Genomic DNA, 64,789 nt, shown 5'->3' with positions numbered 1-64,789 from the left:
CCTTTGCACATTCGTCGTGTTACACTAGTCCACTCCTCCCAGATCCCTCCATTCCACCACCCCCCTACCCGTGCTGCCGCTTCAAGACCTGGGGCTCCCCTGCAAAATGAGGCCCCTCTTCCTGCCAACTAAAGCCCTGTTGCCCCTCCCCTGCCTCTTGGGGATTGTGAGCTAAGAGCCAGGGGTGAGAGGCTTAGGTCGGCAGCTCCCGCTTGGCTTGGCTGGCCCCTCCACCGCACAGGAAGCGGGGGAGGAGTGTGGGCCCCCACCCCACGTAAGAATGTCTGGTCCCCCGGTAAGCATCCGCAGCAGCACGTGCCTCCTCCACGTGCTGTCAGTGATCAAGGCAGCGGTGGGGGCGGGGGCGGGGGCGGGGTCAGGGGCGGCGGGAGTGGGGAAAGAGCTGTCCCGAGGTGCTGGCGCCCAGCCCCGGCTTGGTCTCTTCCGTGTTTTCACCTGGGCATCTTCGCCGTTGCTGCCATCCTGCAGGGCGCGAGGAATAGCGGAGAGGGAGGGACGAGGAGGAGCACGCTGATGTCTTCAGCTTGGACGGACCAGCGTCAGGAGGAGGCCGGTTCTCTGTTGGGCTGTTGGCCTCTAGGGTAGCAGGTGGAGTGGGGTGGTCGCGGGGAGGCAGGTTGTGTCTCACACAAGTGGCTGTGCCCGTGGCTCACTGCCTGCCCGCGGGGAAGTGTCACCCGGAGCGTTCTCTCACCAATGCTGCCGGGTTCCTGGGCACGGAACCCACACCGCCGTCCTTGCCTTTCCCTAGAAAGCCCCGAGTCATACGCAAACCTCCCTACTCCTTTCAGGAGCAGCCCCAGCGTCTGCCGTTCCGGCTCGCTCACCTCGTTCTCCTCACCAGTTTCATGGCTGATTTCCTTTTCTTCAGCCTCTCCCCTTGAGACCACCCTCCACTCGCAACCCACATCTGAGCAAGACACCCTCCTACACCCTCTTACTAAATAAACATTACTGCCTAGTCACAGCGGCAATGCAAGATCACACCAGCTATCACAATGGTGTCCTCCCTGCCGGCTCTGCCTCCAGGCGCCCCTCTCCGTGGGATCCAGCCTCCTCGTTGTGCTTTCCTTCTTGCAATTTCCTTTGCCAAGAAGCTGCCCTCGCCACCGCCCCGCCCTCCCCGCTACCACCCACCCTTTTTGTTTATGCTTATAGAGTCGTAAATATCCTGTTGGTGGAGCCTTCCCCTGTCCCCCTCACAGACTTAGTCTTCCCTGAACACACTCAGCAACCGGACAAACCTTTGTCCAACAACACTCGTCACACCGCCATCACTGTCCCTGCACACATCTGCCTCCCCCACCGGATTCCCAGCCTCCTGAGGGTGCTCTGTGTGCCCAGAACATGCAGGCTGGGCTCAGGGCAAGCATCAGCAAACACATTTTTTAAAGTGAATAATGGAAGATCATAAGCATCAGGTAGATGCTTGGGTGTGTTGAAGAGGCTGGATTGTTCGTTTGAGAAGGCTTCTCATGGGACAGACTAGACAGGCTTTGAGGGACTGAGTGCAAGGAGAGGATCTCAGGCAAGCACCAGAGTGCTCTATTAATTTAACAATCACCGAACAACTTCTATTGTCAGGCCTCATGCTGGGCACCGGGGATCTCAGTCGGCACTCAAGTTTCTTACCCCGTACTAGAGAAGGAAGACGACATAGGCGGTGCCAATACAGAGTGCCAACTGTCACACGGTGAGCAAGGAGATGTGGCAGTGCAGAGGAGGAGCACCTCAAGACTTGAGGGCGCCCCAGGCTTCCCGAAGAGGACTACCACCCAACCCGAGACCAGAAGGGGGCAGAGAAGGGCTCAAGGGGCGATGCAGAAAGGACTTGCATACCAGATGAAGGAGTTGAGCTCCATCCTGAGGGTGCTGGGAGCCACTGATGACCTCCAAGCAGCTGGGGAGTGACACAAGCTAGTCCTGCCAGCCACTGCTGGGCAAGGCCTCGGCTCTGATCCCTCCTCTGAGCCCCCTGACAGGCAGGACCCCTCCTCTATGCTCCCTTAGCAGCCTTGTGACCGCTTCCTTTCTGTGCAGGGTTGAAGCCTCTGCCAGACCAGGTTTTTGAGAGACAAGACCAGGTTTTAATCTTTTTTGTCCCAAGACAAAATGTTTGCTGAATGAATGGACTGTTCTTTTTTTCTCTAAGTTTCACCAGCCCTTACTCTCAGGTCCATATCCTTTCATACCTGGAGCCTATGCATTATGCTGCAGATGGCTTTTAATTGGGAAAAAGGAGGCCCAATTCCAATCCTGGCTCCGCCATTTACTGGGACAAATTGTTTAACTGTCCTGAAACCTCAGTTTCTCCACCTGTAAGATGAGTTATCACCATGAACAGTCTGTAAGTCTCCACATGCATGCATGAGTCTTCTTTTCCTGAATAGACTGTAAGTTCTATGGTCCAGGCAGGTACCAAGGACTTTCCTTAGCACCTTGCTTGATCTGAGCTTACAACAAATACAAAATGATCAGTCCTGTTGGTTGGTAGACAGCAGAGTACACAGGAAAGAACCCTTAAGGTGAAGTTGGAAATCTTGTTCTGCCAGTTCTAGTGTGACCTTGAACGAGGTTCTTCCCCTCTTTGAGTCTTTGCTTTACCTGGCAGACCTCACAGGGCCATTGGAAACCGCAGAGATGAACATGCTTTGTGAATGAACAAGATAATCTGGTAGACAATTAATTGAACATTAATTAAACGGTGAAGCAGTATAGATGAGGTATGTCTCGTAACTGTTGGACATACCCCAGGTATCTCTGCAGAGAGGCAGAGATGCTAGGATGCTGCTTTTCCAGGCAACAGTAGGCTAGACTGGAATAGAGGTGTTTGGTCTTGCCAGCTGAGCCCTGAGACTCAGGACAGACGAGGAGGGAAGGGTTGACAGGGAGGGAACATAACTCTAGTCATTTGCTCCCCTTCCCATCCCAGATTTGTCTGGCTAGCATTGCTTCCTGTCTTACGTTTTGAGGGAATCTGACATGACAAGGTCTCAGGAGTCCCAGTGGCTTTGGGATTATTATAGCTACTGATACCCCTTGGTGAATAAAGCTGGCCTATGGGAGCAGTTAGCTCTGCTGTGCTGCCTGATAAACTTTTAGCTCTAAACTCCAAATCTGGCCCCCTCTCACCCTATGCATCTTGGCAGTGGTATTTATGGGAAAGGACCATGACTTGTCTTAGCTCTTGCCAAGACCAGGAACGCCTGGGGCTGTACAGAGGGGCTATATGGAAGCAGAGTCTCAGCTTCCTCACCTCGAAAATGAGTGGGGATTAAATGAGAAAACAGATGTGGAAACAGCTTGGAACTTGTATATTTTACTCAAGTGCAGGATTCTGTATGTGGGCAGTGTGTTTACAACCGGTGGGGCCTCCCTGTTTCAGAGAGCACTGGGGTTCTTTCTCTAAAAGCAAGGTTCACAATGCAGTTTATGTGTAAGGAGTGCACGTATTTGGTCTCAGAGTGAACACAGACACAGCAGGACTGTGAAAATGGCCAGGGCCAGCTGACCCCTGCTGCCAAAGGAGGCTGGGGGAGAGAGGAGGACAGGCAGGGGCTACTTCTGCGTGGAAAGGCTATAGCTGCCCCGCTGGGAGGAGCTCCCTCATCACCCCCTGCCCCAAAGACCTCCTCCTGCTGAGATCACACCCCTAGTAAGAAGCACCAGATTTAGAATCAAATAGGTGGGATTGATTCTACTCACCTAATATGTGACTGTGAGCAAGTATGTCCATTTCTCAGGACCTCAGTTTCCTCAGCCGTGAAATGGGGAAAATTATAGTAGCATCTCCCCAGGTTGTCAGGATCAGGAGAGAGAATGCGGTAAGTGTCCTGTGAACTATCCAGCGCTGTCTGTCTTCATTTTGTGTTTCTCATCTCTTCCGCTGTTGGTACCCGGCCTGCTGCTGGGGGCTGTCTGAACTAGGACCCTGAGGCACCTCAGCCACACCCTCTCCTTCTGAGGGAGGGAGTGTGGCTGGAGGGGCAAAGGAGCCTGGATCTGCAGCAGGCCCTTTGTGCTTCCCTCCCATCAGGCAGTCTCTTGCCTCCTGTGCCACTCCTGGAGGTGAGGGGGTTACTTCTTGCCAGTGTTTTGATTCCTGTGGGCTCACTCTAGAGTATTAAAAGTAGCTTTGTCTTCCCTTGTAGCTCAGTTGGTAAAGAATCTGCCTGCAGTGCAGGAGACCCAGGTTTGATCCCTGGGTTGGGAAGATCCCCTGGAGAAGGAAATGGCAACCCACTCCAGTATCCTTGCCTGGAAAATGGGCTGCGGTCTATGGGGTTGCAAAGAGTCGGGCACAACTGAGCGACTAACACTTAACACTTAACTTACTTTGTAATGTAAAAATAAAGGAGGCTCATTTATGATAAAGGTCTTTATGACAAGGGGCTCATCTCTCAGATTGGGGAATGGCCCATACCCCTTGGACCCTGGGCCATGGGGATGCCAGAAGGGTTACTGTATGGGCTGGAGAGAGGTCTGTGCTGTAGGGCAAGAGGTGTCAGAGACGGGTGGAGGCTGTGGTCATGATTCATAGCTATGGTTCATTCATTTTGCTATTGAACGTTCACAGGCATTCATCTTCAGCACCTTTGTCTCACCTTCTGGGTCTCCTCCATTAACCTGTAGTCTCCTTCATTCCAGCCAGTGAAATGATGTTGGGAGGGTGCAGTTCTGGGGTGAGGTCTAGGGGAGCAGGAGGTATCTGGTCACTGGGAAGCTTCTTTTGGGACTCTTTGACCTTGGCAACCCCATGACCCTCTCTCCTGGGCCCCAGGTGAGTGCAGCAGTTTCTTCCTGACCAAAGAGCAGAGCCATCCCCAGATGAATGAATTTACCTGGAAGGATGTTGTCAATGCCTTGTCCCTGGCCAACATGTCCCTGGGGCTCTTCTCCATCTTCTGCAGCTTCTGCAAGTATGTTTGGGAGCCCAGCAAGCTCTTTGACAAAAGCTGGAGTCAATGGCATGAGGGAGGGAGGGATTTATCTAGAGAACAAAGCACTGAGACATACAGATTGACTCGGGGCAGGAGAAAGTGCAGTGGGTTAGGAATCAAGGGGCAAAGATCCTAGCCTCAGTTCTAACCACCAGCCTGATATGTGACCTTGGCTAGGTCATATCTTGAACCTCAGTTTCTCCCATCTTTTTTTTTTTTTTTTTTTGCAGTATGCAGGGTCTTAGTTCTCCAACCAAGGAGGAAGCCCACGTCCCTTGCATTGGGAGCACATAGTCTTAACCACTGGACTGCCATGGAAGTCCCTCTCCATCTGTAAAACAAGGAACTATGATCTCTATAGATCTTTCCAGATATGGCAATCTAGAATGGTTTCTATAAGAAAATCAAGAGATTCCATTCCTGTAGCCTTTGCACAATCCTTGGGTAGGCAGGTACCATTAATATTTTTTTGATTCTTAAATTACAGCATATGACCTGGCAGAATAGTTAAAGTTAACCCTGTTCTGGAAAGTCTGAGACATGAGTATGGGTCCCCTCAAAAATTGTAAGCAAATTATATTTCTATGAATTGAATTGTATTTCAATGCCTTTGTGAAATCAGTGCTTTAAAGATAATCTCTTCATGGAGACTTCCCTGGTGGTCCAGTGGCTAAGACTCCGAGTTCCCAATGCAGGGGGTCTGGGTTCGATCCCTGATCAGGGAACTGGATCCTGCATGCTGCAACTGAAGATCCCACATAAATATCCCACATGCCATAACTAAGACCCAGCACAGTCAAATAAATAAATATTTTAAAAAAGATAAGTTCTTTATCGGCTTCCCAGGTGGCTCAGTGGTAAAGAATCCACCTAACAATGCAGGAGATGCAGGAAATGTGGGTTCGATCCTTGAGTCAGGAAAATTCCTTCCTGGAGAAGGAAATGGCAACCCACTCAAGTATTCTTGCCTGGAAAATCCTATGGACAGAGGATCCTGGTGGGCTATAGTCAATGGGGGTTGCAGAGAGTCAGACACAACTGAACAACTGAGTGCACACACACATACACAAACAAGTCCTTTATAATATAAGCAACATCCTCTTAATCTGTTTGATTCTTTATAACCATTAGCAAGTAACTTCTCTGGATCTGTTTCTCATCCATAAAATAAGATGGTTTTATCTAAGGATGTTTAAGTTCCCTTCCAGTTTGAAAATTCTCTAAATCTAGGTTTGGGGGTCTCATAGATTGGGACATACCTGCAGCAGAAAATCTCTGTCTTCTTAGTTGAACCTAATCTTCTGGGAATGTAGTATTTAAGGCCCTGATGGTGGGCCCAATTCCCTTTAGACACATAGTGAAGTGAAAGTTGCTCAGTCGTATCTGACTCTTTGTAACCCCATGGACTGTTTACCCCATGGAATTCTCCAGGCCTGAATACTGGAGTGGGTAGCCTTTTCCTTCTTTAGGGGATCTTCCCAACCCCAGAATCGAACCCAGGTCTCCCACATTACAGGGGGATTCTTTACCTGCTCAGCCACCAGGGAAGCCCCTCTAGACACATAAATATGGGTCTAAAGAAAGGAAATCCTAAGGTTGTTTAGGGACAGCTGAGGTCTAGGGTCAGGCTCTCTGTTTGCTTTTGCTGGGCCACCCAAGCATTGCAGTCAGTGCTTCAACTTGGGTGTGGCCTCCTAGGGCAAGTTGGCCTGAGATTGTTATAGCTGCTTTCATAGGGGGTCTGGGAGCATGTGCTGGAGAGAAACTCAGAATCCCTGAAGGTGGGATTTCCCTGGTGGTCCAGTGGTTAAGAATCCACCTTCCAATGCAAGGGATGTGGGTTTGATCCCTGGTCTGGGAACTAAGATCCCCCATGCCGTGGGGCAACTAGGCTCATGTGCTGCGACTAGAGAAGTCAGCTCCCCACAGCTACTGAGCCTGCGTGTCACTGTGTGCCACGACTAGAGAAAGCCCGCACTGCAGCGGACATCCAGCACAGCCAAAGAGAAGGAATCCCTGGAGGTAGGGTGTGAAAGATATCTTGGAAATCATTTGGAGTGTCAAAAATACATGAGATGAAAACTGATAGAACTACCAGCAGAATTTTATGGATCTGTTACCATAACTGGGTATTTAGCAGGCAGAAAATCAGAAGGATAGAGTTGACTAGTACCCTTGACCCACTGGATCTAATTGATATTTTATATAATATTTGATCCAACAATAGCAGAACATATGTTATTATCAAGCTCACCCAGATAGACCACATTCTGGTCTGTAAGACATACTTTAACAAATTTGAAAGAATATAAATCATACGAAGTATGCTCTTAGACCATATGGAGTTAAACTATAAATAAGAGAAAGATAACTAGAAAATTCCAAAATACATGGAGGTTAAACAACTCATTTCTAAATGATACATAGACGAAAAAAGTCTCAAGAGAAATTAAAAAATATTTTGAACTAAGTGAAAGTGAAAATACAACGTATCAAAATGTGTGAGATGCAGTGAATGCAGTACTTAGAGGGAAATTTATACATTGTATGCATATATTAGAAAAGAAATCTGCTCTGCCAAAGTCTATGTCAAGAGAACTAGAAAACAAGCCACAAACTGGGAGAAAATATTTACAGAGGATACATCTGATAAAGAATTATAGTCCAAAATATACAAAGCTTAAAATTCATCAATAAGAAAATAATTCAATTTGAAAAGGGCCCAAGAATTTAACAGACACCTCACCAAAGAAGATATACGGATGGCATTTAAGCACATGAAAAGATACTCATCAAATGTCATCATGGAAATGCAAATTAAATAATAATGAGATATCACTACACACATATTAAAATGACTAGAATCCAGAACACTGACAATAACAAATGCTTCTGAAGATGTGGAGCAACAGGAGCACTTACTCATTGCTGATGGGAACGCAAAATGGTACAGCCCCTCTGGAAGACAGTTTGGTGGCTTCTTACAAAACTAAGCATACTCCTAGCATGAGTCAGTGTGTCAGTGTTAGCTGCTCAGTCATGTCCAACTTGTTGCAACCCCATGGACTGTAGCCCGCCAGGCTCCTCTGTCCACGGAATTCTCCAGGCAAGAATACTGGAGTGGGTAGCCGTTCCCTTTTTCAGGAGATTTCCTGACCCAGGGATTGAATCCAGGTCTCCTGCATTCCAGGCAGATTCTTTACCCTCTGAGCCACCAGGGAAGCCCAACTCCTACCGTACAATCAAGCAAATGAATTGACAACTATGTTCAAAACCTGTACGTAGATGATTATGATATTTTATTCATAATTGCCAAAACTTGAAAGTAACAAAGATATCCTTTAGTAGATGAATGAAGAAATAAATTGTGGTACATCCAGACAGTGGAATATCACTCTCCGTGTTAAAAACAAATGAGCTATTAAGCCCTAAGAAGACATGGAGGAACATTAAATGCATATAATCAACTGAAAGAGGCCAATCTAAAAAGGCTACATATTATATGACCTCTACTACATGACATTCTGGAAAAGGAAATATGGAGGAAATATGTCTCCAAAAATATGGAGACAATAAAAAGATCATAGTTGTCAGGAGGGTTGGGGAGGACATAAATAGGTAGAGCACAAAGGACTTTTAGGACAGTGAAAATATTCTGCATGATGTTATAATGATGGATATATGCCATTATACTTTTGCCCAAAACTGTAGAATGTAACACCAAGAAAGAACCCTAAGGTAAATTATGGACTTTGAGTAATTGCAATGTGTCAGTGTAGGGTCACTTTTGGTATATACCAAGGCCAGAATGTATCATTATGTTGAATGATACTGATAATAGGAGAGGCTATGCATATGTGAGAACAAGGGTAATGGATCTCTGCATTACTCTCAATTTTGTTGTAAACCTAAAATTTCCCTAAAAAAGTCTTTGAAAAAACTGAAAAGAAGGAGGATCTAAAATCAATTACGTAGGCTTCCATCTTAGGAAACTAGGGGAAAAAAAGAGCAAATTAAATCCATAGTAAGCAGAGGGAAAGAAATAATAAAAATTAGAATAGAAATCAATGAAATTGAAAACAAGAAGTCAATAAAGAAAATCAATGAAACCTTAAAATCTAGTTCTTTGAAAAGATCAATATAATTGATAAACCTCTAGCCAGGCTATCCAAGAAAAAGAGAAGACACAAATTATGAATATCAGAAATGAAAAATGAGGAATCATTACATGGACATTAAAAGTATAATAAAGGAATATTGTGAACAACTCTATGTCCACAGACTTGATAGCCTAAGATGAAACAGATCAACTCCTTCAAAGATACAAAACTCACATTGGAGAAATAGATAATCTAAATAGGCTTGTATCTGTTAAAGAAATCATTTGATACAAACCTTTCATTTTACAGATGGAGGAACAGAGGCCACAGTGAGATGGTTGTGTAGGCTGGGCTAGGACCTAGGATCTCCCTTGCCATAGAATATGCCTGGAATTTAGAATTGGAAGGGACCTTATTTCTTAATGATTACCTATAGAGGGCAGCCCTTTAAGAACGTGGGTTGAGAATACGAGTATGAAAGGGATGTAAGTCTGTGTGTGTGTGGTGTGTAAGACAGCACAGATCAGAAAGGATGTGAGTTAGGGAGCATGTAGGAGTGTGTATATGTGTGCTGGCTAGCATAGGAAGCATATTGGTTTAGCTGGGGGTGGGTAGGGGTGGAGTCTCTTTGATACTGCGGGAGAGCTGACCTGTTTGGCCTGCGGGCCTGCACTTTAGGAAATGCTCCTGTGCCTCCTGGATGGTTTTGGTCAGCTTTTTATTAGACATGGCTATCGGGTCAGTGACCAGACATCTGAACATCTGCTCCAGATCCGGTGAGTCCAGGCCTCAGATTCAACATTCCTGACCCCAGGAGCACCCATTCCAGTCAGCTCCCCTGTCCTGTAATATCCAGCAGGCTTCCAGCAGTCACCACCCCTGTTCAGTCCCTCTGAGTGTAACAGAAGCAGCCCTAGAACAGGAGTCTGTGAGCCCTGCAGCCTAGATCTAGCTACTCTGCTGGTTCACTTGTGGGTCTCTGGCTGTCCTTCTCCTGGCCTTCACTTGGCTTATCTGCCCTGTTTCCCTCTCAGGGCAGATCTGGGAGTGGGAGCTGTGGTTGTGGTAATGGAGGTGTGGAGAAATGAAAAATACCCCAAGCAGAGAAACTCACTTAAAATATAATAAAATATTCCCAAGTAAGATTTTGCTTGAAAAAAAAAAGGGTTCCATATCATTAATTTGTTTCCAATTGTGGTCCAACCCTTGCATGTTGAAGGACAGGAAAACTAAGACCTAGACAGAGAAAGACTTGCCTAAGGCCACATGGTCAGTTTGGGGCAGAGCCAGAAGGAGACCCCATTCTTTGATCAGCAGACCACCGCAGGAAGCAGCATTGCCTTCCGGCCCCTCAGGGACCTGACAGCAGGATCCTGCTTGTCACCACTCCAGCTCCCCCAGCAGAGGGGACTAAGATACAGACATGTGAGCGGAAGTTCTTCTAACTTTGGCCTTCTGGAGCAGGAACTGAACTGAATGACTTCGCGGTCTTCACCACCTTTGGCCTGGCCTCAGCCCTGCTTCTAGGCGTGGATGGACCTCTGAATGGGTTACTGGCCATCATGTATGTGTTAGCTGTTTCATTCCGCCTCTGTTTTTATTCGACAGGTGAGTGGAAACCAGACTTATGGCTGAGGGTAGGAAACTGGAGGGGAGAAGCTGTTGGATGTCAGAAACCCAGGAGCAGTAATTGACTCCTCTCCTTCCCTCTATGGAGACCCTCTTCCTTCCTTCTCTCCTGCTGCAGGCCCACTGGAGGTTTCAGGTTGCCTTGCCTGAGCCCTGGTCTAGGGGGCGGGGACCCTTGGTTCTTGAACCAGCTGTGCTTTTTTCTTGTTGTGTGACCTTTGGATGGAGCACATGGCTTCACAGACCCTAAAACTAGAGGTCATACTCCAGTTTCCCAAAACAGATGGGTAAACTGAACTCCAGGGAGGGTAATTGTCTTGCCTAAGGTAACAATGCAAGGGATTGCAGAGGCAGACAGAAAGATCTCAAAGGCCTCTTCTACAGAGGCCTCCTAGGGGCCAGGGCACAGGCCTGGTCCTAGCTGCCTGCTTTACCTTGGGGATCCAGTGCAAAACCCACACGTCATCTCTGAATAACTAAGTTCTTTACAGCTGGCCGCTGCCCTGAGAGTGAAGGAATTTGGAATACGGGGTAGGGAAGACCCAAAGAGAGAAGGGCTTCCTCCTGTGGACGCTTTGGAGCAGTGGGAAGCAGCTAACCCCATCCTTTCTTTCCCTGCAGGCATTCCTTTCACATACAAGGGTCTACCCTGCCCCTATGCTTCCTGTATTTTGGCTTCCACCTCCCTCCTGACCAAAGGCAACACGTTCATTCTCTCTTGCATGGCCTCACTCATGATTCTGTTCATGATGGACCAGAGCTACTACCCACATGACGAAATCCTGGAGTCTGAGAGCTGGAAAAAAATGGTCTATCTGGGAGGTAAGTGAAATATATTGCTCTTAATGTCACTAGTGATCATTTATTATCATTGCTGCTCATTGCCACCCTGTTTCTCACCCCACATTCCCTCTCTCTCTCTCACCCTGCTCTATTTTTCTCCATAGAACTTGTAATACCATCCCCTGAAGTGTATTTACGTGTTTGTTGTCTATATACACCAAACCTGCCCCCCTCCACCCATAGAGGCCTTTTTTTATTTGTGCCGTAATCCCTAGTACTTAGGATTGTGCCAGTCACATAGTAGATACTCAAGTAAATATTTGTTGGATGTTCTTAAGTTCAATAGGAATTTAGGAACACCTACCATAAACCAGATACTAAGAATCAAATTGGTAAACCATACAGATACTTCCTTCCGATGGGGGAGTCAGACACCAAATGAATCATGGCAGAAATAACTAAAAGTATATAGTTTTGATGTGTTGTGACACTATACCATGTTCTCAGAGGGCATCAGAGGATGACCTAATTTAGATGGGAATGCCTAGAGGGAACGAAACCTGGGTAAAATTGGTCAAAAGGTAAAAACTCCAGTTACAGGATAAATAAGTTCCATGCATGTAATGTACATCGTGGTACTACAATACTGTACTGTCTATTTGAAAGTTGCTAAGATCAGATCAGATCAGTCGCTCAGTCGTGTCCGACTCTTTGCGACCCCATGAATCGCAGCACGCCAGGCCTCTCTGTCCATCACCAACTCCCGGAGTTCATTCAGACTCACGTCCATCGAGTCAGTGATGCCATCCAGCCATCTCATCCTCTGTCGTCCCCTTCTCCTCCTGCCCCCAACCCCTCCCAGCATCAGAGTCTTTTCCAATGAGTCAACTCTTCGCATGAGGTGGCCAAAGTACTGGAGTTTCAGCTTTAGCATCATTCCTTCCAAAGAAATCCCAGGGCTGATCTCCTTCACAATGGACTGGTTGGATCTCCTTGCAGTCCAAGGGACTCTCAAGAGTCTTCTCCAACACCACAGTTCAAAAGCATCAATTCTTCGGCGCTCAGCCTTCTTCACAGTCCAACTCTCACATCCATACACGACCACAGGAAAAACCATAGCCTTGACTAGACGATCCTTTGTTGGCAAAGTAATGTCTCTGCTTTTGAATATGCTATCTAGGTTGGTCATAACTTTCCTTCCAAGGAGTAAGCGTCTTTTAATTTCATGGCTGCAGTCACCATCTGCAGTGATTTTGGAGCCCAGAAAAATAAAGTCTGACACTGTTTCCACTGTTTCCCCATCTATTTCCCATGAAGTGGTGGGACCGGATGCCATGATCTTCGTTTTCTGAATGTTGAGCTTTAAGCCAACTTTTTCACTCTCCACTTTCACTTTCATCAAGAGGCTTTTTAGTTCCTCTTCACTTTCTGCCATAAGGGTGGTGTCATCTGCATATCTGAGGTTATTACTATTTCTCCCGGCAATCTTGATTCCAACTTGTGTTTCTTCCAGTCCACTGTTTCTCATGATGTACTCTGCATATAAGTTAAATAAGCAGGGTGACAATATACAGCCTTGATGTACTCCTTTTCCTATTTGGAACCAGTCTGTTGTTCCATGTCCACTTCTAACTGTTGCTTCCTGACCTGTATACAGATTTCTCAAGAGGCAGGTCAGGTGGTCTGGGATTCCCATCTCTCTCAGAATTTTCCACAGTTTCTTGTGATCCACACAGTCAAAGGCTTTGGCATAGTCAATAAAGCAGAAATAGATGTTTTTCTGGAACTCTCTTGCTTTTTCCATGATCCAGCGGATGTTGGCAATTTGATCTCTGGTTCCTCTGCCTTTTCTAAAACCAGCTTGAACATCAGGAAGTTCAAGGTTCACATATTGCTGAAGCCTGGCTTGGAGAATTTTGAGCATTACTTTACTAGCGTGTGAGATGAGTGCGATTGTGTGGTAGTTTGAGTGTTCTTTGGCATTGCCTTTCTTTGGGATTGGAATGAAAACTGACCTTTTCCAGTCCTGTGGCCACTGCTGAGTTTTCCAAATTTGCTGGCATTATTGAGTGCAGCACTTTCACAGCATCATCTTTCAGGATTTGGAATAGCTCAACTGGAATTCCATCACCTCCACTAGTGGATCTTGGAAACGAACAGAGATCATTCTGTCATTTTTGAGATTGCATCCAAGTACTACATTAGTAGATCTTAAAAGTTCTCATCACAAGAAAAAAAATTTGTAACTTTGTGAGGTGTTGGATACTAACTAAATTTATTATGGTTATCATGTTGCAATGTACACAACTATCAAAGTTGTTGATATACCTTGGACTAATACCAAGTTATATGTTAGTGATATCTCCATAAAACTGGAAAAAATTAAAAACACATGAAAACTACAAGATGATTTGCCAAGCAGTGGGAGGGGTGGTTCAGAAAATGAAACAGAGCTTTGTGAGTGCTCTGAGGCAAGGAGCAGCCAGATGCATTAGAGCAGCCAGATGCCTTTGAGCAGCAGTGTGGCTGGACTTGCTGAGAGAGGGCTGGCAACAGACGAAGGCCAGTGAAGCGAGCAGGCTAGTGGGATTGGGGATTGGATTCTGGAGGCAAATGAGAAGTCTCTGAAGGGATTTCTGAGCAGCAGTTTTACACGTTTACTTTGACTGTAATGTGGAGAATAGATTGTAGGAGACTCAGAATGGAAGTAGGAAAACCAGCTTTTTGTCACATGAAAGGTGATGGTGGGGATAAAGATGAAGAGATGTGACATGAGTGTTGGAAATATTGTACAGCTGATATCGAGGAAGCAGGTTCTGGGCTATAGCAATTGAGTAAAGGGTGCCAGGCCCTGAGGCCCTGGTCACACTGGGGCCCTGGAATATGTCTCCCTAAGATTTCCCTGATTTATGGTCTTCAAGAAACATCGATTTTTCTTCTTTTAAAATGCACTCATGTGAACAGGATGACATCTATGCTTAGTTTCTATGTGGGTCCACTTGGTTTGAAGCGGTGGCTCAGATGATAAAGAATTTGCCTGCAATACAGGAGACCCAGGTTCAATCCTTGAGTCTGGAGGAGGGCATGGCAATCATTCCAGTATTCTTGCCTGGAGAATCCCATGGATAGAAGAACCTGGCAGGCTGCAGTCCATGGGGACGCAAAGAGTCAGACATGACTGGGTGACTAACACTTTCACTTTCACTTGATTTGAAGGGTCCTGGGTTCCATCCTGACTCTCCCCTTTAAGTTCACACCCTTTCTTCTGTAGCATTAGCACCCACAGCCCTGTCCAAGTTCTAAGTGCTGGCTCCTCCTGTGTCCCAGTTGGCAGAGGCACAATGAGGGGAGAAGATACCTGGTTTGGAGCTAAACAGACCTGAGTTCAAGTTCTAACTTCAGCACATATTAGTTGCCTGAATTTGAGCCTGCTTTCATCTATAAGATGGAGCTGATAATCCCTAACTTGCAAGATTCTTGAGATTAAATGAGGTAATGCATATAAATCCTCCGGCACAGATGTGTCCTGTAATGGAAATTTCTTAGCCCCCTTCTTCCCTCCCCTCACCCTTCTCTTATCTCATTGCAGCAGTGTTTCCCACAGTGTTCTTTGTAGACACCATTGATCCCCTCCTCAAAATTGATGGCACATTGACAGCCTTCCATGGATTGTCTGTGCTGTGTGGGTAAAGGCGGAGACTGCACCTCAAAACCTGACACCGGTTGATACTGAAGCCCTGCTGGATAGATTTCAAAATGCCTGCTGTGGATATTGGAACACAGCCAGTCATCTTTTTAGACCAAGTTCCCTTCTCCCCCCAAGAGCTCTGTACATCTGAGGAGCTGCTCTATGGCTACTGAGACCTTTTTCCAGGACAACTTTGGTTTAAAATGTTATCTCATTAACTCAACAATCAATGACTGTTCTCTGGATGTAGTATTCCAATGTTCTAATACCTTTCTGTAACTGCTTCTTATCCTTAGACGTGGTCTTTTTCAGGTCCCATGTTCTGATTTCTCTTGAGGAATATATGCTGGTTCCTCCTGTGGAAATGCCATAGACTATACACTCCTTCCCTCCATCTGAGCTTTCTGAAGCAGTCTGTGTCTAGTTTTTAACATCCAGGCAGACGAGGGATTGAATCAGGACCTTGTCCGAATTATATCCCCTTTGTTTCCTTATCTGAAAAACAGACTTAATCCTAAATCACAGGGTAATTCTGAAATGCGCATAAAGTTCTTTTTGTAACCTACCTAGCAGACTGTCTAGTGCAAAGTGTGTGTGCTTGTGCTCTATTATGTACAATTCTTTGTGACACTATGGACTGTAGCCCACTGGGCTCCTCTGTCCATGGGATTTCCAAGGCAAGAATACTGGAGTGGGTTGCCTTTTCCTCCTTCAGGAGATCTTCCTGACCCAGGGATCGAACATGTGTTTCCTGCTTTGGCAGACAGATTCTTTATCACTGAGCCACCTGGGGAAGCCTCTAGTGCAAAGCAGATCTCCACAAATGTTGGTGCCCTTTGGTGGTAAATCTGAGATTGAAATTGTGTTGCGGGAGTGGAGTGGGGGAGCTCCCTCAAGACCACCCCTGGGTCAGTGCTTCTCCAGGAGGACTCACAGGGTTCTGCAGAGAGCCACACATATAGCTCAGATTTGTTATAGCAAAAGGAGAAAGCAAAATCAGTCAAGGGAAACTTGAAAGGAACCAAGTCTGGAGGGAACCAGGTGCAGGCTTGCAGGCATCCTCTGCCTGTGGAGTCACGCAGGACACGGTTCTCCAGCACTGAACTCTGACAGTGCTTGTGAAGGTCTGTCTTCTAGGAGGCTCTGTAGAGACTCAGTGCTGAAGGCATTTACAGGGGCTGGACACATAGGTCCCCTCTGCCTGGCAGTGGTTTAGTTCCTCAGTTGTATGCATCTCTTGTGACCCCATAGACTGTAGCTCTCCAGGCTCCTCTGTCCATGGGATTTCCTAGGTAAGAATACTGGAGTGGGTTGCCATTCCTTCTCCAGGGGATCTTGCCAACCCAGGGATTGAACTTGAGTCTCCTGCATTGGCAGGCAGATTCTTTACCACTGAGCCACTAGGGAAGCCCCTCCCCTCTGCCTGGCATGTACCCAGATTCCAGACTTCCACAGAAGGAAATCAATGTTCTGCATTAACTACCTCGCTTGTATAACCAGTTGCTCTCATCGGTTTTTATCAGTGTAGGAAACTTTATTATTCAAGATTCTAGGCTCTTGGCCCACCTTGCAAGCAGGATTTTCTAAGGATAGCAGTCTTAGGCCTGCTATGTTAACTCTTTTCCACATGTGTATAATACTGTATTGACCCCTATCACATGTTAAACTTGAAACAATATGAATATACTTTTTTTTCCTTTTCTTTTTCTAACAAGAGATCCAGGCAACTCAAATGTATTCTTGGCTAAGACTGATTTCTGACCTGAGTTTGACAACACAGAATCTGAGATGGCATTGTTGTTGTTCAGTTGCTCAGTCATGTCTGACTCTGTGACCCCATGGACTGCAGCATGCCAGGTTTCCCTGTCCTAGGTTTCCCTGTCCTTCGCTATCTCCTGGAGTTTGCTCAAACTCGCCCATTGAGTTGGTGATTCTATCCAACCATCTTATCCACTGTCTCCCCCTTCTCCTCCTGCCCTCAATCTTTCCCAGCATCACAGTCTATTCCAATGAGTTGCTCTTCACATTAGGTGGCCAAAGTATGGGAACTTCAGCTTCAGCATCAGTCCTTCCAATGAATATTCAATAGTCAGAGCTTCCTCGGTGGCTCAGATAGTAAAGAATCTGCCTGCAATGCAGGGGACCTGGGTTTGATCCCTGGGTTGGGAAGATCCCCTGGAGAAGGGAATAGCTACCCACTCCACTATTCTTGCCTGGAGAATTCCATGGACAGAGGAGCCTGGCAGGCTACAGTCCATGGGGTTGTAACAAGTCAGACACAATTGAGCAATTAACACTTTCAGAATTTTTGAGCAATTAACACTTTCACTTTCAGAATTCCAGAGAATGGCAAGGAGAGATAAGAAAGCCTTAAGTGACCAATGCAAAGAAATAGAGATTGCATTAGATTGTAATTATCTAGTTACACAAACTTCATAAAGGTAAGGCTCATGTGCCAATGGTTTTAGTGTGAGTAAAAATTGAAGGCTGGAAAGATGGGGATTGGACTTAGAGGGTGGAAAATACACATAAGACAGCTTCATAAAAATTGAGTGTTTGCCTTTTTCCTTCTTCCAGGTGTCATCATGCTATTTTTGTGTCCATTCTCGATAGCTGCTTTTTACTGCCTGACGTGGTCACTCTCCTACATCTTCTTTCCAGATGCTCTGTGGGGCAAGGCAGCATGTCTTAGGCCATGGTACTGAAGATATTAAACAGCCCTACCCACTCCCACTGGCCTCTGTGGGGTTTCTGCCAGCATGGTGGGCCAGAGCTTGCCTTACCCTCATAAATCTGTCCTTGTGTCTGTGTTGTGCACTGCTAGATACATGTGGCCTTGAACCAGAGCAACCCACAGTAGGGCCAGTGGCCTGTACTTCTTCCTCTTTATTCAGGATTCTGAATCCCTTGGTGACAATAGTTGTTTGTGTCATACAGAACAGATTTTTCTCCAAGCTAAACTTGGGCTGGGTTTGAGTTCTAGTTCTGTTACCAGCTGTGTGACCTGGTGCACTAAGGTTTGTCCCCTGGAAATGAATGAAACCCTTCAGAATTGGTGTAGCCTCCACCTTGTCCTGCCTGAATGTAATGCCTCCAGTGCTAAGGTGGGGCTTACTAACGGGTTTCTTACATTTATAGACTCTGGCTCTGTAGAGCACAGCTGATAGCAGGGCAATCCTGTTGCCCCATTTATGTGTAGGATTTTGTAACTTAATATTCTCTATTTTCACAATTAAAACTTATGCCCTTTGCTTTGTTTAGATTAGACACATTGGCATCTTGAGGGCATCATCTGGCCTCCAGGATCTTATTATGTATGTTTTTTTCCCCTAAGCTCTAAAAAATACTAAACTCAAGATATTCAAAGGACATTTCATATTCTAAAATCCAAATTGAATAGAAATAAAGAGAACTGTACGGAACCCTAAAGTGGCATGTCATAGAGAACTCAGGCCCACTAAAAGTCACGCTCGCAGCACTGCCTCTGGACTTCCCACCTCCAGGTGGTGTACTAGAGGATTATTGGCTCATTCTGCCCCTTCCTCGGCCAGCGCACCAGACCACCTTTACCTCAGGTCTAACTTCTTGAAGTTTGCAGAACAATATATATTCCAAGTATGCACTAACTCTAAAGTTATATGAAAAAAGTCCAGTGAAGTCCACATTGCTCTGATTTGGCTCTAAAGGAAAAGACAGCACCCTCTTTTCTGTTCATATCTGTTATAGCACTTACATTTTTTTTTCATGGATAGATGAATAGATCTGTTTCTTAGATTTTTAAGTTCCTTCAGTTTACATATTCGTGTTTCTGCTGCCTGACACAGCAGTGCCCCACACTCAGAAACATATACTTTGTAGATGAATTGATTTGGTCGTGCATTCTAGTGAGTTATGGACAAGGTTAGAATAATGTAGTAGGAATCTTACAAACATACATGGGCTCAGACATTTCAGTGTGATGCCCTTTAATGCTGAACCCTCACTTCACTGTTGCTATCCTTCACCAAAATATTTTAGGAATTCTAAGATGATAACTGTCTTCACATATGCTCTTAGAGGTCAGCACTTAGCACAGTGCCTAGATATAATAGGTGCTCAAAAAATACTTATTTTGCTCGAGCCAACCAAATTTAGTTCAAAAACCTAATAATATTTAATATTAGCCAATGATATCCTCTTTTTAAACCAAAACCAAATTAGCTATTGATTTTGGCCTCAAATGACTTCTGGCTATTTCCAGAACTTGAACTATGTTCAAAGGAAGAAGATGCAATTCTGAAAGAGGATTTCCATATCCATTCTGAGCCATAGCAGCAGAGCTGAAATAAATATGTAGACTTCCAGAGGAATACTTTGAAAGGGAAAATACACTTGGTACTTTGTTTATAACAATAATAATCATACTGCTGCTGCTGCTGCTAAGTCGCTTCAGTTGTGTCCGACTCTGTGGGACCCCATAGATGGCAGCCCACTAGGCTCCTCTGTCCCTGGGATTCTCCAGGCAAGAATACTGGAGTGGATTGCCATTTCCTTCTCCAATGCATGAAAGTGAAAAGTGAAAGTGAAGTTGCTCAGTCGGGCCCGACTCTTAGCGACCCCATGGACTGGAGCCCACCAGGCTCCTCTGTCCATGGGAATTTCCAGGCAAGAGTACTGGATGGGGTGCCATTGCCTTCTCCGAATAATCATACTACATCACCTCAAACAAAACTTTAGGTTAGCGATATGAGGATAGTTATAGATCAGTTGAGAGCTGACAAACTGTTAGACTCACTAAGAAAAAAAGGAGGTACCAATAAACTCAACAATGAAAGAGGAGAAATAACAATGGATATGACAGAAATATAAAAGATTAGGTCAGCTATAAATCAACAAATTGGACAACCTAGAAGGAAGGTCTTCCAAGAGTGAATCATGAAGAAATAGAAAATCCTAATAGATTGATCACTAGTAGAGACTGAAACAGTAATCAAAAACTTCCCCCAAACAAAAGTCCAGGCCCTGGTGGGGTTACAGGTGAATTCTACCACACATTCCAAGAAGACTTAATATCCTTCTCAAACTACTCCAAATAACTGAAGAGGAAGGAATACTTCCTATTTTATAAGGCCCACGTCACCCTATACCAAAAGCAAATGGAGAAAACACACATAAAAGGGAAATTACAGACATGTGTCACTACTGAATATAGACACAAAAATCCTCAACAAAATATTGGCAAACCAAATACACAATATATTAAAAGGATTAAGTGGATTGTTAAGATTAAGGGATTCTAGGATGCACAAACCAATGTGCTACACCACATTAAAGAAAATTATGTATAAAAATCACATCTCACTTGATGCAGAAAGTGTTTGATAAGATTCAACACCTATTATAAAGTGGGTATAGAAGGAATGTACCTCTACATATTCAAGTCCACATATGCAAACACACAGCTAACATTATACTCAATGGTAAAAAACTGAAAGCTGAAACAAAAGCTTCATGAAACAATATCCTCACCACATTGATATTTTAAAATCTGTTCTGTTCTTTCTTTAAAAGCTTTAAAAAAAAAAAATTATTTGGCTGCACTGGGTCTTAGTTTTGGCATGCCGATGTTTAGTTGCAGCATGTGGGATCTACCGGCATCCCCTGCATTGCAAGGTGGATTCTTAACCACTGAACCACCAGGTAGGCCCCTATTGTTTAATTAAAAAGATAAGCTAGTCATAATTTATTAAACTGATTTGACAACCACCTACAGTTTGCAATACTAGAACATTTCTCTAGGATAAACTATATCCAGGGCTGTGACATGTTAATACAATCAGTTCCCAACTAAGGATCAGAATCCTTCCAACCAACACTCATATATTAATTGGTTATTTGAAATTTGAAACATATCCCATGAAGTAAGGTAGCTGGGAAGCAATATTTACTGAGTAGTTATTACATACATTATCTTATTTCTTGATGAATGATCTTGAGAGGAAGAAAATATTACTCCATTACACAGATGGGAGAAGAGTGAGGCTTAAAGAGGTTAATAACTTATCCAAAGTAGTAAGAACTATACTTGACCCCAAAACTGTTCTTTCTAGTATACTACATCATTTCCTGTTTATGACAGCTTACTCCAAACCCCCATTCCTCCAAAACATAAAACTGAAAAATTTGCATTCAATCCAAATTCAATAGGACACTATAGAACCTAATTACTACTTATGGGGATAATCTGTGTAAAGGTTATCCTTAACTAAGACTTAGGCTCTCAGAACACATTCTCCATAGGGACAGCAAGTTCCTTAACATCACGGTTTATTGCCAAAGTAAGCATAGGAATGGGAACAGAATTCTCAGTGACTTCAGAGCAGTGGGGAGACAAAAAGGAGGTGGGAATTGCTAGAGATGTTCCCAGAACCACTAGGGGAAATACAGGTATTTCTAGCACAGAGTAACAGAGGAGGCAATGTTGGCTGTTGTACCCTCTGAGTAATCAGTCTCATTTCCATGCATATTCTGCTTCTAAGCCCAATAAAATACAAAATGAAAAACTAAAAGCACTTCGCTCCCCTCCTCCCCTTATTGGTACAAGCCTCCTGTAAGCTCTCCACATTCATAGGGTGACAGGAATCTTAGCTTCAAGGCTCTGAGTAGTGGCTCATCTGGGAGTAAAAGTCATATATTTACACCTGTATAGCTAAAGACTTAGGATCTACAGGGTCTGCAGAGCCCTAGCCTCAGGAAGAATGAATCTGGAAACAGTCATGTGCTTTCTGTCCTCTCACATCTGCTCCATTCCTGAAGGAAAAAGGCTCCCCTCTGCTCATGTCAACTTTTCCTACCTATTACATTCATTTTGACTCCACTTTCTTATGACTAGGCACCCCTAAAGTATGAGCAAACAAACATTTCATTAGTATTTTATTTGTATTTTTAGAGAAGGTTTACAGTTTCAGAAGAAACACTGATTTTTTTTTCAAACAATAGAAAAAGTTAAAAAACAAAAGAATGTACTGTCTTGGAAGAATAGAAGAAGTCTCTTCAGCAAGTAATGGGCCATTCAGATTGGAGGAACTAGTGAAGCAAGTTACATACAGGAAGTTCTGATTTATCCAGTTTCAGGAATAACACAAATCTCTTCTTGTCTAGCTGTGTAAGGCTCCAAATGGGCCATCTCAGCTTAAAACTGCTAACACGCTCATAAACAAAGCTTCCAGGGTCCCATCTAGTGTGAACGCAGGGGTGGTTCACTCTCCAGGAGGCTGCATCTGTTTACAGAATTCATCAAACTGCTGCTGCTCCAGTTCTGTCATGACTCTGTTGAGGGCATAGATCTGAACGGAAGAAAAAGATATGTTAACAATGGAGGCAGCTGCTCAACCTGTCTTCAGACACCACAGGCTGTGTCATCTGAAAATGCCAGAACTGCATCAGTAATGCAGGGGCAGTGATAAAGCAACCAGAGAGGCAAACATTAGCTCCACCGGGGAATCAGGAAAGAAGCAGTGAGGCTTGACCTGGCCTTGAAAGGACGGTAGGGGATTTCCCTGGTGGTCCTGTGGTTAAGAATCCACCTTCCAATGCAGGGGAGGCGGTTCAATCCCTGGTTAGGAAGTTAAGATCCCACATGCGGGGCAACTAAGCCCATACACCGCAACTACTGAGCCTGTTCACTCCAGAGCCCATGCTCCACAACAAGAGAAGTCACACAGCACTAGAGAAAAGCCTGCATACCTCAACGAAGAGCCCGCAAAGCCAAAAAAAAAAAGGGTTGGTGGGATTTCCCTATAGCTCAGATGGTAAAGAATCTGCTTGCCATGCAGGAGACCTGGGTTCGATCCCTGGGTCAGGAAGATCCCTTGGAGAAGGAAAAGGCAACCCACTCCAGTATTATTGCCTGGAGAATCCCCACGAACAAAGGACCTGGCGGGCTACAGCCAATGGGGTTGCAAAGAGTCAAGACATGACTAAGAGACTAACACACATAGGATTTAAACAGGTAGAGACTGGGGAAAGAACCCAAGTGACAGAACAATGGATTTTATGATTAAATGTAAAAGCAGAGCATTAGTTCTAGAAACTTCAAGGATGCTAAATACGAAAGGTTGGGGAGCTAGAGAAAGAAAGAAAGGTATGTTAGGCTCTTAAATGCCATACCAAGTAATCTGGACTTAATCTGACCAACTCTGGAGAGATAAGTGTGCAGGGAAGAAACCTGATTATATCTGTGCTTTGAGAAAGAAAACTGAAGACCATGTGAAGGATGCAGTCAGGGAGGAGAGATCACAGGCACTTAGGAGACATCTGTTACAACAGTCCAGGTAGGAGGGAGTAGGAACGTGACCCAGGGCAGGCAGTGGAGGGAGGAGAAAACTGCAAGAGCCATTCCAAGGTGAAAGGCAGGGTATCTACCTTATTGCTTCACCCTGCAGTAATTCATCAGTCCACCAAAGAACCAGAAACAACATAAAACTTCCAAATTTGTATAGAGGAAAAGGGTCATGTTTGTGTGTAGGGGATAAAATTTGAATAATCAAAAAGAAGAAAAGGGAAAAAACCCTGAGAAGTGAGACAAATAAAAAATATAAAATAAGAGCAGAAATTAATGAAAAGGCAACCAAATGTACAACAGAGAGGATCACTGAAACTGTAAGATGGTTCTTTGAAAATTCTAAAGAAAACTGCAAACCTCTGAGACTTGTTGACATAAAAGGGAGGCTGCACGAATATTATCAGAATTAAAAAGAAGTCATAATTACTGATACATGTGTGTTAGTTGCTCAGTCGTATCCAGTTCTTTGCAACCCCATGAACTGTAGCCTGCCAGGTTCCTTTGACCGTGGAACTCTTCAGACAAGAATACTGGAGTGAGTAGCTATTGCCTTCTCCAGGGGATCCTCCTGACTCAGGGATCAAAGCTAGGTCTCCTGCATTGCAGGAACATTCTTCACCCCCTGGGAAGCCAGAGTAGAAATTAAAATTTACAAACTTCGTGTCGGTAAGTTTGAAAACTTAAATGATACAAATTCCGAGGAAGAGTAAAATGATGAAAACTGACTAAACAGAAAGCTTGAATAATCCTACAATCTTTTTTCCCCCAATTTTTAAAAATTGTGGTAAGATTCTGTAACCTTCAAGGAAAATAGAACTCCCCACAGTGATAAAAACACTTTCAAACAACTGCAATGATTCTCAAAATGTATGGTTAAAATGGTCATGATTTATGTATGTTTAACAAACACAAATAAATTTGAATGGTTAAAAAAACATGCTCAGTGAACAGGGCCAGTCATGGAATATGGTAGCATACATAAAGTTTAGAAACACACAAAACTAGATGATACACTGTTATGTTATACAGTATTATTTAGGAGTACACATAGAAACAGTAAATTAATACAGAACAGCAAGGGGGTGATTAGCATAAAATTAAGGACTGAGGGTATGGGTACTGCTCGTGGGAAGGTTGGAGACATGGCCAGAGAGGCCTGCCAATGTACGGTCATGTTCTATTTCTGTAGTTGGGTGGTAGGGTGTTTTATTCATCTTCTTCAAGAGTACAAATACATTTTATATATATTATTTATATGTATTATATATATTATTATGTATTAAGTGTATATTTATACTAAGCAGAGAAAGAAGACTTAAAATGGGTCAAGGGTCCAAGCCAAGGAATGAAAGACTTTCAAGAAAGAAAGGGTCATCAAAAGTTCCAAATGTTGCTTCAACTGCCAAATGGGCCTCCGTGTCCATTCTCCCCTCTCGTCTCACTTCCTGGAATGTGGCATCTATGCAAAACTGAATGGAAACTGTGTTTCTGCCTCCCTACATGGGCTCCTGTCACATTCTTATCTTAGGAGGTTGCATTCCAGGCCACACAGATGGACTAGCAGCTGTGGGGCAAAGCTGGAAGCAGGGAAGAATGTCAAGAGACCTGTTTAGATGGCAGCCCTGCCCCTCAGGCCATCACCACCTAGGGATTCTGGTCACCATACCTCACTTTAAATGATGATAATGCCTCCTGCCTCACAAGGTCACGTATGTTATATCTCCCATCTTTATTCCAGGATGGATTTACAAAGGTCAAAGTGGGATCAACAGTAATACACAGCAGTATGAAGATTACATGTGGTCAGGCACATGCCTGGCACATCTGAGGAGCTCAACAAGTGCCAGCTGCTACAACAGCGCAAGTCCAATATGACCGCGTAGCAAGTCAGCGCAACCCGACTTAGACTCAGCGCAGTGAAAGCGCAGACCCGTGGCACCCAGCACTGCCATTTTCCAGTGCCTTCTCTGGGGCAGGCACTGTACTACGTGCTTCAGATACACCATTTCTGCTTACAACAAACTCATGTGACTGATGTCATCAATCCTCATTTTACCAAGGAGGAAATGAAGAACCGAGGTTCAGAGAGGTTAAGTATCTTGCCCAAGTTGACCTGGGAAGAACTGGAACTTATGGAGGAGCTGGGATTTGAGGTCAGACAAGTAAGTATAACCCGTGAAAGCTCACCAACAGGGTGTCAGTGTGTGCATGAACAATGTCCTCAATAACATCTACCACTGCAGTGTGCACAAAGCACAGTTTCCTAGCGCTGTTTCTTATAGCGGTTCTCCAACTTTCACCAAAGTGCAATGCAGTACAATCATCTGGGGGCCTGCGTCCAGGGGGGATGCAGAGGTGAAGGAAAGTGGGAACAATCTGTTGGAAGCCAGGTCCACACTCTCAGACAGTCTGACTTAATCCAAAGGTAAATTTCAGTTTATAGATTAACTTCAAACACACTATTAAATTTACTCATCATGATGGCCTTCCTCACTGAATGCAAGCTCCACAAAGGCAGGGACTCCTCCATGCCCTCAACAGTGCCTAGCATGTAGTCGCAGTTCAGTATCATTAGTGACTGGATCAGATTAACAAAAATTTAAGGTCTGACACTATTAAGCACTGAAAAAGAAGTGAGGGATGAGAACCCTCTTATTCTGCTAATATGGGTACAAATTTGTATAATCTCTTTGAAAACAATTTGGCAACATCACTGCAGATGGTGACTGCAGCCATGAAATTAAAAGACGCTTACTCCTTGGAAGGAAAGTTATGACCAACCTAGATACCATATTCAAAAGCAGAGACATTACTTTGCCAACTAAGGTCCGTCTAGTCAAGGCTTTGGTTTTTCCTGTGGTCATGTATGGATGTGAGAGTTGGACTGTGAAGAAGGCTGAGCACCAAAGAATTGATGCTTTTGAGCTGGTGTTGGAGAAGACTCTTGAGAGTCCCTTGGACTGCAGGGAGATCCAACCAGTCCATTCTGAAGGAGATCAGCCCTGGGATTTCTTTGGAAGGAATGATGCTAAAGCTGAAACTCCAATACTTTGGCCACCTGATGCAAAGAGTTGACTCATTGGAAAAGACTCTGATGCTGGGAGGGATTGGGGGTAGGAGAGGAAGGGGACGACAGAGGATGAGATGGCTGGATGGCATCACTGACTCAATGGACGTCAATCTGAGTGAACTCCGGGAGTTGGTGATGGACAGGGAGGCCTGGCGTGCTGCGAATCATGGGGTTGCAAAGAGTTGGACACGAATGAGTGACTGAACTGAACTGAACTGAATAACTGAATAAATTTGAAAAGTAGAAAAGTAATTCTACTTCTAGTTATATTCGCCCTATAGGAATTCCAGTACAGGAGTCAAAGGAAACATCTAAAGGGTTTTCACTACAGCACTGTTTGTAACAGCAAAAAAAACCCCTTATAAATCATTTAAACATTCATCACTGGATGACAGGGTAAATATACAAAGGCTTCACAAAGTAGACTACTATAAACAGTGATGAGGTATAAACTAGATTCTTATATTAACATGAATAATTCTAAAAAACATAATACAAAATAAAATATATGCAGTTAGTTTAATGTAAGATTTTAAAACAAAAACTTTTATATTGTTCAAGAATATCTACTAATATAGTTGAGTGTAAAAGTGTTAAAAAAAATCATGGTTGTCCATAAAGAGGGGAAAAATGGCATAAGACAGGAAATGGAGAGAGGGGATTCCAAATTTACAGGTAATTTTTATTTATCTTAAAAAAGACTACATGCAAATATGACAAAATGTTAAACACTGCCAATCTTGGGTGCTGAGAATCCAGGTGTTTGTTATAATATTCTGTTTTTCTGTATTTTGAAATTTCAAAAAAAAAAAAAGAAAAAAAAGAAACAAAAGAAATAGAGGGGAAAGACCAGAGTGAGCTTTTTCCTGGTATTAAATACTAAAGTAAAACATTCATGTAAACAGTCAAACAGACCTTTAAGGGCAGACTGAACAGAGGAACACAGTGCTGAGTGTAGAGCTCGGGCCTCCACTTCTGAATTAGGAGCAGCTACTCTCCAGGCCAAATCCAGGCCATCCGTGCTAGGGTGTCTGACACTTGTTCTTGGACTCCCTTACAGGACCCTGCCTCACACGGCCCTTCTCCTTCTCCTCTCTTCCTTCCCTCAGGACCCTACCACAAAAGCTCGGCACCGGGGTCATGAGGAGACCACCTGGGACTGGTCGGGGTGGGGGTGGGGTTCCTGACACTTGGCATGTGACTCTGGTCTGCCACCTCACCTTCTGGTCCTCAGTGCTCTCCTCTGGACACCTAGGAGAACCCTGTTTTTGGCTGGAGGCAGGCGGAGCTCTCCTATACCATTCTCCGCTCTCCCTATTCCAGCATCACCTCCAGCAAACTACAGGTACAAGGGCCCTCCTCACTCTCACCTCTGCTCTCTGTCTCTGCTTCAGCTCCTGCTGGGCTGATTTCTGCTTGGCCTTCTCGATTCTGCTGACAGGTTCTTTAACTTTGGGCTTTTCTTTACGTGCAGGTGGATCCATGACTTGATTTCCGTACACTTCTTAGTAAGCTCTAACCTGGATGGTACAGAGGAAGGCTGATCTAAAAACAAAGAACGAACGAACGAACGAACTCCCAGAAACTTAGGCCCTACCTCAGCTCCTTCCTGAGGCAGAGGGGCCCGGAGGAAAGGGCGCTGCATTGGAGGAATAAGACCCCTACTGCCACCACCTCACTGAGTGTCTCTAGGCGAATCTCACCCCCACTCCGAGCCTTAGTTTTCCCCATCTTCACAAGAGAACAACGGTCCATTCCCTGGCCCCTCCCACCAGCTGCGGTATGAGCACCAAACGCAAAGAGCACAGTGAACAGTTTCCTACACTGTCGCGGGCTGCATCCAGCGTGGCACTGCAGGACACCGCGGCCCAGAGGGACCGGCCAGCCGAAGTCTCGAAGCGGGGCGGCGGGGAGCCGGAGCATCACGCGGCCGCCAACCTCGGGACCCCACCTCTGTCCTCCCAGACGGTAACAGCCTGCCGGCCCGCCCTCCGCCACCGCCCCGCCCGGGACCCAAGCCCGGCCCCAGGGGAGCTCCCCTCCCGCCGCCACCGCCCTCTCCGGGTACAAAATGGCGGCGGGAGGCGGGCGGCGCTCGGGACTCAGCGCCTTTCCTCCCCGGCCTCAGGATTCCGGCCCCGCCGCGGCGCGGACAAGCCCCACGCGTGGACCCTCACCTTCCCCTACCTCCTGGCCTAGCTTCTGAGCCTGCCGCGCCTCGGATTGGGCGTGGCCTGGGGGCGGGGCAAGGAAACGAAGGGCGGGCCGGCGGGCCTAGGCCCCGCCCACAGGCCAGCTTGCGCGGGCGCAGAAGGCTCAGGAGTTGGAGCTGGGGCTGGGGCTGGGGCTGGGGCTGGGGCTGGGGCCGGGGCTGGGTTGGGTGCGTGGGTACCTGTAGCTGAAACTTGTCCAGGGGGATTTTTCCTGGGACAGCTACTAGGCTTTGAAGGGAGAGATCTGAAACCTGGGGCTAGAATTGTAACTCGCTGAGGGATGGTGATTGCTGTCTTCTGGATTCGTAAACTTGTTAGGAAGATCAAATGAGACCCCATTTACTAGAATGCTTTGAAGAAAGGAAATCCTGACAGAGTGTAAGTAGCCAATATAAACGAAGAGAAACGCTCAGGTTCACTGACAATCGATAATTTTAGTTACTTTTTAAAAAATTACATTTTTATAACTATATACAGTAATTTTGGGCTTCGATAATATATACAGTAATTTTGGGCTTCTATGGTGGCTCAGCAGTAAAGAATCGGCCTGCAATGCGGGAGTTGCAGGTTCCGTCTCTGGGTCAGGGAGATTCCCTGGAGAAGGAAATGGCAATCCACTCCAGTACTCTTGCCTGGGAAATCCCAGGCATGTCCACTCCTGTTGTTCCTTCAAGGACTAGGCAACAACGGAAACAAAAAGGGGATTCTAAGCAGCAGTGATGTATAGCCTGATGGACACTCACACACTTTCAGTTCAGTTCAGTTAAGTTCAGTCGCTCAGTCGTGTTCGACTCTTTGCGACCCCATGAATCGCAGCACGCCAGGCCTCCCTGTCCATCACCAACTCCTGGAGCTTGCTCAAACTCATGTCCATCGAGTGAGTGATGCCATCCAGCCATCTCATCCTCTGTCGTCCCCTTCTCCTCCTGCCCCCAATCCCTCCCAGCATCAGAGTCTTTTCCAATGAGCCAACTCTTCTCATGAGATGGCCAAAGTACTGGAGTTTCAGCTTTAGCATCGTTCCTTCCAAAGAACACCCAGGGCTGATCTCCTTTAGAATGGACTGGTTGGATCTCCCTGCAGTCCAAGGGACTCTCAAGAGTCTTCTCCAACACCACAGTTCAAAAGCATCAATTCTTCGGCGCTCAGCCTTCTTCACAGTCCAACTCTCACATCCATACAAGACCACTGGAAAAACCATAGCCTTGACTAAACGGAGCTTTGTTGGCAAAGTAATGTCTCTGCTCTTCAATATGCTACCTAGGTTGGTCATAACTTTTCTTCCAAGGAGTAAGCGTCTTTTAATTTCATGGCTGCAGTCACCATCTGCAGTGATTTTGGAGCCCCAAAAAATAAAGTCTGACACTGTTTCCACTGTTTTCCCATCTGTTTCCCATGAAGTGATGGGACCGGATGCCATGATCTTCGTTTTCTGAATGTTGAGCTTTAAGCCAACTTTTTCACTCTCTACTTTCACTTTCATCAAGAGGCTTTTTAGTTCTTCACTTTCTGCCATAAGGGTGGTGTCATCTGCATATCTGAGGTTATTGATATTTCTCCCGGCAATCTTGATTCCAGCTTGTGCTTCTTCCAGCTCAGCATTTCTCATGATGTACTCTGCATATAAGTTAAATAAGCAGGGTGACAATATACAGCCTTGATGCACTCCTTTTCCTGTTTGGAACCAGTCTGTTGTTCCATGTCCAGTTCTAACTGTTGCTTCCTGACCTGCATATAGGTTTCTCAAGAGGCAGGTCAGGTGGTCTGGCATTCCCATCTCTTGAAGAATTTTCCACAGTTTATTGTGATCCACACAGTCAAAGGCTTTGGCATAGTCAATAAAGCAGAAATATATGTTTTTCTGTCAAAATGTAAATTATCACAACCTTTTGAGAAGCCAGTTTATCACTGCACAGCAAAAGCTTTGATAATGAGCATAACCCCTCAAAAGGACAAATAATGCTTGATTCTGTTTTTGTGAGATATCTAAAGTAGTCAAATTCTTAAAAAAGTAGAATGGTGATTGCCACAGACTGGTGTGGGGGGAAGGGAAGCTGTTCAATGGATATTGAATTTCAGCTTTGCAAGATGAAAAAGTCCTAGAAGATCAGCTGCACTGCTGCTAAGTCACTTTAGTCGCATCCGACTCTGTGCGACCCCATAGACGGCAGCCCACCAGGCTCCCCCATCCCTGGGATTCTCCAGGCAAGAACACTGGAGTGGGTTGCCATTTCCTTCTCCAATGCATGAAAGTGAAAAGTGAAAGTGAAGTCGCTCAGTCATGTCTGATTCCTAGCGACCCCATGGACTGCAGCCCACCAGGCTCCTCTGTCCATGGGATTTTCCAGGCAAGAGTACTGGAGTGGGTTGCCACTGCCTTCTCTACAACAGTGTGTAAATAGTTAATATCACAGCACTGCACACTTAAAAAATAGTTAAGATGATAAACCCACCTAAGGAGGTAAATACCTGTCCTTGGAAAATTATAGAACACTGATGAAAGAAATTGAAGACACAAACAAATGGAAAGACGAACCATGTTCATGGACTGGAAGAATTACTGCTATTAAAATGACCATACTGTCAAAGGCAATCTAGATTTAGTGCAATCCCTATCACAATACCAAGAGCATTTTTCACAGAACTAGAACAAGTAATTTTAAAATTTGCATGGATACAAAAAAGAGCCTGAATAGTGAAAACAATATTGAGAAAGGAGAACAGACCTGGAGAAATCATGCTCTCTGACTTTAGACTACACTACAAAGCTGCAGTAATCAAAATAGTATGGCATAGGCACAAAAATAGACACATGGATCAATGGAACAGTATACAGAGCCCAGAAATAAACCCATGCACTTATGGTCAATTAATCTACAACAAAGGAGGTAAGAATATACAATGGAGAAAAGACAGTGTCTTCAACAATTTATGCTGGGAATACTGGAGAGCTACATGTAAAACAATGAAGTTATAACACTCCCTAACACTATACACAAAAATAAACTCAAAATGGATTAAATGCCTAAATATAAGACCAAAATCCTTAAAACTCCTAGAAGAAAACATGAGCATAACAAGTTTGACATAAATTGTAACAATTTTTTTGATCTGTCTCCTAAAGCAAAGGAAATAAAAGTAACACACAAGTGGGAAATTATTAAAATCTTTTGCATAGCAAAGGAAACCATCAACAAAATGACAAGACATAGGAGAAAATATTTGCAAATGACATTGTTCAATAAAGGGTTAATATACAAAACATTTCATGTACTCAATATAAAAAACAAACAAACAATCCAGTTGAAAAATGGGCAGAATATCTGAATAGACATTTTTCCAAAGAAGGTACACAGATGACCAACAAGCACATGAACAGATGCTCAACATCGTTAATCATCAGTTCCGTTCAATTCAGTTGCTCAGTCATTTCCGACTCTTTGAGACTCCACGGACTGTAGCACTCCAGGCTTCCCTGTCCATCACCAACTCCCAGAGTTTGCTCAAACTCATATCCATTGAATTGGTAATGTCATCCAACCATCTCATCTTCTGTTGTCCCCTTCTCCTCCTGCCTTCAATCTTTCCCAGCATCAGGGTCTTTTCAAATGAGTCAGTTCTTTGCATCAGGTGGCCAAAGTATTGGAGCTTCAGCTTCAGCATCAGTCCTTCCAATGAATATTGAGGACTGATTTCCTTTAGGATGGACTGGTTGGATCTCCTTGCAGTCCAAGGGACTCTCAAGAGTCTTCAACACCACAGTTCAAAAGCATCAATCCTTCGGCGCTCAGCTTTCATTATAGTCCAACTCTCCCATCCATACATGGCTACTGGAAAAACCATAGTTTTGACTAGACGGACCTTTGCTGGCAAAGTAATGTCTCTGCTTTTTAATTTGCTGTCTAGGTGGGTCATAGCTTTTCTTCCAAGGAGTAAGGGTCTTTTAATTTTATGGCTGCAGTCACCATCTGCAGTGATTTTGGAGCCCCCCCAAATAAAGTCTGTAACTGTTTCTATTGTTTCCCCACCTATTTGCCATGAAGTGATGGGACCAGATGCCATGATCTTAGTTTTCTGAATGTTGAGTTTTAAGCCAGCTTTTTCACTCTCCTCTTTCATTTTCATCAAGTGCAAATTAAAACGGCAATGAGATAGCATCTCATATCTGTCAGAATGCCTATCATCAAAGAGACACAAATGTTATTGAGGATGTAGACCCAAAGGAACTCTTGTACACTGTTTGTGGAAATGTAACTTGGTGCAACCACTGTGGAAAACAATATGGAAATTTCTCAAAAAACTAAAAATAAAACTACCACCTGACCCAGCAATTCCACTCCTGGATATACATATTCAAAGAAAATGAAAACACTAATTAAAAAGATACATGCACCCCAATGTTCATAGTGTCATTGTCTACAATTGCCAATTTGGATTTGGACACAACCTAAGTGTTCATCAACAGATGAACAGATGTAGAATGGATATGGAAGGTGTGGTATGTATATACAGTGGAATACTGCTCAATCCAAAAAAAAAAAAGAATGAAATTTTGCCATTTGCAACAATATGGATGGACTTGGAGGGTATTATGCTAAAAGTGAGGTAAGTCAGACAGAGAAAGACAAATACTGTATGATATCACTTATATGTGGAATCTAAAAAATAAAAGTGTAGTGACCATAACTAAAAAGGATCAGACTCACAAGTATTGAAAACAAACTAGTGGTAATCAGTGGGAAGATGGGGAGGGGGCAAGAAGAGGTAAGGGATTAAGAGGTACAAATTATAAATAAGCTACATGGATATATTGTACAACACAGGGAATACAACTAGTATGTTGTAGAAATTATAAATGGAATATAACCTTTACACATTGTGAATCACTATATTTTTCACCTGTAACATGTAATATTCTATATCAACTATACTTCAATTTAAAAGTTTATAAAAGATTTAAGATGGTAAGTTTTATGTTATGTGGGTTTTTTAAATCACAACAAAAAAATAAGCACAACCTTTGACTCAACAACTGCACTTTTAAGTTATCCTAACTAATCAGAGTGAGTGCTATTCCTAAGAGTAAAAAACCAAAACAACCAAAATATTTACAAATAGAGATTGATTAAGTAAATCACAGGATAACTAAAATGGGATTCTGTGCACCCATTATAGTGACATAGAAAAATATTTTAAAAATATTTTTAGTATATTAAATATGACCAGTATATTAAATATAAATTTAGTATATTAAATGTACAACATAGTCACAATATTTGTTTTATCATTTCATTTCATGAAAAAGAGGCTGGAAAGAAACACATCAAATTGCATATTCAAATTACTTTGAGTGGAGATTATTTTATCTTCTCTGTGCTTTTCTGTATTTTCCAAATTTTTTTCAATGAACATTTAAACTTCAGCAAGATTTATATTTTTTTACACTTTTATCACATTGTACAGTTTATAAAATTCGTATAAACTCTGGATTAGATTATAGCTGGGGACAGGGCAGGGACCTTTGGAAGGCTTTATAAAGCCAGTGGAAACAGATTAGATATATAGAGTATTAAGTAGTGGAAAAGCTAAACTGGAAGGTTGGAGAAACAGTGGACCACTGATAAAAAGTGAAGGTATGATGAGTTGGCTTGGGAAGGGATGAGGAAGAGGATAAATCAGAGGGGTATGTGTGTGTGTGAGAGAGAGAGAGAGGGGGTGGGGGGAGAGAGAGTAATACAGATAGAGAGAGAGCTAGTTTATACTTACAGATGGCAATAGGCACAGGGCTCCAGAGAGTCATAGGTGTGGAGGTACTGGTTTGGGATTCTTCATCAGGAAGGTGAAGGCTGGAGCCAGGAGGGAGTGAAAGTCCCCTCTCTGTTCTTCATCCATGAATTTATAATTTCTCTCTCCCTCTCTGTCTCTGGACCATCAACAGAGTCTTGGCTAGTCTATCAATTCCCTGGTTGCTTGAGTCAGTGTTTACATGAATATAACTGTAGAATATTTTTACAGTGTATATTGTACTAATATTTCATTCACTTTATTAAGCAACTTTTTTTTTTTTTTACCCTGGAGTCAAAAATTGTCTGTTTTTTTCCTTTGTGTAATTATCTATGCATCTACTGATAATCATTCCATAAACTCTCCATCAGGACTGTAAAATGTCTTTTAATCTGGTCACAAAAATCCAATATATTTCAACTGTTTTTTTCCCTTGGAGAAAAAAACATTCCTTAGGCTTATCCTCTTCGCACTCCAAGCTGTACTCTTAGCTTTGTTGTCCCACTGTAGTTCTGAGACTTCCCCTAACCACATCTGGGGACTTCCATCTCCTCTTCTTGCCAAAGCCCCTGTCTCCTGGATTTTCCTATTTGTGGTTTATTCTCTTACTTTGGAGGAGTTCATTCCCCAGTAATTTCCCCAGGACGGTTTCACGGGAGGTAAATTTTTGAAATCTTGCTTGTCTAAAAATGGCTTTATTTTGCTCTCACACTTGATTAGCGTGGTACAGATTGGAAATCATTTTCTCTCAGAATTTTAAAGGCATTGATCCATTGTTGTCTAGCTTTTCATGTGGCTAGACTCTGAGAAGGCTTCCCACGTGGCACTAGTAGTAAGGAACGCACTTGCCAATGCAGAAGATGTAAGAGATGCTGGTTTGGTCCCTGTGTCAGGAAGATCCCCTGGAGGAAGGCATGGCAACCCACTCCAGTATTCTTGCCTGGAGAATCCCATGGACAGAGGGGCCTGGTGGGCTAGAGTCCATAGGGTTGCAAAGAGTCAGACATGACGGAAGCACCTTTGCACGCATGCAGACTCTTGAGAAGTCTGATTTATTCTGATTTCTGTTACTTCCTATGTAATTTTTGTTTGTTGTTTCTGGAAGCTTTTAGGGCATGTATTTTCCCTTCTTGATCTTTTGAACCTTTATCATGATAAGTAATAATAATGTAAGTCTTTTTCATGCATTACAGTAGGTATTCAGTGGCCCCTTTCAATCAGGAAACATATAGTCTTCAATTCTGGGAAATTTTCATTGTGTTAGATTTCCTTGTTTTTTCCCATCATTTTTTCTCTTATTTTCTATCTCCTGGCTTTGCTTATTCTAACTCTATACGAGATTTTTCTGAACTTTACCCTCTAGTTTTTCTGTTGAATTTGCTCATTTTTTGCTATAAAATTTTAATTTCCAGTGTTCTTCCTGGTTCCTTGGCTTTCTTTTTGGTAGCCTCTTGCTTTTGTGTTGTTGATTCAGGATCTTATTTCATGCTTCTGGGGATATCAGTTGTTGTTTTCTCCCATTTTCTCCCACTTTTTAGACTGCCTCTGTTTATTATTGTCATTCACTTTCCTGGTAGCTCAGACGGTAAAGTGTCTGCCTACAATGCGGGAGACTTGGGTTCGATCCCTGGGTCGGGAAGATCCCCTGGTGAAAGAAATGGCAACCCACTCCAGTATTCTTGCCTGGAAAATCCCATGGACTGAGGAGCCTTGTAGGCTACAGTCCATGGGGTCGCAGAGTCGGACACGACTGAGCAACTTCACTTTCTTTCACTTTCACTTTCAAGTTGCAGACTTTTCTCAGATAATAATAATAGCTGCCATTTACTGGGTGTAAGGGCTTCCCTCGTGGCTCAGAGAGCGAAGAATGTGCCTGCAATGCAGGAGACCTGGATTCCATCCCTGGGTCAGGAAGATCCCCTGGAGAAGGAAATGGCAACCCACTTCAATATTCTTGCCTGGAGAATTTCATGGACAAGGGCATCTGGGGAGCTACTGTCCATGTGGTCGCAAAGAGCTGGACATGAATGAGCAACTAACAGGCTTCCCTGATAGCTCAGACCTTAAAGAATCTGCCAACAATAGGGGAGAAGTAGGTTCGATCCCTGGGTGGGGAAGATCCCCTGGAGAAGGAAACGGCAACCCACTCCAGTATTCTTGCCTGGAAAATCCCTTGGACAGAGGAGCCTTTTGCTGGCTACCATTGATGGTGTAGAAAAGAGTCCGACACAGCTGAGCGGCTGACACTTTCATTGGGTGTAAAGCACAGTTCTAAGTATTTTACATGTTTTAAAAATTTAATCTTTACACCCAATTAAGGAGTTCCCATTCTTATCCTCAATTTACCAATAAGATACAAACTACTGTGGATAGTTCACCAGGCTCCTCAGTCCTTGGGATTCTCCAGGCAAGAATACTGGACTGGGTTGCCATTTCCTTCTCCAGGGGATCCTCCTGGCCCAAGGATCCAACTCGTATCTCTTTCTTCTCTTGAATCTCCTGCGTTGACAGGCATGTTCTTTACCATTAGTGCCACCTTGGAAGTCCTATAAAATAAATAAGCTACAGTATATATTGTACAGCACAAGAAATATAGCCAATATTTTATAATAACTATAAATAGAGTATAACTTTTAAAAAAAGAGTGATTGGTTTATTTACTATTCTGGTATATGAGGCTGTGGTAAAATTTTAAAAAGTTGATTTTCCTGAAAAAATTACAAAGAAATGTAAAAAATTTTACTGGTAAGGAGAATTCCCTGGCAGTCCAGTGGTTAGAGCCCTGAGCCTTTGCTGCTGGGGGCGTGGATGCCATCCCTGGCTGGGAAACTAAGATCCCACACACAGTGTGGTGAGGCCAGAACAAGAAGTTTACTAGTAGGGAAACAGTAGGTTACAACTCTCACCCAGGTCACACAGCTCAGAAGTGAACCTGAATGTAATCAAACTTGCAGCTTTCCAGTTTAGGAAATCTGAGAAATAGAGAAATACATTAAATGTTACCATAGGAATATAATTGGCTAAATCCACAATGTGTCCCTTTATATAAGACAATTTACCAACAATCAAGTGTGTAAGGAAAGCTTTTGAAAGAAGGGCAGAGGAATCATTATGGAATAAAGACACTTAAGAAATTTAATCACAAAATACAATGTGTGTTACTTGTTTGGATCCAAGTTTGAACAAGCCATTATAAAAAGACATGTTTGACATCATTGAAAGCATATGAACAGAGACTGGACACCAGATAATATTAAGGGATTGCTTGTGCTTCTTCCAGCCCAGCGTTTCTCATGATGTATTCTGCATATAAGTTAAATAAGCAGGGTGACAATATACAGCCTTGATGTACTCCTTTTCCTATTTGGAACCAGTCTGTTGTCCCATGTCCAGGTCTAACTGTTGCTTCCTGACCTGCATATAGGTTTCTCAAGAGGCAGGTCAGGTGGTCTGGTATTCCCATCTCTTTCAGAATTTTCCACAGTTTACTGTGATCCACACAGTCAAAGGCTTTGGCATAGTCAATAAAGCAGATGTTTTTCTGGAACTCTCTTGCTTTTTCCATGATCCAGCGGATGTTGGCAATTTGATCTCTGGTTCCTCTGCCTTTTCCAAAACCAGCTTATATGCAGAGTACATCATGAGAAATGCTGGGCTGGAAGAAGCACAAGCTGGAATCAAGATTGCCGGGAGAAATATCAATAACCTCAGATATGCAGATGACACCACCCTTATGGCAGAAAGTGAAGAGGAACTAAAAAGCCTCTTGATGAAAGTGAAAGAGAAGAGTGAAAAAGTTGGCTTAAAGCTCAACATTCAGAAAATGAAGATCATGGCATCTGGTCCCATCACTTCATGGGAAATAGATGGGGAAACAGTGGAAACAGTGTCAGACTTTATTTTTGTGGGCTCCAAAATCACTGCAGATGGTGACTGCAGCCATGAAATTAAAAGATGCTTACTCCTTGGAAGGAAAGTTATGACCAACCTAGATAGCATATTCAAAAGCAGAGACATTACTTTGCCAACAAAGGTCCATCTAGTCAAGGCTATGGTTTTTCCAGTAGTCATGTATGGATGGGAGAGTTGGACTATAAAGAAAGCTGAGCACTGAGGGACTGATGGTTTAGAACTGTGGTGTTGAAGATTCTTGAGAGTCCCTTGGACTGCAAGGAGATCCAAGCAGTCCATTCTAAAGGAGATTGGTCCTGGGTGTTCTTTGGAAGGAATGATGCTAAAGCTGAAACTCCAATACTTTGGCCACCTCATGCGAAGAGTTGACTCATTGGAAAAGACTCTGATGCTGGGAGGGATTGGGGGCAGGAGGAGAAGGGGACGACAGAGGATGAGATAGCTGGATGGTATCACCGACTCGATGGACGTGAGTTTGAGTGAACTCCGGGAGTTGGTGATGGACAGGGAGGCCTGGTGTGCTGCAATTCATGGAGTCTCAAAGAGTCGGACACGACTGAGCGACTGAACTGAACTCATTGTCAATTTTGATAGGTATAGTGATGGCATGAAGGGTGTAGTTGTGTGTGTGTGTGTGTGTTAAAAATTACTGAGAACTCCCAAGAGCTTCAGTTTCTGTGGGTTATGTTTTTGAAACTTACCATATTAGAAATTAAAACAGAGATACTTAAATTACAATTATTGCTTCATTTGAAAACAAAAATAATAAACACATTACATGTTGACATGCACAACATGTTTTATGAAAAACAATTATTTTCTGAAACAAAAAAGTTAGTGAGAAAGATGGACTTGTTTTCTGTTTCTGTAAATCTTTTTATGTGTCTGGCTTAATAGAAGTCAGCTGTATCCTCATGCAAGCTACTGCATTCAATCAGGAAGTTCATGTACAGTTAACCCTTGAACAACGATGGTTTGAATTGCCCAGGTCCACTTATATGTGGATATTTTTCTTTTTCTTTAAAAAAATTTTTTTAAAATTGAAGTAGTTGATTTCCAGAGTTGTATTTGTTTCTAGTATATAGCAGAATGATTCAGTTATATATATATATTTATTATTTTTTAATACTTTTTCTACTATGATTTATTACAGCATATTGACTCTGGGCCCCTGTGCTATACAGTAGGTCCTTGTTGTTTATCTATTTTATATATAGTATTTTGTATCTGCTAATTCCAAACTCCTTATTTATTCCTTCCTTACCCCCTTTTCCCTTTGTTAACCATAACTTTGTTCTCTATGTGTGTGATCCTGTTTCTGTTTTGTAAATAAGTTCATTTGTGTCATATTTTAGATTCCACATATAATACCATATGGCGTTTGTCTTTCTCTTTCTGACTCACTTCATCTAGTATGATAATCTATAGGTCCATCCATGTTGCTGCAAATAGCATTATGTCATTCATTTTAATGGGTGAGAGGAGCCTAGTGGGCTGCTGTCTATGGGGTCGCACAGAGTCGGGCACGACTGAAGCGACTTAGCAGCAGCAGCAGTATTCCATTGTGTGTGTTCATCTACTTTATCCATTCATCTGTTGATGGGCATTTAGGTTGCTTCTATGTCTTGGCTATTGTAAATAGTGCTGCTTTGAACACTGAGGTGCATATATCTTTTTGAATTACAGTTTTCTCTGGATATGTGCCCAGGAGTGGGATTGCTGGATCATATGGCAACTTTATTTTTCACCTTTTTAAGGAAACTTCAGGCTGTTTTTCATAGTGGCTACATCAATTTACATTCCCACCAACAGTATAGGAGGGTTCTCTGGAAAAGGAGCATTTCAATCACCTCAGATAATTGTGGATTTTTCTTCTTTGATGCTAGAAGAAACTTGACAAATTACCACTTGTCTTAAAAGTTATTGCCGCTTAGAATCTAAAACTATACCAGTGAACTTTTCCTATCTTTCCTCGCCTATTTATTGAGATATAATTGTGTAAGTTTATAATAGTGTATAAGTTTGAGGTGTACAATAGGTTGATTTGACACACTTACAGATTGCAATCTGATTACCATCATAAAGGCAGCTACCACCACCAGCACATCACATGATTACCATTTCTTTTTTGTGGTGAGAGCATTTAAGATCTACTCTTTTGTTGTTCAGTCACTAAGTCCTGTCTGACCCTTTGAGACCCCAAGGACTGTAGCATTCCAGGCCTCCCTGACCTTCACTATCTCCCTGAATTTGCTCAGACTCATGTTCACTGAATCGGTGATGCCATCCAACCATCTCATTCTCTATCACCCCCTTCTCCTCCTACCCTCAACCTTTCCCAGCATCAGAGTCTTTTCCAATGAGTTGGCTCTTCGCATCAAGTGGCCAAAGTATTGGAGCTGCAGCTTCAGCATCAGTTCTTCCAGTGAATATTCAGGGTTCATTTCCTTTAGGGTTATCTGGTTTGATCTACTCTTTTAGCAACTTTCAAATATATTATATACCAATGAACTTTTCATACTGTTACAGTAAAATACACTAGATTATCTTGAATTTTGGTGGATCTTTTACTCATGCATGGTTGTCAACACATGTATTAGTCAATATGAGTTTACTGGTTCACTGAATTGTGCAGATCTTTCAAATGTTGACACATTTCATATTCATTAATGTCACTACCAATCTCATCAGGACAATCTTCTTTTAGTGGGAAACCATTAGGCTCACAGTAGCAGATAAAAGTTTTCCAAACTTATAATTTCCAACCAAAATATCAAATCTCTTTGGCAACAAATACTGTCAGTTGTTTTCCTTGAAGTGACAGGTGCCCTTTGTTCCTTTTAGAGAAAACAACTGCCGAGTCCCCAAGTCTGGATAATCATAGTTTGTCTGTTGGTTATACTTTTTGGTAGGAATGAAGTTCATGAGTAAAGAGCTAGTTCAGCTCACAAGTTATCATTTCTGTCCTTTTCCTGGAGAAAGTCATTGTATCTTGATACGCAGCAGAACTGCTTACGTCTACTTCCATTTTGACACACTGAATATTTAAAAGATACGTGCTCAGTGGTTGCGCTTCAATAAAATCAAAAACTTCTACTGCAGTTTGGTGCCACTTCCTTGATTGTACTAAGATGCCGTCAGTTTTACCCATCATTGCTTTTGCAGGTTCAGGGAAAACGTCAACACCTTGAAAAAGACAAATGATGGCTCAGTGAACATGATCGCACAGGGGTCCCCTGAAAGGATCTCAGGGACTCTCAGAATTCATGGATCCACATTGAGAACTGCTGTCCCAGAGAAATTATTGCAAATATAAACTGGGTAACTTAGGTCAAGAATGTTCATAGCAGCACTGTTTGTAAAAGCAAAAGCCCAGAAATAACCCTCACTCTTATCAATGAGGAAATGGGCAGACTGTTGGTATACTCATATTAAATACAATGATCTACCACACAGTGGGGCTTCCCAGGTGACGCAGTGGCTAAGGAATCCTCCTGCCATGCAGGAGACATAAGAGACTTGGGGTCAATCCCTGGGTTGGGAAGATCCCCTGGAGAAAGAAACGGCAACCTAGTCCAGTATTCTTGCCTGGAAAATTCCACGAACAGAAGAGCCTGGCAGGTTACAGTCCATGGGATTGCAAAGAATCAGACACGACTGACCACACACACACACCCCCAACACACACCACAGTGTTGGATGAATATATTAAAGCTCTATCAATCAGTAGGGATCGAGTTCACTCTCTTAATTTGTACTCCACAGAATCAGAATGCAAGATAAATTCTTCAGTGCAAGAGTGTATTTAGGTGATGATCCCAGGAATCAGAAATGGTGAGTGAGAAGAAAAGGAAGACAAACCAATAAAATGTGCATTACTGAGTTACTGATGATGGTGGGGATTGTCCTTATTCCTTCTGGGAACTCCCTGAGGAATCGTGTAGAATATAGCTTAGAATTGTTCCTCTGGAGATGTGGGGCTGGACCATTTTCCACTGACTTCCATCCCTGACAGTCCAAGCCCCTTTGACCCCCTGGGGCATTAACTTTCCTGAACTCCTAAGCTACGCACAGGCTGAACAGCCTTCTCAACTTTGTAAAGACTCCCAGTTCGGTAGGAAAAGAACTGCTATGGGCTGTGAGGTGGAATGCTGGCAGCTTGCCTGCAAGTCTCACTCAGCTACCCTGAAACTGAGTGGGCTGAGGGGACATGGTGTGAGCAACCATAGGAGTGAAAAACGGAAATCACAGGAACTCATGTGCAATGAGCTTCATCTTTGTAAAGTTCAAAAATACATAACAGTATATAATGCATGGGTAAGAATACCATTATGTATATTATGAACATAAAATTATGGATATTCTGGGAGCAAGATAGGCAGGAAAGGGTTTATCACATATTGAGGGACAGTCAGCAGGTTTGTCAGAAAGCACATGTCAGAGTGCTGTTGGAGATAAAAGTAGCGAGTTAAAGAAGGTGGCTAATTGGTGGGTGTCTGAAACCAGCCTTCAGTTTGACTCTGATTTGGAAAGTAAAGAGGAGCAAGCTTTTCAGCATGGGTGTGATAGGAGCAAAACATGTCAAAGCAATCAGCATGCCATTAGCTTGAATGGGAGAAGGAGCTGAGGGGCAGAGGTCCTGTTCCTTACCTGGCGGTGCTGGGGAGGCTTCCCTGCTTTTAGGAACCTTCTCTTTGCTCTCTTCCTTTATCAGGGGCAGACAGGCAGGGCGTGGCTTGTTGGTGCTTAGGAACAGCTGGAAGAGAGACTGTGTGGCAGAGGGAGCTCTGGCTGAGAGCTTCAGGCCTTAGAATAAAAGAAAAACTTCCCAGGCCCACCTCTGGAGTCCTTCCTGCTGCTCCTGCCTGATGCCTGGTCTCCCTGAACGGGCGGAGGATGTTCCCAGCTTAGAGACTCCAGTGCTGCCAGTGAGGGACAAAGGGCCCCCAATGCCAAAGGTGGTGAGTCCTCCTCCCTCTCCCCTCTCTGCATTCTTTTCAGTTCTGTGACTTTCTCGGGATCCTCAGGTTCGTTGGAGAAACTATCTCCTTTCTCCATATTCACAAGAACATTTTAGAGGATGAAATGAGCAACAAAAAAGCGGGCAAGTGACAAGGGGACCCAATGGGCTTTGTCAAAAGACTCTCCTTTAGTTATTACTGTCATCGTTGTCAAGTATGACAGCTAACACTTAGCCCTTACTTTTAGCCAGGTCCTGGCTGTGTGCTTTCAGACTGAACATCTGTATATATGCAGGGTCTTCTTAAGCTGCTTGGACTTATCAGGGGAGCTTTGGTTGCATATTTTTTTCTGATTTAGAAGTTTTTGAAATTAAACTGTTTTAAACTTAAGGGTGAATGATTTCCTGTGGGGGAAAATATTTCCAACATGTGTAATAGAAAAAAAAATTGTTATTCTATGAAGAATTATATTGTTTAAAGAAACCATTTAAGAGACAAATGTCCAAATAGAAAAATGGACAAAGTATAAAGACAGGTAACTGACAAAGTTCAAATGACAAAGGAATAATCAAAGAAGTACAAATTAAAATGACACATCATTATTTTTAATAAGACACCATTTTCTTACTCATTAAAATGACAAAGAATAAAAAAAATAAAACCCAGTGATGGCAAGATTGTGGAAAAACAATTTCATACACTTTGGTAAATTGATATGACCTCTCTGGAGGGCAATTTGGCAGTGCAAATTAAAAGTCTCATCATTTTAAAGATGGGAAACTCAAGGCCTAAGAGTTTGTGATTTCCTTAAAGTTACAAAATCACATAGTTAGAGGCCAAACTAAGACTAGGACTAAGCTTTACAACCCGACCTTTAATCCACAGTCAGTTGTAGCAAAGCTTATAATAGCAATACACTGGGGAAAACCTGAATATTCTATAATATTATTTTTAAAATTATTATATTATTTTTAAAATTCTTGCAGATACATGATGGAATACTGAAATTATTAAAAGAATATTTGATGGCAGGGAAAACTACATAATGTAGTTCTTGGTAAAAATGCTGGGTATGAAAACAGCATATACAGTATGTGCTGTGCTGAGTCGCTCAGTCGTGTCTGACTCTTGACAATCCCATGGACTACAGCCCACCAGGCTCCTCTGTCCATGGAATTCTCCAGGCAGCAATACTGGAATGGGTTGCCATTTCCTCCTCCAGAGGATATAGTCCTACTTTAAAAGTTATACACTTACACAGAAAAAATATTTAAAGAACTATATTATCTTTAGGTAAAGGAATTACAGATCATTTCACACGTTTTGGTCATTTTTTTCCCTTGTAATTTCCCGATTTTCTAAAATAACTAGGATAGAGAAAGTAATAAATTTTATTTGATAAAAAATGTAAAAGAGCTAAAATATCATGGGGCTATGCTAGAGGTGAGCTGGAGCTGGCTGACCATGGGTGCCTGTCAGGGCAGGGACCACCTATTTCTAGAAGGCCGTGTGAAGGGTTCCCAGAGCCTGAGTGAATTTGAGGCCAAAGGCAAGGGAACTATAGATGGTCAAAAAGCACATGAAAAGATGTTCAACATCAGTAATTGTTAGAGAAATGCAAATCAAAACTACAGTGAGGCTTCACCTCACACTGGTCAGAATGGCCACTGTCCAAAATTTTTTCTACGAACAATACATGCTGGAAAAGATGTGGAGGGAAAGGAACCCTCTTACACTGCTGGTGGGTAAATTGATAAAGCCTCCTGGAGAACTGTAAGGAGGTTCCTTAAAAAACCAAAAATAGAACTACCATATGACCCAGCAATCCCAATCCTGGGCATATACATGAAGGAAACCATAATTCAAAAGGATACATACACCCCAGTGTTCACTGCAGGAGTATTTACAGTAGCCAGGATATGGAAGCAACTTAAATATCCATCAACAAAGAAATGGATACAGATGTACATATACACACTGGACTATTACTCAGTCATTAAAAAGAATGAAATAATGCCATTTGCAGCAACATGGATGGACCTGGAGATTGTCATGCTGAGTGAAGTAAGTCAGACAGAGAAAGACAAATATCATATGATATTGCTTACATGTAGAATCTTTAAAAAATGGGGAGGGTACAAATAAATTTATTTACAAAATAGAAATAGAGTCACAGATGTAGAAAACAAACTTACAGTTACCAGAGAGTAAGGATGGGGGAGAGGTACATTGGAACTGATATATACACACTGTGCCTGTATGCTCATTCACTTCAGTCATGGCCAACTCTTTGTGACCTCATGGACTATAGCCCACCAGCCTCCTCTGTCCATGGGATTCTCTAGGCAAGGACACTGGTGTAGGTTACCATTTCCTTCTCCAGGAGATCTTCCCAACCCAGGGATCAAACCTGGGTCTCCTGCATTGCAGGTAGGTTCTTGACCGTCTAAGCCATCATGAAGCCCATATACATACTACAGTATATAAAATAGACAACTAATAAGGACCTATAGTATAACATGGGGAACTCTACTCGATATTCTATAATGGCCTATAGGGGAAAAGAATCTTAAAAAGAGTGGATGTATGTATATGTGTACCTGATTCACTTAGCTGTATACCTGAAAATAACACAACATTATAAATCAACTGTACTCTAATAAAATTTTTTTTAAAGACTAGGGGAGATAGTAAAAAGAGAGGACTTTAAGTTCCTTAAAGTAGGATGGATACAAGAAAAAATTAAAATCACATGAATAGCAATGGAAAAATACTCTTTTACATATAGCAATTTTTGGACCTGGTGTCCTACAGGTGACTTACAGCAAAGGTAAATCTAGACAGCTGATGATGGCAAACTCTTCCTCACCATCTGTTTACCCTTTTATTTTTTCAGTCTTTTTCTTCTACCTTGTCTCCCCTCTACCATCTTCTAGTTTCCAGTTCCCATCTGGCTTGGAAACTTCCATTGAATAACATGGTTTTCCTTTACCATTGCTCTGCCCACTGAAGGCTCTCTCAAAAAGAGAATTTGAATAATGCCCCTCTTAACTCAGTAATTTTGTTATCTGAAGTATCAACTTTCCAAATTAGGATATTTCTAATGGAGAACTGGGGTCGCAGGGAGTCGGACATGACTGAGCAACTGAACTGAACTGAATGGAGAACTGAAAGTTAGACATCCTTGATATGTTGTTTTTCCTTTTAGGAAGCAAGATTATAGCATAATGGAGCTGGGGAAAGGGATTTAAAGCTTCATCTAGTCAAAATTCTTTAATTAAATACATTTCCTTTGTGCTAAATTTAGTTTCATGTTACACATTTGTTCATCAATATATTATACTTTATTAATAAGTTGGGAAATAGAGATGAGAAAAAATTGCCCATATTTCCAACACCTTAATGATTAATGACTACTCATATTTTATAGGCCTTTCTTTTTTTGCTTTTGACACATCATTATCTTACATTTGAAGCGTAGGCTTGATGAACTGTAATTAACTTAGTCATTTCCTTATTGATGTACTTATAGATGGTCCCGTTTTTCACTATTATACAAATACTACTGACATCACGTAAACTTCTGTATTTCAGATTCTTTCCTTAGGGTAGATTTCCAGAATATTTCTTACTGGATCAAAAGCCAAATACATTTCCTTATCTCTTGTTACTTCCCAATTGACAGCGTACTCAGCAAATGTAAGTGAATCTCCCAATTTAAGACGAAAAATCAGGGCCTAAGAGTTTAAGTGACTTGCTCCAAAGTCACACAGATAGAGAGCCCAAGCCAAGACTGAAAGCAAGCATCTGGCTCTAGTCCTCAATTCACTAGGGACATAAGCCTTTCTTTTATCTCTTGGTTTTATTTAACCTTAGATGTTTGGGAATGTTGTCAAGTAGCTTACTCTCTGCTCTCCTCATATGAGATTATGAGGAATAAAATCACACCTTCAATAAAAATGCTCAAGTCTCATGTCACGTGAGTCACATTCTACCCAATGACAGCAAAATACACATGAAACATTTACCAAAATAGACCATATGCTAGCCCATAAAATAAGTAAACACATTTCAAAGGGTTGAAGCCACACAAAGTATGTTTTCCGGCCCCAACAGGATTAAACTAGAAATCAATAAGAGAGGTGTGTCTTCCTGACTGGTCTCCATGGTTCCCGCCTGAGAACTGCTGATAGCAATATGTCTTCAGGAAATGCCGAAACTGGGCACCGTGCCCCTCAGTTCAAAGCAATAGTTGTTGTGCCAGATGGTCAGTTCAAAGATATCAGCCTATCTGACTATAGAGAAAAATATGCTGTGTTCTTCTTTTACCCTCTTGACTTCACCTTTGTGTACCCCATGGAGATCATTGCTTTCAGTGATACGGCAGAAGAACTGAAGAAACTCAATTGCCAGTCTTTCTTGGTGGTGCAGTGGTTAAGAGTCTGCCTGCCAAAGAAGGGGACGCGGGTTCGATCCCTGGTCTGGGAAGATTCCATGTGCTGCAGGGAAACAAAGTCCATATGCTACAACTACTGGGCTCACATGCCACAGCTATCGAAGCCTGTGCACCCCAGAGCCTGCGCTCCTCAACAAGAGAAGCGTCTGTAACGAGAAGCCTGGGGACCACAACAGAAAACAGGCCCTTCTCGCTGCAACTAGCAAAAGCCCTCGAGAAGCAATGAAGACCCAGTGCAGCCTAAAATAAATTAAAAAAGAAAGAAACTCAGCTGCCAAGTGATGGATGTCTCTGTGGATTTTCTCTTCTTGTCATCCGGTGTGGATTAACGCACCCAGGAAACAAGGAGGACTGGGGCCCGTGAACATTCCCTTGATATCAGACCCCAAGGGCACCATTGCTCAGGACTATGGGGTCTTAAAGGCTGATGAAGGCATCTCATTCAGACTCTTTACTACTGACGATAAAGGTATCCTTTGAAAGATCACCACCAGCGACCTTCCTGTTGGCCACTCTGTGGATGAGACATTGAGACTAGGTCAGGCCTTTCAGTTTATTGACACATGTGGAAAAGTGTTCCCAGCTGGCTGGAAGCCTGGCAGTAATACCGTCAAGTCTGATGTCCAGAAGAGCAAAGAATATTTCTCCAGGTAAAACTGAGCCCTGGGCCATTTTAGGGCCAGGCTGCAGTAGAGGGCCTTGAGAACAAAACCTCCTTTGTCCTATTGCCATGCTTCAAACCAAGACCTTACACTCATTCTAGATGTGGTATGGGACAGGACAGGCCTTTCCTGCAGGAGCTGGGGAGGCAAGCCTCTCTTCCTCTGGACAGAATGACCTGAGCTGTGTTATGGGGCAGGCCAACTGATGTGTTCAGTAGTAGGGTATATAGTAGTAGGGTTTCACTTCTAATCTTTTGTAGTTTCTATGAAACGTGAGCTAAAGGGAAAAAAGAAACTAATAGAAAGTCATCTCAAAAAATTTCAAATATTTGGAAACTAGATAACACATTTAATTCAAAGAAGAAATTAAAAGGAAATTAGAACATTTTTCCTTTTTTACTTCTTGAAATGAGCACTGTCTTTATTCACAATTTCACAAAGACAGAGACTGAGGCTTAGAAGTTCTGCTTAAACAATGGGTTGGTAAGTGGTGACTCAGGCTCAGAGCCCTAGTGCCTCACTGTCACCCTAACATGCCTCTGTCCACCTAGTTCTTCCATGTATACTGGGTCCACGGATGCCTGAATTTAACCAGAGGTATAGAATGTATTCTGACTGTAACAAAAATGAAAACCACTGCATATCAAGATTTGTTGGATGTCGCTAAAGCAATTCCTAAGGAGAAATTTGTGACTAAATGACTAATGACTATATTAGAAAAGATGAGTAATATAGTCATCTGTATTGTACCAAGTGACAATATTAGGAAAGAAGATCACAGATCATTGACCTAAGCAACAAGGAATGAAGAACAAATTAAATCCGGAGTAAGCAGAAGAAAGGAATTAATAAAGATCTGAGCAAAAACTAATACAATAAGAAACAGAAAAACATTAGAGAAAATAGATGAAACCAAAAGATGATTCGTTGAGATCAATAAAATTGGTGAACCTCTAGTCAGACTGATCAAGAAAAAAGAGACACAAATCACCAATAGCAAGAATGAGAGAGGTGCCTCCTGGACTGTGTGTTCCTTTGCCCAAAGTGAACTCTATTTCTCCTCCTTTTTCTCCTTTTCTTCCTGGTCATCCTCCTACTGCTTCTTTTAATAGATTTATTTCCTGATAATCACAGTTATACACATTCAAGGTAGATAATTTAGAAAATACACAGAGAAAACCGTAAAGATCATCTTTGGTCTCCTCTCCCACTCTTAGAAATAACCACTGCTTAATGTCTACATTCTTGCCTTTTCTCTAAGCATCTTCTCCCTAAATTGTATCAGACGATGCATAATTTTTGTAAAAATATTTATTTATTGGGCTGCATCGGGTTTTAGTTGTGGTCCACGGACTCTCTAGTTGTGGTGCGTAGGCTCAGTTGCTCAGCTGCGGTTGGGTTCTTAATTCCCTGGCCAGGAATAGAACCTGTGTCCCCGGCATTGCAAGGTGGACTCTTAACCACTGGACTACCAGGGAAGTCCCTATGCATAGTTGTTATATGCATGCATCACAATTTTAAAGCAAAAACTAACAATAGAACCCTAAACCAGTATGCTGTTTGCCATGAGATAAACCGAACTGGAAATGTGTTCAAATCTTGAGTCCATCTTCAGTTTCACAACCTTACTTTGACCGTCCTACCCACTCCAAGCTCCATTTTGCCATTTTCCAAGACCTGCAGGGACCCAGCCTTGTGACTTTTTGGAAAAGATTTGAAATCTTGAAGAGAATGTAAGAGATAGATTCTCTCTTCTTTGAGGGTTTGCATTTGAACTTCAACCCCAGGGGTGGCATGAAAGATTTGTTTCCTGACCAAGGAATTTCTTGATGGCAGACATGAAACTGAGAGACACTTGCTCCTTGGAAGGAAAGCTATGACAAACCTAGACAGTGTATTAAAAAGCAGAGACTTCACTTTGCCGGCAAAGGTCCATGTAGTCAAAGCTATGGTTTTTTCAGTAGTTATGTACAGATGTGAGAGTTGGACCATAAAGAAGGCTGAGCACTGAAGAGCTGATGCTTTCAAACTGAGGTGCTGGAGAAGACTCTTGAGACTCCCTTGGACAGCAAAGAGATCAAACCAGTCCATCATAAAGGAAATCAACCCTGAATATTCACTGGAAGGGCTGATGCTGAAGCTAAAGCTCCAATATTTTGGCCACCTGATGCAAAGAGCTAACTCATTGGAAAAGACCCTGATGCTGAGAAAGACTGGGGGCAGGAGGAGAAGGGGGAGACAGAGGATGAGATGGTTGAATGGTATCACCGACTCAATGGACGTGAGTTTGAGCAAACTCTGGGAGATAGTGAAGGACAGGGGAGCCAGGAGTGCTGTAGTCCATGGGGTCGCAAAGAGTTGGACATGACTTAGCGACTGAAAAACAACAACAAGGAATTTCAGACAATAGCAAGTGCAGATGGTGACCCACACCTCCCAGGGATGTTGGTCTCTTTCAGTTTAGTAATAATAACAACGGGTATTGGTGACAGGTGCTCTATGTGCATCATTTCCTTGAACCCTCACATTGGCAAGTGAAGAAGGTCCCCCTTTGTATGTTAAGAACTTCCCTGGCAGTCCAGAGGTTAAGACTCAGGGCTTACATTGCAGGGGGCATGGGTTTGATTCCTGGTTAGGGAACAAAGAAATTCCCCATGGCAGCACAGCACTATCAAAAAAAAAAAAAAAAAAAAAGACAACTTTCCCAGGGACACAGAACTAGTGCATGGGTGGAGCTATGCCTTGAGCCCAGGTCTTTCTAACTCCAGATGCTGAAATTGTAGAATTAGTGCCTTCATGATGAAATGAAGGGACCTCACTGCCTTGGTTTCTTGTTTTCCAACAGTCAGACTTGAAAAGGTGTCAGGGAAGTGCTTCAGGCTACATCATGGGCCCATGATTGGCTTGCAACAGGCACTTTCCAAGCCTGACCTGGGACACTAAATGCAAAAAACGCTCAGTCCTTACCATGTTTATCTGGCTAGTTCTGGGTACAAGTTCTCATTCTTCCAGACTCCTCCCTGTGCTCTCTAACTCATACTTGGTGTCTCACCCTCCTGTCCCCACTAAAGGCATTCATAGACTTAACCACGGTGCCAGCCTCTGTGTTGCCAGCCTCCTTCAGTCTTCATAATAATCTTGCCAGGAGGCACAGTAAGTATACCCATTTCAAAGATGGAGAAACTGAGTCCCAGAGACTCAGCTTACACGGAGCTAAGCAGCAGAACTGGGATTAGACACCTGGTTTCTGTGACACCAGAGCATACTCTATGCAACCTCCGTCTCCGCCTCATCTGCTGGGTGGTACCCTTTCTCACATCAAGCTCACTGACTCCTTTTGATGTCTCCCTGTGTCTGTCCTCCTAGTTTGGATGAAGATGCCAAGTTGCTCAGGCTCCTGGCTCTCCAGATGCTTCATCACATTGGTCTTCCTCCAGCTGCCTTTGCACATGTCAGGTAAGAGTTTCTGAACCTCTTTCCCTGCCTGGGACATTGGGCAAAGGTGTCCAACAGAGTCAGGGACAGCACTCTGGAGAATGTGTACTGCACCATCTCAGCATGGCCCTCGGCCAAGAGAAGACCGTAGCCATGGTCATAGGAGATAAATGCAGGGTAGGAAAAAAGCCTGAAGTCCCTGGTGGTTCCAGAGAAAACTCCTATGCTAGTTGAAACTTAAGAAAGCAATTTTGGGGTTTTTAAAATTCTGTCAATAACAAATGTTTATTGTGGACAATTTGAAAAAATACAGAAATTTTAAAGAAAACCCTAAATGACCTGCTGCTGCTGCTGCTAAGTCGCTTCAGTTGTGTCTGACTCTGTGCGACCCCATAGACGGCAGCCCACTAGGCTCCTCTGTCCGTGGGATTCTCCAGGCAAGAACACTGGAGTGGGTTGCCATTTCCTTCTCCAATGCATGAAAGTGAAAAGTGAAAGTGAAGTTGCTCAGTCATGTCTGACTCTTAGTGACCCCATAGACTGCAGCCTACCAGGCTCCTCCGCCCATGGGATTATCCAGGCAAGAGTACTGGAGTGGGTTGCCATTGCCTTCTCCGCTAAATGACCTAGAACCTCATAAATTGGAAAGAACAACTGCAACATTTGGGGGCATTTCTTTTTTTTTAACCATTAAAAAAACTGAAATATAGTTAATTTACAATGTTGTGTTAGTTTTAGATGTATAGCAAAGTGATTCAGTTTTATATAGATCTATATATATAGACATATATATGTCTATACACTATATATATATATACATTATATATGTCTATACATATATATATAGTGGAGGGATTTCTTTGAAGACTTTCTTGTATGTCTGTATCTCTGTGTGTTTATGTGTTTACGTGTATGTATTCTTCTGCTCAGGTTTATTTTTCCCTCCATTTACAATGCCATGAACATTGTTCACCCATGTCCTTAAGTCATTCTTTGCAGCATGGTTTTTAAGGGCTGCATAGTATTTCATTGTGTGGTTATAGCATAACACAATTATTCAGATCTCCATTTCTAGACATCTGAAGGTTTCCATTTTTTCCTTATATTATAATAAATGGTGCAATGCACATCTTAGCACATATTTTGGGAAGTGATTCTGATTGTTTGCTTAGAATGTGTTTCTGGAAGTAGAATTAATGGGTCAAAAGGGTATGACTCTTTTAAAGACTCTTGAAACATGGAGCCCTGTGGCAGAGCAGAGTGGTTTTAGAGCCAAGTAAGACTGTGGTCTTGGGTCCCAGATGGGGAGGAGTCATGGACCTCTGCCAATCTCTTTTGTCTTTTCTCTCTCTCCCCCGCTTCTCTTACTACTGTCACTGTCTCTCACTAAGAGCTAAGTGCCTGATCTCATTAAATCTCCCAAGAACCCAATGCAATAGAGTTGGCAGGCCAGGCTTGGTGAGCCTCAGTCTCTGGCCTGGGGTCACTCAGTGCTGAGCGAAAGACTCGCATCCAGCTTATGCTCTTCGCCGCTTGTCAAAGAGCCTCTTCTGCTGTTATTTCCTTCTCCACTTTGTCTCTCCTTTCTCCTTTCTCTCTGCCTAGACATTCGGCTTGCTGCTGTAGCTCTATAGAAATTGGTTTGCCGTGGCCAATAGGGCTCAGGGCAAAGGGTTTACTGACTGCTGTTCTATCCTGGAGTGAGGATTTGAAGAGGAAGCAGGTGGGTGCTCACAAGATGATAAGGGGATTCCTGAGGGCGCACCTCCAGTTCTCCAAAGTCTCTGGGTAGTTTTTCCATATAGGGTAGGGTGAGATTGTGGTTTAGGTGCTGAGTTTTTTTTTTTTTTGTCTTGTCTAACACCTTTTATTCTTTTTAAATTAAATTTATTTGACCATGCTGCACAACATGTGGGATCTTAGCTCCCAAATAAGGAATTGAACCCATGCCCCCTGCATTGGAAACAAAGAGTCTTATCCACTGGACCACCAGGGAAGTCCCTAGATGCTGAGTTTTTTTTTTTAATTTACTTTATTATTGGCTGTGCTGGGTCTTCCTTGCTGCCCATCAGCTTTCTGTAGTTGTGGTGAGCAGAGGCTGCTCTCTAGTTTTAGTGCTCGGGCTTTTCATTGTGGCAGCTTCTGTTGTTGCAAAGCACAGGCTGTAGAGTGCCCAGGCTTCAGTAGTTCCTGAGTATTGGCTCAGTAGTTGTGATGCACGGGCTTAGTTGTCCTATGGCCTGTGGAATCTTCCTGGAACAGGGATCGAACCTGGGTCCTCTGCATTGGCAGGAGGATTCTTAAACACTGGACCACCAGGGAAGTCCAAATTGCTGAGTTTGACTCATTGTCTTCAGGCAGGGTCATTGAAACCAATCCTGAGAGATAAACATCTCACTTTAAAGTCATCCCTTGATCATCTGGGCTTTGAGTTGCTGAGAGAAGCAGAGCCCCTCACCATCTTGGCTTAAGGCATCTCTTGAGGTGACAAAGGCTGTTGGGATGTGCCTGAGACACCTGCCATTCAAAGTGGGGCCCTTGGCATGGAAGAAGCGCTGAGTGGGTGGTCACAGGTGGTTTCTGTTTCAGCCGAATCTCCAGGGAGCTTCTCGCCATCAGCTGTGGCTCTTACTGTGATCCTACCTGTTCTGGGGATTTTCATCATGGTGGGCATTTACATCATCTGGAAGCAAAGAAAGTCAAAAGGTAACTGAGTGGTAAGGGAGCCCAGACTGGCAGGAAATAGTACTGCAGACTCTCTAGGGAAAGGCTGGGAGGATGCCGACACAGATTCAACAGTTATCCGTAGGTTGTCTGGGAGAAAACTGGTAAAGCCGTGCTCTCGGAGTCCACATTGCAGAGCGGATCAATAGGAAGCTCCTGGGCAGGGCTGTGAATTCTCATCTTTAGAGAAATTAGCACATAACACATCATGCCAATCTTCTAATTAATTAAGAACTCCAGTTGTATCCATTGGATGAAACCCTTAATAGGGTTGCATTTCATGGCTCTCAGGGTTGCAAAGGACTTTGAAAAATCACATAATCCAACACTCCTTTCTGCATCTGATGGTTTGAAGACCCTCTGATCCTTTCTAATGGTCAGACACTCATAGTGACAGGGAGCAAAATTCTGCTCAGGCCACCTGTGGAAAGCTCTGCTCGTTAGAAAAGCTGCTGCCGCTGCTGCTAAGTCACATCAGTCGTGTCCGACTCTGTGTGACCCCATAGATGGCAGCCCACCAGGCTCCTCTGTCCCTGGGATTCTCCAGGCAAGAACACTGGAGTGGGTGTTAGAAAAGGGCCTTCCTTAAAAAAAAGGAAAAGACCCTTCCTTAAACTGACATCTCTCTCTCTCCCTTCCAGAGAGGCTTCTCTATGAACATGCGATGGAGGTAGGTAAGTGTCCTGGGCTGGGTGGAGATGTTTCTCCGTTTGTTCATTTTTGTGTCCCCAGGACCCACTAATCTAAATTCTGGACCTGCAGATCCCAGCATCTGCTGTCCTTGGTGGTGACAGCGGCGGGGTGGGGGATCAGCACCTATCATTTCCACTTTCTGATGACTCTTTCTTGTAATCTCTTGCCTTCCAATGTGTTTGGTGATTTTGTCTGTGAACTCATGGCTTGATCTGATTCTGGGAAAGTCGTGTAGGTCTAAGACAAGGGGACATGTTTATTCATTCAACAAATAATTGATAATTCTCTACTAAGTGGTTCAGACTATACCAGATGCTTGTGACACGACGGTGAGTGAAAGTGGACACAGTCTTTGCCTTCTTGGAAGCTTTGATCCAGTCGGGGAGGTACACATGAATTTAATAGTGAGACAGATGCCACAGATGGAAGTTCTGAAGGCTGGAGAGACGGTGACTGGGTGAAACTAACTAGACTTCAGGGATAGAAGAGGACTTTCCAAAGGAAATGATGTTTGGCCTGGAGGATGGACTGACATGGGGGAAGGGAGCACAGAAAGCCACCCACAGCAGAAGAGCTTGAGAAAGAGACATGGTGCCTGAGTGAGGGGAAGGTGGCAGCAGATGATGCTGCAGAGTGAGCCAGGGACCAGCATGTGAGGCCCTGGGGATCCCATGAAGGTCTTCATCTTTCTCCTTGGAGCAGTGGTGAAGCTGTGAGTGGGATATCCCGACCAGAACTATGCTTCCAGAACGCTCTCTCTGGCTGCTGTGTTGAGAGGAGACCAGAGGGAGGAGACAGAATGTGAGGGCAATTTGGGCCATGCTTTCTGGCATCCTGATGGGAGGTGATGAGGGCCTGGATCAGGGAGGAGGAGGTGGAGGTAGAGGAGGATATGTTCAAGAGCCCTAAACTCAGTTAGAAGCAGGGATCCTCAAGAAAATGGCATAGAATCTCATTTCCTTTTACTTTCCTTCCTCTAGAAAATCTTCTCTCAGACCATGCAAAAGAAAAAGGTAATTATATGTATAGCATAAGGGGCAGGGAACAGATAGCATATTTTTTCTCCTTCTACATAAATGCTGACAGGCGCATGTTAAACGTACAATATACATGTGTGTATGTGCATACACACACACACACTCCCCACACATATCTCCTCTGTTCGTATTATTGGACTTTGCTTTCCAGTATCAAGGGCTGGTAGCTATGGTTGAGGGGACGCCTGTGATCAGAGTTCATTGGTCCATTCATTGGCTTTTCTACCAATCACCTACAAAGAAGATCTATATACTATGTAAAAATATATTAAAATGGTATTATGGGGGACTTCCCTCATGGTCCAGTGGTTAAGAATCTGCACTTCCAATGCAGGAGGCACAGATTTGATCCTTGATTGGGGAACTAAGACCCTGAAGGCTGTGTGGTACAGGTCCCAATTTTTTTTTTTTTTTTAAAACAAGGTATTACAGTGTGTATAAGAATCTCAAGGATCCATACAAACTTTGCATCGACAGAGGTGGTGCGATACAGTGGGAGGATCATAGGTGCTGGAGTCAGCAGCAGCTGGTTCAGATCTGCCACTTACAGGCCTGGGTTAAGTCACTTTACTACTCTGAGGTTTGGTTTCCTCATCTGTAAAATTGTGATAATAAATCCTCTCACCTGATTGTTTTCAGTATTATCAAAGACAACTTAAAAAAAAAAAAAACCCTCCTGTTACAATTCCTGAAACCTTTCTCTTATTACCATTTTGTCTTCATTAATTAAATGCTTGCTCTGGGCCACTGAGGGTAAAAGATAGAACCCTGGATTCAAAAAGCAGGTGGGACTCTGCCCTTTGAAAGTCTGTCTGGGAGGACAAATCATTGTCTTCTAGCTCAGAAATGGCTCCACATGCAATGATTTCGGCATCTCCTCCCTTCCCCCCTCTCATCTCCTCCGGGCTGGTTAAAGTGTGGGATGCAGCCTCAAGGATGCAATGACCATGCAATGACCATCCTGTCCTAGAAGGGAAGGGACAGTGTGGGGTAGTATGAAAGCCTCCAGCTAGGAGTCAGACAGACTTGCGTGTGAATCCTGCCTCCTTGGCCACTTACTAGCTGGATAATCTGGACAAATTTCCATGTCCCTCTGAGCCCCAGGCCACCACTCTGTAAAATGGGAATAATCATTATATGCACCTCACATTGTTGAGAGGATTCAGGACCTATGTCATAAGAACAGGACACAATGAATGGAGGCTGTTGGTAGTGAGAATGATAAAATACTCTCTTGTTGGGAGGCTGTATCATATTCAGCTTCACTGCCCCAATGCCCAGCACCTAATGCATGCCTAGCCCTTAGCACAGGGCTGACAGTAAACTCAGATGGATAACTTCAGCTCTGTGGTGGGGCCAGTGCTGAGTGGAAACGTGGATGGGCGACCCTTCCAGAGAAGCTGAAGGTACTCCCCCAAAGCACAGAAGCATATGCACATGTTCCAGACCTCCTGGGGTCACAGTTATTCAGGGAGGGCTACTGTAGAGAATAAAAGAACATGTCAGTAAGTGGACAGTGGGTCTTCAGCTGGTTTTACACCATAGATATTACGGCATGTTCAGTCATGTCTGACTCTGTAACTGCAGGGACTCTGGCCCACCAGGCTCATCTGTCCAAGGAATTCTCCAGGAAAGAATTCTGGAGTGGGTAGCCATTCCCTTCTCCGGGGGATCTTCCTGATCCACGGATCAAACCCAGGTCTCCGGCATTCCAGGCAGATTCTTTACCATCTGAGCCACCAGGGAAGCCCAACAGTTATAAAAGAGCAGCAAGGCATACACTCATGGACACTAGTTAAAAACATATGGAAAAATTCATACAGACAGCGGAAAGGAAACCAGACAGACAAAGGGAAGGGAAGAGGAACCAGAGTCAGGGTAGTCCAGGTCATCTGGAAAGTGGAACGGGCACTAGTGAATTTCCACATCTGCCCTTAGGGAGATGTGACTGGACTGGGGGCTGATGGGATCATCATCATTTTTTCCACCGGGGGTGGGGGAAGGCGGGGGTGGCATGATGAGCCCTCCTGCTCACTTGTGCTTCTTTCTCTGTTTTCTAGGACGACTCCATAAAGCCCTCAGTAAGTTCTGCTTCTCATCTGTGCTCCAAACCTTCTGCAGACATCTTTGTTTTAGGATGAGAGTCCCAGATTCACCTCCTGGGGCAGAAGAGAGGGGGCAAGGGTACTTAAAGCATATGGGTTGGGAACTTTTTGGCTTCATAAAGGCCTCTTTTTTTTTTTTCTCAAATATTCCCTGCTCCTGTTTCCTGCACAATTGTTATCTGGTCTCTAAAAAGGACATGTTTTAGCAAGAAAAGAGGTACCTCCTCCAGGTGAAGTCGTCAGGAAGACACTGCTATCACTCAGGCATGACATTCGGTTAGGTGGAATCCAAGGTAGATGGATCCTCATTCAGCTGAATATATGGAGCAGTGCTTCTCTACCCTTTCATATATGAGAACCTCGTTATAACAACAACTACCCCAAATCCTCAAACACGTGACGTATCTATATGATTTCACACTGAGAAAATATGCATTAGAAAATCTAATGGAAATTCAATACCAGTTTTAAATGAATCTATATTTTATTTTTCTCCCACAACATTGCATACATTTACGTGAGATGTGTTGTACGTTCAGTCTGCAGGTCATTTTGGCTCCCATAGGAACTTGCTGACCCTCTGCATTATCGCTGGGGACCCGGGCTGGGAGTCATTGCTGTTGAAACACTGTCATGGGGGAAGGATCTGCTCTAGGAGTGTGGTTGGGATGGGACTGGAGCATCACAGGCATGTAGAAGCCCTCATTCTGATTTGTCAAATTGTTTTTATTCTCTAGAGAAACTCCGGAGAGACCTGAGTAAGTACCCCTGCTCTTATAACTTCCATAACATCTTCTTTCCTGTTGATTCTGCTTCCAATGAAAACTCATTCTCTGTGTTTCTTCTTTTGTAGAGTTAAAAAGAGCTGCAGCAAACTCAGGTGAGACGCACTTTCCCCATCCAGCCCCCACTCATCCTTCCACCATTCCCCACCCCCACCCTGTATCAGAAAGTCTCCATTTATTTCTCCGTCACTCTAACAATGCCTTTTTTTCTGTCTTTCAGGCTGGAGAAGGGCCCGGCTGCACTTTGGTAAGGTACACCAGTCAGATGGATCCACAGTTGAGAGCCCATGACTCTGTTCCTTTAGGAGGCAGACTGTAATTTTAACAAATTTTAAGTCTAATCTGTTTATCTGTAATTCAAATTTTGACAATCTTTTATTTTGGGAGGATCAAATTTAGATTTAGAAAGTCTCCTTTCTTTTAAAAACACTGATAAGTATTTGGTTTATTCTTCTTAAGGGTATTCTATGATTTTTGAGATTTTTCTTAAGTTCATTGGTTATTTGTATTTTATCTCTGTGACTTGTCTGCTCCTGTCCTATTCTGGCTACTTTTCAATTTGTGGGGACTTCTTGCCGTATTAACCCTTTGTCGTATTTTTCACACAGTATGTTTCTGAGTTTTTCTTTCGCATGTTAATGTCCTCGATGTATTTCTTTTGAAGCATGAGTGTTTTATTTTTCTGTGGTCAAGTCTATTCATCTTTTCCTGTGTAGTCTCTCCTGTGCTTTCAGGTTGAGCAGTCCTCCCTTTCCCACTATTGGACAGCTAGTCAGTGCTCCTGTCTCTTTCTGCGCATCTGCCACATCCTTCTTTCTCTGAAGATCCGTTTCCTTGGTGAGTGGTGATTCTCAGAGAAGAGAGTGAGTTGGGTAGAAGCCCAGCAATGTAGACTACAAAAGTTTTATTTGAAAAGATTTGCACATCTCTTCAATTTTTTTCCTAGATTCACATTTTTTCATTGCTGTTTGAATGACACCTGTTATTTTCACTGCTCTTCTGCCCTTCCTGTGTTTTTCAAGATGCTCATCCCCCTTCCATTCAGAAGGTTTTCATTTAGGCAGGAACAATAGAATCCATGAGTCGGCCCATTGAGAAAACACCGGGTCACCTTTATTGACATTCTGGGAACTCACAAACCCTTTTCACTCTCCCAGTCTGATTCATTCCCACTGCTTGACTGAGTGTGCATTTTGTGGATTTAACTCTCCAAATTGAGCCTGTTTTTTGACTTGGGGAAGGAAGGAGATTCATTGTCACCCTCATAATCCATAATTTTAAGGAAGTTATCTCTCTACATTAACATTTTAAGATGATGATTATAAGCAATAATTTTAGTTAAGAAAATGAGCATCACACACTCATTATCTAGTGCATTAGCTCATCAAATCTGCACAACAACTCTCCAACATTGGTGCTGCTATTATTCCCACTTTACAGATGAAGGTTTAGAGATGAATAACAAGCCCAGAATCACATAACTAGTGTAAGACATAGCTGGGGCTCCAATATGCTATCATGCTACTGGGTCTAACATCAAAACTTGTTTATTTTCATATGTGAGAGTCCTTTGGACCAGCAAAGACAAAGGCAATATTTCTTAAGGATTAAGACAGCTTCACAGACAGATGAAAAACTTTTCCCTCTTTTACTTAATCCACTAGTAGATCTAGAAGACTGGACAACGTATTTTTTTTTAGTTCCAGGACATGTGGGGATGAGGGCACCATGGTTGCAGACCTAGAGATGATTATTCCCTCCACAGCTACTCAGAGGTCGCTGGAGACTTAGCTTCCTAAAACCTCACCTGTCTGTGACTCTCCGCAGTGACTGTGACCCTGGACCCAGACACAGCGCATCCCAAACTCATCCTGTCTGAGGACCGCAAGTGTGTGAAGCTTGGAGACACAAGGCAGCCCGTGCCCGACAATCCCGAGCGATTTGACTTCGTTGTCAGCGTCCTGGGCTCCGAGTACTTCATAGCTGGCTGTCACTACTGGGAAGTGTCTGTGGCAGACAAGACCAAATGGGCCCTGGGGGTGTGCAGTGAGTCAGTGAGCAGGAAGGGGAAGGTCACCGCCTCGCCCGCCAACGGACACTGGCTCCTGCGACAGAATCAAGGGAATGAGTACGAGGCCCTCACATCCCCACAGACCTCCTTCCGCCTGAAAGAGCCCCCGAGGTGCGTGGGGATTTTCCTGGACTATGAAGCAGGAGTCATCTCCTTCTACAACGTGACCAACCAGTCCCACATCTTTACTTTCACCCACAGTTTCTCCGGCCCCCTCCGCCCTTTCTTTGAACCTTGCCTTCATGATGGAGGGAAAAACACGGCACCTCTAATTATCTGTTCTGAACTCCAGAAACCAGGGGAATCAACTGTCCCCAACACAGAAGAAAAAGGCCAGGCTAATGGAGATGTGGCCCTGCAGGTGGACCCTTTCTTGCTCCCTGCTCAGGCATCAGAGCTCATCCCACTCAGAGATATGATCCTGTCCTGGTCCTCTGACCTTGGCCCAGCCCTTCAGGGGCTCAAGGTTCCTTCTTTTTAGGGATGGGCCTCATCACCTGATTCTCAGACTCTCTAGCCCAGTGCCCTGGACTTCAGTCTCCTGGTCCAGTGATTCTGGACCATCTCCTCTCCTTTCACCCAACCCAAACCCCTTTATGGTTTCTCTTGCACCACCTTTCTCCCAGGGCTCAGTATTAGAATTTCTGGGAACTTGAAGTTTCCATTGCCCTGGAAGAATTCTTGAAAACCAAATGAACAATCAGATTAGGTTTAGGTGATGGTGTGGAATGTGTGTCACTGAGATACAGGGACTCTGTACTCAAGGGGCTTCTTAAAAGCCTTCATCCTGCCTCACCCTGCACTCAGGCTTGTAGTTATGGAGTTAGGATGCCCAGTCCTGACTTATCACATCAAGAATTGCTTTTCTCCTTTTCTCAGTTCAGGCCTCTAACCAAACTTTTTTTGGATCACATACTCTTCCTTCTTTCTTCTGGAATATAGAGCAGAGGGCCAGAGGGATTTAAAAAAAGAAAGTCACTGTTTTCTATTTCCTTGATGCTATCTACAACATACTTTGGTGACATGCAGAACTGTGGGTGTGTTAAGTAACTCAGTTGTGTCCGACTCTTTGCGACCCTATAGACTGCAGACTCCTCCATCCATGGGGATTCTCCAGGCAAGAATACTGGAGTGGGTTGCCATGACCTCCTCCAGGAAATCTTCCCAATCCAGAGATGGAACCTAGGTCACCCACATTGCAGGCAGATTCTTTACCATTTGAGCCACCAGAGAATGTTTTCCAAGCTAACTTGGTGATAGCCAGGTATGGGGACTTTAAACGTGGTAGCCGTAATCTTAATTTTGAAAAACCTAAGGATCACCATCACGAAGATAGGAAGCAAGGCTTCATACAGAGTAGCTCAGCTGTGTGTGGCCTTGAAAAAGCAGCTGTGAGGGAGGCCCTGTGTTACATTGATCCTTTTGAATCCCCTCTGAGATTCAGAGAGGAATTTTTTGTTTGCTTTTGTACAGTCCTTAAATAAAAGCTTGGTATTTGGCATGCTCTTATTTTCATTGGGAATGAGAAGTTGTGGGGAAAGGCTTTGGGCTGATAAGCAAAAGGCACATTACAAGACTGCTTTTGAAGAGCCTTGATTCCACCCATGAGAGTTTAACCACAGTTAAAAATAAAGCCACAGTTTTATTTCTGAGTCTGCCTTCTCAGTATTTCATTTATATCCATTTATAAAGTTGTAGTGTATGTGGGCAATTTATATTTCACTCATCCATATTTAGTTTCAACCATAATTTGTGACTATCCCAGTCTTAAAACTGATTCACATTGTTCACACTGGTTGCACCCAAGAAAACTTACCAACAGGAAAGAGAACTGACATTTGTGGTGGCAGAAGTATTACATATGATAACTCATTTAATTCTTACAGTAATTCAGTCAGGGATTTTATAGGGGAAGGAAATAATGCAAGGTGGTAGAACTGGGTTTATAAATCTAGTGTATCTGTCTCTGAAGACAATACTCTTTTTTCTCTTTGCACTGAAATACCTTGAAGATGTGAGAGGATTGTAGAATTTTAGCCTACATATTTGATTCAGTTCAGTTCAGTTCAGTCGCTCAGTCGTGTCCGACTCTTTGCGACCTCATGAATCGCAGTACGCCAGGCCTCCCTGGCCATCACCAACTCCCGGAGTTCACTCAACCTCACATCCATTGAGTCAGTGATGCCATCCAGCTATCTCATCCTCTGTCGTCCCCTTCTCCTCCTGCCTCCAATCCCTCCCAGCATCAGAGTCTTTTCCAATGAGTCAGCTCTTCGCATGAGGTGGCCAAAGTACTGGAGTTTCAGCTTTAGCATCATTCCTTCCAAAGAACACCCAGGGCTGATCTCCTTGAGAATGGACTGGTTGGATCTCCTTGCAGTCCAAGGGACTCTCAAGAGTCTTCTCCAACACCACAGCTCAAAAGCATCAATTCTTTGGCACTCAGCTTTCTTCAGAGTCCAACTCACATCCATACATGACCACTGGAAAAAACCATGGCCTTGACTAGATGGACCTTTGTTGGCAAAGTAATGTCTCTGCTTTTGAATATGCTATCTAGGTTGGTCATAACTCTCCTTCCAAGGAGTAAGCGTCTTTTAATTTCATGGCTGCAGTCACCATCTGCAGTGATTAGATTTTTAAAAAATTAAACCTGAAAGAAAAAAGTCTTAATCCTGGATAGTGGTCTTGTTGTGTTTGAATTGATGAACAAAAGTCAAGTTTAACTAAGTAGCACTCAGAAAAATCCCTGTGCAGGGACTTTGGGAAACTGGAGGTGGTTCCTTGGCCAGGGAATGTTTAGCTTCTTCGACAAATGTATTGGAATTAGTAGGTATTGGATTAGTTAATCTTTCAACTCCCTTTCAGGGGGAGGCATAAATTAGGAGTACGGAATTAACAGATATAAACTAGTATCCATAAAATAGATAAGCAACATGTATTTACTGTAACGCACAGGCAATTACACACAATATCTTGAAATAACCTATCATGGAATATAATCTGTAAACAACAACTACCCCTTATCACTATGCTATACACCGGAAACTAACACATTATTGTAAATCAACTATACTTCATAATAAATAAATAGACTCCTTTCCAGTTCCCAAATCCTTTGACTTTAAAAACCTCCAGTGGGGCGCGGGATTCTGGATTTGGGGGATGTCTACAGGACCACCAAGGGTGTCAAATTTAGAGTGAAGAAGAAATTCTGAATTCGTGACCCCTAGGAGATCATGTCGGAGAAGGCAATGGCACCCCACTCCAGTACTCTTGCCTGGAAAATCCCATGGACGGAGGAGCCTGGTGGGCTGCAGTCCGTGGGGTCGCTAAGAGTCGGACACGACTGAGTGACTTCACTTTCACTTTTCACTTCTATGCATTGGAGAAGGAA

At 43.4% G+C, this 64,789-nt stretch overlaps 3 protein-coding genes and 1 pseudogene across 7 annotated transcripts; 3 read left to right on the top strand and 1 right to left on the bottom strand.

Annotated features, from left to right (window-relative positions):
* Positions 1 to 4,848: 4,848 nt before the first annotated feature.
* Positions 4,849 to 18,576, top strand: TMEM269 (transmembrane protein 269). The gene is made up of 5 exons (XM_055586998.1): positions 4,849 to 4,940; positions 9,740 to 9,837; positions 10,526 to 10,669; positions 11,312 to 11,512; positions 17,739 to 18,576. The coding sequence occupies exons 1-5, from the start codon at positions 4,849 to 4,851 to the stop codon at positions 17,864 to 17,866; spliced, it is 663 nt and encodes a 220-aa protein (XP_055442973.1). The 3' UTR covers positions 17,867 to 18,576.
* Positions 18,577 to 22,056: 3,480 nt separating this feature from the next.
* SVBP (small vasohibin binding protein) lies at positions 22,057 to 28,785 on the bottom strand. 3 transcript variants are annotated; one of them, XM_055586167.1, is made up of 3 exons: positions 28,732 to 28,785; positions 27,925 to 28,074; positions 22,057 to 22,486 (listed from the first exon to the last, which is right to left on the bottom strand). In XM_055586167.1, the coding sequence occupies exons 2-3, from the start codon at positions 28,036 to 28,038 to the stop codon at positions 22,400 to 22,402; spliced, it is 201 nt and encodes a 66-aa protein (XP_055442142.1). In that variant the 5' UTR covers positions 28,039 to 28,074; positions 28,732 to 28,785; the 3' UTR covers positions 22,057 to 22,399. The 3 variants fall into 3 exon arrangements, with proteins under 3 accessions (XP_055442142.1, XP_055442143.1, XP_055442144.1); XM_055586168.1 differs by having other exon boundaries at positions 28,742 to 28,785; XM_055586169.1 differs by lacking the exon at positions 28,732 to 28,785 and adding an exon at positions 28,378 to 28,529.
* A 14,454-nt stretch (positions 28,786 to 43,239) lies between these two features.
* ERMAP (erythroblast membrane associated protein (Scianna blood group)) lies at positions 43,240 to 63,399 on the top strand. 3 transcript variants are annotated; one of them, XM_055586160.1, is made up of 10 exons: positions 43,240 to 43,424; positions 51,909 to 51,998; positions 54,567 to 54,683; positions 55,343 to 55,375; positions 56,375 to 56,407; positions 58,492 to 58,512; positions 59,274 to 59,294; positions 59,390 to 59,416; positions 59,542 to 59,568; positions 61,149 to 63,399. In XM_055586160.1, the coding sequence occupies exons 2-10, from the start codon at positions 51,914 to 51,916 to the stop codon at positions 61,871 to 61,873; spliced, it is 1,089 nt and encodes a 362-aa protein (XP_055442135.1). In that variant the 5' UTR covers positions 43,240 to 43,424; positions 51,909 to 51,913; the 3' UTR covers positions 61,874 to 63,399. The 3 variants fall into 3 exon arrangements, with proteins under 3 accessions (XP_055442135.1, XP_055442136.1, XP_055442137.1); XM_055586161.1 differs by lacking the exons at positions 43,240 to 43,424; positions 51,909 to 51,998 and adding an exon at positions 53,373 to 53,700; XM_055586162.1 differs by lacking the exons at positions 43,240 to 43,424; positions 51,909 to 51,998 and adding an exon at positions 53,839 to 54,461.
* LOC129655584 (peroxiredoxin-1-like) lies at positions 47,622 to 48,534 on the top strand (annotated as a pseudogene).
* Positions 63,400 to 64,789: the final 1,390 nt, after the last annotated feature.

This window comes from Bubalus kerabau, chromosome 6 (assembly GCF_029407905.1).
Source record: "Bubalus kerabau isolate K-KA32 ecotype Philippines breed swamp buffalo chromosome 6, PCC_UOA_SB_1v2, whole genome shotgun sequence".
Classification (NCBI taxonomy): domain Eukaryota; kingdom Metazoa; phylum Chordata; class Mammalia; order Artiodactyla; family Bovidae; genus Bubalus; species Bubalus kerabau.
This window is presented reverse-complemented; position numbering and strand designations above follow the sequence as displayed.

Coding starts and splice junctions, on each gene's coding strand:
- ERMAP (XM_055586160.1), top strand. CDS start 51,914: ATGAAGATGCCAAGTTGCTCAGGCTCCTGGCTCTCCAGATGCTTCATC. Junction 51,999..54,566: donor GCTGCCTTTGCACATGTCAG/GTAAGAGTTTCT, acceptor TTTCTGTTTCAG/CCGAATCTCCAGGGAGCTTC. Junction 59,417..59,541: donor AAGAGCTGCAGCAAACTCAG/GTGAGACGCACT, acceptor TCTGTCTTTCAG/GCTGGAGAAGGGCCCGGCTG.
- SVBP (XM_055586167.1), bottom strand. CDS start 28,038: ATGGATCCACCTGCACGTAAAGAAAAGCCCAAAGTTAAAGAACCTGTC. Junction 22,487..27,924: donor AGCAGAGACAGAGAGCAGAG/GTGAGAGTGAGG, acceptor TCTTCCGTTCAG/ATCTATGCCCTCAACAGAGT.
- TMEM269 (XM_055586998.1), top strand. CDS start 4,849: ATGAATGAATTTACCTGGAAGGATGTTGTCAATGCCTTGTCCCTGGCC. Junction 10,670..11,311: donor CCTCTGTTTTTATTCGACAG/GTGAGTGGAAAC, acceptor CTTTCCCTGCAG/GCATTCCTTTCACATACAAG. Junction 11,513..17,738: donor AAAAATGGTCTATCTGGGAG/GTAAGTGAAATA, acceptor TCCTTCTTCCAG/GTGTCATCATGCTATTTTTG.